Source organism: Bombus huntii, unplaced genomic scaffold, assembly GCF_024542735.1.
Source record: "Bombus huntii isolate Logan2020A unplaced genomic scaffold, iyBomHunt1.1 ctg00000068.1, whole genome shotgun sequence".
Classification (NCBI taxonomy): Eukaryota; Metazoa; Arthropoda; class Insecta; order Hymenoptera; family Apidae; genus Bombus; species Bombus huntii.
In genome coordinates, this window is record NW_026099327.1 from 684,055 (window position 1) to 737,269 (window position 53,215).

The 53,215-nt window shown below is 36.9% G+C and overlaps 5 long non-coding RNA genes across 6 annotated transcripts; 1 reads left to right on the plus strand and 4 right to left on the minus strand.

Moving 5' to 3' along the window:
- Window positions 1-1,702: 1,702 nt before the first annotated feature.
- Window positions 1,703-3,217, plus strand: LOC126876289 (uncharacterized). The gene is made up of 3 exons (XR_007694057.1): window positions 1,703-2,034; window positions 2,342-2,409; window positions 2,775-3,217. It is a non-coding gene; the product is annotated as an uncharacterized LOC126876289 (long non-coding RNA).
- Window positions 3,218-28,290: 25,073 nt separating this feature from the next.
- LOC126876291 (uncharacterized) lies at window positions 28,291-35,685 on the minus strand. Its single transcript, XR_007694059.1, has 3 exons — window positions 35,578-35,685; window positions 35,167-35,492; window positions 28,291-28,892 (listed from the first exon to the last, which is right to left on the minus strand). It is a non-coding gene; the product is annotated as an uncharacterized LOC126876291 (long non-coding RNA).
- Window positions 28,904-29,423, minus strand: LOC126876290 (uncharacterized). The gene is made up of 2 exons (XR_007694058.1): window positions 29,316-29,423; window positions 28,904-29,230 (listed from the first exon to the last, which is right to left on the minus strand). It is a non-coding gene; the product is annotated as an uncharacterized LOC126876290 (long non-coding RNA).
- Window positions 35,686-36,254: 569 nt separating the features above from the next.
- LOC126876285 (uncharacterized) lies at window positions 36,255-49,851 on the minus strand. 2 transcript variants are annotated; one of them, XR_007694050.1, is made up of 3 exons: window positions 49,803-49,851; window positions 43,336-43,540; window positions 36,255-36,405 (listed from the first exon to the last, which is right to left on the minus strand). It is a non-coding gene; the product is annotated as an uncharacterized LOC126876285 (long non-coding RNA). The 2 variants fall into 2 exon arrangements; XR_007694049.1 differs by lacking the exons at window positions 43,336-43,540; window positions 49,803-49,851 and adding exons at window positions 37,071-37,275; window positions 43,542-43,589.
- On the minus strand, window positions 47,172-48,211 carry LOC126876287 (uncharacterized). The gene is made up of 3 exons (XR_007694053.1): window positions 48,104-48,211; window positions 47,789-48,018; window positions 47,172-47,244 (listed from the first exon to the last, which is right to left on the minus strand). It is a non-coding gene; the product is annotated as an uncharacterized LOC126876287 (long non-coding RNA).
- Window positions 49,852-53,215: the final 3,364 nt, after the last annotated feature.

Here is a 53,215-nt window from a genome sequence, read left to right on the forward strand (position 1 = left end):
TTCCCAGAAAGTGCACGTGCGTGTTAGTATTTAGTGAATATTAATTAATTGATTATTTCTACAAAGCTCATTATCGCTTATGCATTTCCCGCAACGCGTGAATATCTTTCATTACACGTTCCTCAGTGTGCTGTTTGTTCATAATGACAAGGTGAAATACGACAGCAAAGTCGAACGCTACCGCTAATATCGCTATATACGCTAATATCGTCGCGTCAGTTATGGCGCGTTTCGACTCACGGAATCTCTTTTCATATTTAGCCATCAGATATATCGCGATGAAATAAGGGAATACAGAGGTTAGGACAATTATCTAGTTTACTATTCGATGGAATTTTACTGCAAGTAATTTTTGAGTTACTTGTTTCTTGTTACTTGTTGTTGTTTATTTGTTTCGCTCTTCGTTAATATTCCAAATTCTCTTTTGTCATCGCTTTTTTAGCACTAACAATAAGCGTTGAGAGTAATCTTGATATGAACAGGATGATCAGAATTTTTACACGAAACGCAACAAGGTTGATTTGTGTTATCCTTACTTTCTTCGATACAGAAATCTGGATAAATACTTGCATCTGGATCGTAATTCATCTTTGAATTTAACGCTGCGACAGTCCGTTGCAATTAGAAGCAACATGACCTAAACGTTAGCAGGTCTTACATTGCATTTCGTTTGTCACATCTAATTTTTGGTGAAAAGTGAAGGCAAAATACTGAAAATCAACCGAAGATCAGAAATTAAAGAAAATTTCAGGCTGGCTTTTGACACTAATCTCACCAGGCCCGGTCAAATAACTGGTTTTAAAAGTTGAGAAATCAATTAATCGGAGAATATAAAAATTCACGTAAAGCTAAATGAACAAAAGATAAAACGATAAATGTACAATTTTAAATTAGATATTTAAACCAGTCATTTGACTAGGGGTGGTGAGGTTAGTGTTAATTAAATAGTTTAGTAGTCGTTGAGCGACATTTTGAATATTCATTCGTATAATAATTAGCAAAATAACTTTTCTTCGTTGATTCCTCCACCATAATTAATTTCCATTATTTATATCCTTCATTACACATTTCTTAATTCCCCGTTCATTCAGGATATTTCTAAGAATAAAAATCATTAGATCGGTCAAAACTTCAGGTACTACGTCGTGATAATAAAAATGATATAGAGAAAATATCAATGGACTTCAAACTTTCAACCGTGAAAAAATTATTCTCTTACTACATTTTGGACTTAAAAATAAATATCGTTTCTCTTTTATTATTTTTATATTAGTATTAAAAGCGAATACGCACTCAAAAGGCGCTTAAGACTTCATCTGCATACTGGGTCATTGCGAAACAGTAATTTTAAGTAATTTTTCACTTTCTTCATGCTGTTGCTTCAATCTTGCTTTGTTTAACGAAATTAAGATTATAAAGTAAGGTAACTAAAGTAATAAGTTAGACAAATGTGTCTGTGATGTTGCCAGTAGGGCTACGAATTATTGTACGATATTTGTAAATATCGACGTAGAGAAAGAATTGTGCTGCGCAATTCGAAAGATTCCTGCTGCGTAATTCGAAAGAAAGTGCTTCGTAGAATAGGAATGTTTTTGTTGATGTATACATTTCTTTGTCTAGATCGTTAACTGCGAAGCTGCTTGTGCCATCGGCTCATGCTCCCCCCCCCTCTTTCCCCCTCCATCACACTTTGTAAGTTACTCGGCGAAACTGACGTACAAGGAGTCATTTAGTCGTCTTATTTCGTACCGATAACATGGATCGTGTTGCGTCAGGTTTGCAACATATTGTAACGTATTGGCGGCGTCGGTCTTTTATTACTCTAATAATTTAATCCAATTAAATAATCACACGCGAAAATAATAAAATTTTATCACATAATTTTGTACGCGACGTTAGAGTTCTTGTTCGCCGATTATAATTTTAACGCTCACGGTAATGTGATCCTATTTCATATTCTTTTGAATATTCTTTTTCGGTATTAGAGTCAGTGCATCTCTCAAGAGGACAAAGCTTCTGCAGGAGCTCAAGAATGTAAGTAGTTTTACATATTGTATTTCAGTTTGTTCCTTTATACAATAAATTTATTATACAATAAAAATGATTGATAATTTAGAAAACTGTAAATGCCCTCTTTAATTGAAATAAAGTCTTAAAATCTTAACATTAAAGTACAATAAAACTGGCTGATACGCATCAAAAATCACTGAATATGTTGTTCTCAAACTTTTATATTAGAGTTCCAATTTACATATTTATTAGAGTTTAGTCTTTATTGTTGCTAAAGTTTCACGTTTGTTATTATGTGTTACCGATTTTAATATCTTATGTTTTGTTATAGACATATCACTACTTCAACTTCGTCATCTTCTTCAGGAGTGTTCTAACAGTGGCACAAAAGCCAAGTATGTAAGTATTTTTACATACTTACTTTCAGTTATGTCTATTCTGTATATTTTTCTTTGATCACTATCAATGAAGAAATTTGACTGAAAATTTAGGAGGATAGCATTTTCTGAGGTTATTTTTTCGTTAAAATAAAATAAGAGTTAAAGTCTTAATACCGAATTATAAAACAAATGACTAACATACTACAGATTATTTTAGATTTTACACATTCATATTAGTGTCTCAGTTTTTATACTTATCAAATTTTATTAGAATTTCAATCTTTATTATTGCTAAAGTTACTAAAGTTAATAAACCTTCATTTTTCATTATCTCCAACTTTTCAAATAGTCAGCGATCACTCATCCTGTTTTGTTTCGTAACAGATTTTTCGCAGTTTGCATTTCTACTATTAGCCTTTCGACGGTTCCTGTCTGATGTTAGTCTCCCGGATGAAATTCGCTGGGATAGCACAGCATCCACGGTAACGTTCTCTGTTTGTCTGCTTCGAACGGTGAGTCGCATGCATTTCTGTTCTTCTGGTCACTCAATTATGCCGTAGGATAAAAGACCCGAATCGGCACGGGTGACTGGTTGTATTACGTAGAATTCTTTGCGAGCATAGTGAACGCGGGTATCTTTTATACCCGTGAGTAGTAACGCTCTTTTTTTCAAATTTATTAGTTTAGGATAGGTCTTCTTGCACAGCGCGATGATAATAATTAGTTTTTTAATAATTAAGTTAAACATATACACTTGAGAATATATTCGCGTTATTTATAAATATGCATGTTAATATTCCGTATGAATATTTGCAAATGGCAAATATCTACACGAGTATACTTGATCTTTAGCAATGAATTAATCGTGACAATATTAACCCCTTAACCTACAACTACGGGCATAGCCCGTAGTACGATGATCGAACCAAACGTAAATATTACGGGCATAGCCCGTAGTACGATGATCGGACCAAACGTAAATATTACGGGCATTCTCAAACATAAATCGTAGGTTAAGGGAATAAGTCGCGTTCGTTTATTTCACTTCTCCTAGAATTTAAAATATCAGTTAATCAAAGCAATAATTTTGAACACTGCTTCTGCATTTTCGATTATGTGCTTTGATAAAGAGATTATCTGAGATTATTTCTTTCTTAGTAATATATTTAGAGTCAGTTATTCCATTTGATCGAGTCTCAGTCTTTTTCGCTACCTTCTTTGCAATATTAAAATTTCGTTCTGGCTTATTAAATTAATACAGCAGTGTTACTTAGTTACTATTAAATTAATAAAGTAGAGTTAATCAGAATCGAAGTAGTAAAATACAAAATGAAAGAGCGTTAGTCCGTTAAATAAAAATTACACAAACTAATCATCTTCTCAGATCAGGATTTTCAAGTTTAATCAGTGGAGGTGGACCTGTGGTCGGGTAGACGCGTTTTCGGGTGACCAATCTATTTCAGAGAATTTCGTTCGAATAATCGTCGGTAAAACTAGCGCGAATGAAACATGTCATCGTCTCTGCCTTTGCCCGTCGATTTTTTCGAATTTCGCGATCGTGATCGCGAGTGGTTTTCGAAACGAACGTTAATATTGCTCGAGCATGCACGTGCGAACAGACAGCGATCGCTATATGATCGTTGTTCATCCATGAGTACTTGGATCAGCTTCCGCGATTTATCTTTTTATTTCACCTTTGTACTTTATTTTTTGGTTTGCTATTTAGAAAGTCTCGAGCTTAGATGTAAGTTTCAGCGGGCATTGCGCCCGAAGGAAGAAGAGGCTATGAGCCGAAGAGACCCGGCAAACTGCCATAGAAGAGGACAACTATCAATGACTCCTCATCCTCTGGATCATCCAGGGCATGGGAAGTCATACTTGTTACTACTTTGTCACTATGCTCGCTTTTAGTATTTGTAGTAGTAGTAGTAGTAGTAGTAGTAGTAGTTCTTTTTTTGGCCGATGAAAGGGAAGGACGTAACGGGCTAGAACACAAACTAACCAGACGAGAATGGGTGGAGACAGCTCGGGGAAACGCCAGTTACTTGAGCGATCACCCCAGTTCAAGTACATAATAGTTATATCGACAGTGAAACTATGTCGTTACCGTAATTTTAAAAAAGTTATTCTGTTTTAAGGCGTGACGGAATATTAATTAGAGTAACCGTACGTAATTACTTTCATTGCTGTAACATTATAATGTAATGGGGAAACCCGATATGTGGAAAAAGAGCGTCCAATATCGCTTTTTTAAAGCATTGTCCGCTTTTAATGGAAATAAAATAATCGTTCTTTTCGGTGTCATTTTATTCTATATTAAAAATGAAGTTTGTGTAGCATCGGTTTTATAGCATACTCATAAATATCGCGATTCTATAAACGAAAAGAAATTCTAACTAACTTTGAATATCTCAAAATGATATTGCAGATAACTATTCGATTGTTGAAAGAAATCATTCTGAATGGCAAGATCGTGGCTTGAAAGTTAACATCTTGTCTTTGAACGTGCGTGTCATAAAACGACCTACGAAAATTCTCACAATTTTTGTTCCTCCCGGCGAAACAGTATTGACGTAAAAGAAATTTATCGTGGTTTACGTTTCATTTTAAACGTTAGGATAATAGTGCAAGGATAATAATATAGTAATCTAAAAACGGAAAGCTGATACCTGGTCGAAACAAAATTGTTTCTCAAAAATAGGATCTACTTATGACACGATGTATTTTGCATGAATTGGGACATAAAGGTCAATAACTGGGTCATTACATAATTTTAATGAGAAAAAGCGTCAGGTTTCAAAGCGAGCGTCTTTATGACTTTCGGTCTATAAAACTAAGCAAATCGCGAGAAGTCGCAGCTGCTTTTAGATTCTATAATTGCAGAAATGTATATTATATTGCATGTAGAAAGAAAAGATTCTTTTTAACATATTCCAAAAAAGTTACGTACCAGCATTCAAAGTATCACAAATTGCACCTGTTATCTAAATAATTAGTCGATTATTTTAATGTGACATTTTCAGTATTTCAAACAACTTGGAACATGATCATTTTGGCGGAAGAGAAGAATGATTATTAAAATTTAAATAAGATCAAATGGAGGAAAACTTATCATTCGTACGCATTACAATGTACACTTTACAAAATAATTTTCTTTCTCATTTTTGTCCTAATTTTCTAAATGACGTCTAGGATTTCGTGTATTTAAGCATTCAGTGTTTCTTAATTTTTTACATATGACACATACAGCATGAAGGGTGGGCGCAATCTGGATAGGGTTCAGCATACAGTGCTTGTGACGTTACTAGATTCTGCTGAGTCTTTTCATACACATGCAGCATATCTACATACTTGCTCAGTAAATGAAAATTCCACTTTCATAGTAAAATGTTTTAGCAATGTCGATCGTTATTTACAGTTTTTACTATGTCTCTTGCCAACACGCGCTACAAGTAACCCAAGGTGATAAAAATATACGGACTTCGGCGACCTGCCGATTCCAACGTTCCATCGATATAAACAGAAACCTATTTCTTCTACTTCGGACACTTATTACGACGTAAAATTTGTTGCCTACATTTTTATTTACCCTCGAACTACCTTGTATTAGGTGTCGTTGAAATCGTCCCAACACGCTCTGATATATTAGACATAAAAAAAAGTAGGGCAAATAATTAGCAAAAATGCAGACGACCTTAAAATCTTTGAAATCTTTTCACCCACGAAAGATTGTTACTACCACATTATGGCATCCTCCACGCTGTACATCTTTTGTACAGTATATACAGGGTGGTTGGTAACTTGGTGGTACAAGCGGAAGGGGGTGATTCTACGCGAAAAAGAAGTCGAAAATACAGAATAATCGTAATTGTATCGTTGGCGTCTGTTAGTCCAAATATCCGGTACATTCTATTAAAGTTATTTATTTAGAACAAATTGTACATATATGACGATAGTGTCGTTTGCAAACAAACTTTTTCCAACTGTTATTTTCTCTTTTATTTACATATGTAACATCTAGTGTATACATCGTGTAATATAATTTTGTATCAACGCGTCCCTAAATTTTGGAATGTAGACCATAAGCATCCACTGCCGATATGCCCAGCATGTTTCAGAAACCTTATTGCCTAATTATTATAATTTCGAACAAGAACAAAGCTGTCATAGCGTAATTTTATATTTATTTATCTTTCTATTCGACTTTGCTGTCAGTCAAGGTTTCGAAATATTTCCCTTCTATGATTGATTTCCATCGTTAACTTGTGTCTTAACATTACTGGATAAAAAAGAACCAAAGACTTTATATGTAAATATTTCGATAGTCTTTTGTCAAAGGTATAATGCTAAGAGAACGCAAACAAGCATATGCGTAACAATGTTGTTAGATACTTTCAAAGCAAGTTAAAGTCAGTAAAGTTGAAAAAAAAAAGGAGTAAGGACAAAAACCTGAAGATCGCAGCAAGGTTAAGCAATAGCATCCAGTTCTAAGTCCTTTCTCTTTACTTTTGTTGCTTCGTTTGATAGTTTTAACGACAGACACTCTTTTAACAAATTACTTGAATCGCTTCTTATTTTTTATTTCTGCAAACAGTTTATGTTAGCTATGCTCATAAAAAATACTAATAATTAATAATTTTAATAGGGGGAGAAAAGTTATTCCACTGAAATATAAAGTTCAATTTACCAATAAGCATTGAATGTTTTTAACTTTGCACTTATATTAATTTAAGACAACTATAGAATGTTATTAATTAAATAAATTTAAATAAATGCAATAAGTATCAATCTTACATGATATACTAAGATTCAAATATTTCCCTTCGTGTTAGAATTTGATTAAGTAGAAAGTTGTATTTTCTAATTTTATTAGATGATCTTTGAATTCTGTTTGTGAGCCGCTTAAACGTAAAATCCATGCTTTTGTGCTCAGAGGCACAGATAAATTAAGGTAAGAACTACTTTTCATAAATTATAATAAACGCATAGTACGTTTAATTATCATAAATACAAGATATGGTATAGTAAAAATCAGTAATTACATAGAGATTATTTCTCAGTAGCTGTAAATTGTTAAAAAGAGAAGACGATCACCTACAGGCGATGCTAGTACTGAAATGTTGAGGTTATTCGGTGTGTAAACAGAGAAAACACGTGGATAAATTGTAAGGTAGAAAATATATTTAAATAGAAGTGTAATAAGTAAAAATACAATTTGAGCTGGTCCAGATCCGCACGCTAGCTGTGTTACCTAATAACTTAAAAACCCCGAAGCCAACGTCGCCTGTCTACTGATTATGGCCTGACTTCGTCGCAGTCTTTTGTCTACGCGCTGTCGATGGCTTCAGTGCTTGAGAAAACTAAAAAAGACCAGATGTAGAGTTTTCTTAGAAGTGGTAACCACTTCAACACCCTCCCTAAAACTCTACATCCCTACAAACAATTATCTCAAATTTACAAATTATCTCTTAATATTTTCTAACTCTTGTCGTAAATATCTGAAAATTAATTTGTCAATGCCTTCTCAAGTACATTTGCCAGCCGCCTTTCTCTTTTCCATACAAATTAATTTATTACACAAAAAAAAAAACTAGAAGACTAAACAGATCATGTAGAGTTTTTCCTCTTTTTTTTTTTGAGAAGTAATAATCACTTCGACACCCTCCCTAAAAACTCTACATGTTTACAAGCAATTACCTATTAATATCTTTTTTACTTTTGAAACCTAACTTTTTCCTTAAATATTCAAATCTCGGTTTTGGCAACGCCTTTGTACATATATCTGCCAATTGCTCTTCGCTTGTTACATACGTTATATCAATTTCGCCTCTATTGTATAAATCTCGCAAGAAATGATATCTTACGTCAATATGCTTACTTCTTTGATGGAATTCTGGATTCTTAATTAATTTCACGGCACTGGTATTGTCTACACATAGCATATACTTAAGGATCTCTAATTTACATTCAAGAAATATTTTCTTTAGCCACATAATTTCTTTCGCTCCTGAGGCTGCACTGACATATTCAGCTTCGGTCGTAGATAGAGCTACACATTGTTGTCGCTTACATTGCCATGTGATGGCCGCATTCGCATACTTACATACAACGCCTGATGTCGACTTTCTTGTTTCTTTGTCGCCTGCATAGTCAGCGTCGCTAAAGGTTTCGAGACTGCCTGCTTTTGTATATAAGAGTCCCATGTCTGCGGTCCCTTTTATGTAGCGCAAAATTCGTTTGACTAATTTCCATTGATACTGGTTTGGATTCTCTAAGTGTCTCGCCGCTATATTTATTGCAAAACTAATATCTGGCCTACTTACGGTTTGTAAAAACATTAAGTTCCCTACGGCTTCTCTGTATGGTGCGTTACAATCATTATCGCCTATGTTACTTTCGTTCCAATTAGTCTCGATAGGTGTAGAAACACTGTTTGCCTCATTCATATTAAATTTTTCCAATATGTTTTCGATATACCTACTCTGATGAATGAATATTGAACCATCTTCTAATCTATTAATTTCAAGTCCAAGAAAACTCTTTACTTCTTTCGAACTCGTAATTTTGAATTCTTTATTTAAATCATCGAAGAATTTATCAATTAAAGATTCGTCTGAAGCTGCTACCACTCCATCGTCTACGTATATGGTCATCGACATTAATTTGTCGTCTTCTGTATAAATATAAAAACAAGGATCTGCGTTACTCTGATAAAATTTTAAGTTCGAGATAAATTTTGTGAAACGTTCCGTCCAACATCTTGGAGACTGCTTTAAGCCATATAGGCTTTTTAGCAATTTACAAACCCGATTTGTACCATCATCATAACCTTTAGGTTGTTTCATATGAATATCTTCTTCCAGACTTCCATATAAGAATGCGGTTTTAATGTCGAACTGTCCGAGGTGTAAATTATTTTTGGCTGCAATACTAAGCATTAATCTAATTGTGTCAAACCGAGCAACGGGACTATATGTTTCCTTATAATCTATGCCTTCTTTCTGTGAACACCCTTTTATTACAAGTCGCGCTTTGTATCGTTCCGAGTTGTCCGGATTTAGCTTTATCGTTAAAACCCACCTATTGCTAAGTACCTTCTGATCTTTAGGTTTTTCTACAAGTATCCACGTCTTATTTTCATGGTGCGATTTCATTTCATCATTCATAGCTGTTTCCCATAACTCTTTCTTTTCGGATCTCATCGCTTCGTTAAAATCCACCGGTAATTTTTCCGCTACGTACGTTACTGGGTTACCATAAAAATCGGTTCGTTTGATCTTATCTCTATCTCTCAATTGTCTCACATTGTCGCTAGTTCCATGAGGTTGTTTTTCATGTTCACTCTCTGCACTTTCATACGTACATGCTCTATCGCTCTGCGCACTCACATCTTCGCGCTCGACAATTTTCGGTAAACTTAATTTTACGAATTTCGCATTTTCTAGTTCAGGCTTAAATATTACGTCACGGCTTAATATTACATTTTTTACTGTTGGCACGTACACTCGATACCCTCGTCCGTCATCTAAATAGCCTACCAAATATCCCTTGTTAGCCTTTTTGTCACGTTTTGTCCTTTTCTCCGCAGGTATGTGAGCAAAGCACTCAGTACCGAAAACCCTAAACTTTTCTAAATTCGGCGGTTTCCCGTACCACAGTTCATTTGGTGTTTTCTTATCTTGCCTTGTCGGCCCCGTCTTATTTATGACATGTACTGCTGTGTTCATGGCTTCGGCCCATAAGAACAGCGGTAGATTTGGTTTCGAATATAGCATCGACCGACCTGCCTCTACTATTGTTCTATTTTCCCTTTCTGCGACACCATACTGTTCAGGCGTGTATGGGACGTTAATCGTGTGCCTAATTCCCTGACTTCTTAGAAATTCCTTGACTTCTTTATTTTGGAATTCTTTCCCTCCATCACTATGAATTTCTTTAATTTTATCCTTAAATTGATTTTCAACTTCTAGGCAAAAGGTTTTTAGTTTTTCAGTTACTTCTGACTTACGTCGGAAGAAGTAAATCTTTGTGAATTTTGAAAAATCGTCTTTAAATGTCAGAAAATACAGTTTCTTGCCTAATGACTCGACTTCCATAGGTCCACATACATCCGTATAAATAATTTCGCGAGGTTTAGTCGCCCGCTTGATTTTCTCGTGAAAACTCGATCTATGCTGTTTCCCGTACGCGCAACCTTCACAGAAAAAGTTATTATCCTCTACAACTTTCATATTTGAATTCTTTAAGAATTCTTTAACATGTCTGATGTTCTGATGACATAGCCGTTCGTGCCATAACTGCAATGTGTCCGCGTTTGACTCCGCTCTATTGCTAAAATTACAAACTGACGGTATGATAACTCGCATATCTACTTTATACAAATTTCCGATAACAGAACCTCTTGCTATTATTTTCTGATTTTGTAAAAATATGCAATTGGTCCCTTCCTTTGAAATACAAAAATCTATGCCCCTTCTTGCGACAGATCTAATCGAAAACAGATTTCTTTTCATACCTGGTACGTTTAGAACATCGTTCATTGTACATATTACCCATTTGCCGTCCACAAAAGTCTCTACTCTGATTTTTCCTTTGCCGCACGCATCCATGAACGTACCATAGCCGATCTCTATCTTCACCGTGTTATCGAATTCTTCGAAAACGCTGAACCATTCCCGTCGTCCTGTCATGTGATCCGTAGCTCCTGAGTCGATTATCCAAACATCAGGGTTTGCCGTTTGTATCGCTGAGGTACTTCCTAATAGACCAATTCCGCTGTGATCCCGATTTTGGTTTCTAGGTTCCTGGTTGTCTCTACTGTTGCTTCTTTTGTTATTTTTAAAACAGTTTTTGCTGGTGTGGCCTTTCCTTTTGCATATAAAGCATCTAAAGCAATCCTTCTTTAGATGGCCAACTTTTCCACAGTTAAAGCAACTTGGTCCTTGTTTCTCGTATTCACGTTTACTTGACTGCTTCTGCTGTTCCCTTTTATAATTATTACCTTTTGTTACCAGTGCCACCGATGTTTCCTGGTCGTCTTTCTTCCATCTAATTTCTTCCGTCATCAGCCTGGTACTAAGCCTGTCTAAGGTCTTCTTTTCTTCTTCCACGGAATCCCACGCACTGTGAAAATGATCGAATTTGTTTGGTAACACCGATAAAATGCGTGTTATCAGCATTTTCTCGCCAATTTCACTCCCAAGGGCTTTCATCTTCGCCGCTATGAGTTCCAACTTTCATAGGTTGTAAGAGACATTTTCAGATTCTTCCCATTTAAAATCGAAGAACTGCTTCTGGACCATATTTAAATTCTCATCCGACTTCATGTCATATACTGTATTCAGCTTTTTCCACATTTCATGTGCTGTCGTGCAACATAAAAGAAGATCCAACGGTTTCTTTCCTACTGAGGTCACGATTAATTTTCTCGCTAATCGATCTGCTTTCAAAAATCTTCCACGAGCGATTTCTTTCTCCGCGCTGTTACCTGGATGACACAAATTCCCTTCACACACGTTGATCAGGTCGTCATCTTCCTCCAAAAGTGTACGCATAACAAAACGCCACTGGAGCCAATTTTCTTCGCCGCGTAACATCTCGACCTTCGCACTTGCTGATTCCATTTTAGCACTATCCCTTATTTTACTAAGCACAACACTTTAACAATTTATTCATTTCACGTTGCTACCTTGCAATTTACAGCCCTGGGCCCATAACCTGTTGAGGTTATTCGATGTGTAAACAGAGAAAACACGTGGATAAATTGTAAGGTAGAAAATATATTTAAATAGAAGTGTAATAAGTAAAAATACAATTTGAGCTGGTCCAGATCCGCACGCTAGCTGTGTTACCTAATAACTGAAAAACCCCGAAGCCAACGTCGCCTGTCTACTGTTTATGGCCTGACTTCGTCGCTGTCTTTTGTCTACGCGCTGTCGATGGCTTCAGTGCTTGAGAAAACTAAAAAAGACCAGATGTAGAGTTTTCTTAGAAGTGGTAACCACTTCTTCAATTTCCACTTCAATTTCCAAATTTCAGTTTCCTAGCGGGATGGGTAAGTGAGAGTGAAATTTCGCTTGCAAAATTCCACTCGAACAGATAGACGGAAAAGTAATCTAAATAAAAAGCACGAATAAAAAAAGTTTGAGGGAAATCAGATGCGGTCGCGTAAAATTGATCACCGTGAAAAGTTTTGCGGAGTGTATTTGATGACAGTTAATTCCCGACACTATTTTCGTTCGAGGACTATCGAAGGTCGATCGTTTCCACAGATTCCTTCCGTCGTAAACCTCGTTCTTCCTTCTATCACTTTTCAAGGCATAAGGATCGAGAACGGGGTTTGCTGCCATTTCAAGCGCGCCCCTCATTACTCGTTCTCGTAAGTTCAACATTCGTTGAGCGCTTTGCTTCGCGGATGGCGAATCTTCTCAGCTTCTCCTGGTAGATTGTCTTCGTCTTCTTTCGTTTCCAATGGCAGCATCCGCCTTGGATGAACGATGCTGCTTCCTTGGAATCTCCACTATGTCGCCTATCCGCGTATTCCATTAGACCGACCTCAGTCAGAACTTTCTTTGTAAACATGGAACAATTTAAGCTATATCGAGCATGTATCACGCGTTATGTCGTCTGTCTTTGTCTTCCGCCACTATACTCATCGTAATTTTTATTCCAATATGGCTTATCGCGTAAAAGTTTGTTATCACAAACAAGTTGCTTGGTCGAAAACTCGAAACATCAGCAACTATGGTGGAGCTATCGAAAAGCTAGCTTCCTGTTGCCATGACCAAGAAATATGTTGTCAAGATCGTCATTCTGAACAACTTTTTCTTATACATATAATAGGCTCCGTTTTAGTTTTAGAGTTGTACACAAACGTATGTTTGATAGTGTATATGAATTTTCTTTTTATATTTTCTATAAAATTGTACATTAACATAACATAATACATTAATCGTACATTAGATATAACAAATCTACTGATTAAATACTTATTCGTGTAGCTTAGTATTTTTCCTTCTTTTTTAATGTTACTGGATTATAATCGCCTATTTAACTAACCTGGAATTCCTTGGAATTCAGAGATTGTAATTTTTGTTACTTTTTCCAATGTTTATAATGTATGATACTGTAATATCGTAAGGTAGTTTGAACTAGAGATCGGTTGAAAATAGAAAAAAGCCGTATACGTCGACTTCCTGTGGTTCGTTTACATTTAAGAGTGCCAACGTGACTAAAGTCACCTAGTTCTTACATAGGTGTGAGGAAAACAATAGACAACGTTAGACGAGAAGCACGGTTTCGTTTTTCAAGGCGTCGAAGAGTAGAGTTGATAGGGGGGGGGGGGGTAAGATTAATTCGTACAAAAAAAGGCATGTTTTTGTGAATTTTTTCTGACGATACAGTTAAAATTTCTTTTTTAAAACCAATGGTGCATTAAAGTATGACATTCGAAGAATATTGTATAAAATTTTCACGGAGAAATATTAAAAAATACGGCAATGGCAGCAGTTATTCGGACGTGTCTCGGAAAAAGGTATAATTGCAGTGCCCCTCAGAACTTGGTGCTGTATCATCAGAAATCAAAAAGTTGAAGTTCATTCGTTAGCTAACAGCCTTCCCCAGGTAACGCTGCGAAGGTTTCTTTCGATATTTTAATTGTTAACTTTTTCGGAACACTTTGAAGGGAAAAACGCGATTTTGTGCGAAAATTTTCGGCTAATTTGTTATTTTAAAATAAAACTAATTAACGAATTTGAAAATCTTCTGTAGCGTTTCCTGGAAAATTATGTGCAGAAATAGTCTTCAAAATTTCAAAAGGATGGGTGCAGTAATTTTGAAGTAATTGAGGGCACCGACTTTGAAAACGTGAGTTGTGGGGAAAACGCTTTAAAGTTTTGAACACTAAAAAATCTGGTATAAAACTTTCATAAACGAATTTTATCGGCTTACCTCTTCACTAGCGTAGCAATTGTTGAGAAGACTAATAAAAAATCAATTATCCTATAATATTTTTCACGATCTTTCGTAACTTGATCTTCAACGGTCACTTTTATTTTTTTATCTGACGCGCTACTTGTTAAAGTGCCTTCGTATTATGCGGAGGTACAATTTTTCTAGGTCGATATAATCTCGATCTAGTTGATTGTCTATCAGATCTAGTAACTTTTAGGCATTTTAGTAATAATTTAACACAAAACTTAATGAAAATTGAATATTTACTCCTACACTAAATTTTTTACTCTACACTGACAAAATATACAGTACAGGTATAAGGAGGTTTGTACTTAAGTCGCTAAGTACTATAAATAGATCTGGAGGTAAGATTAGGTATTATATGGAGAAAAAAACGTCTGCGAAGTAACAATAGCACGCTTGGATCGGGTAGGTAATAAAATCCGACATGTACAAAAATACTCGTAACTTCGTCAATTTTGCTCCAATCGACTTGAAATTTTGACACAATATTCTTAAGATGTTATGCATTCAACTAAAAAATGCCAAAAAAAAAATTTTGACACCCTCCCCCCCCCCCCTAATCGAGACACCGAAGAGTAGAGTCGAGAGAATTGATAGAGTTGTTAGAGAGAGAGAGAGAGAGAGTGTGTGTGTGTGTGTTAGATTCGTTGTGACGAGAGTGCTCAAATAACTGCACAGTTAAGTAAATATCGTTTTCTGTCCAATTTATATTTGTATATTCAATTTAATATTAATAAATTCTGAGCAATCGGGAAAAAATTTCCATCTTTATTTTCCGATATTACAACACCAAACATAATTTTCAGTTCTTTCTGATTCTTTAATGACAGATGATTGACATTTTTTGTTTCACTGACGTGTGACAATCGCAAAAATTTTCAGGGTCCCATAATTATGTGTTGAAAATGACAACGTATGTTCTCGCTCGCCATCTACATGCTGACGGCTAGTTACAAAAGGGAATAAGTAGAAGATGTTACTAGACACGGCCGATAGACCAGATCGATAGTTTAAGACATCCTTTTCGTTCGTTCGTTCGTGTCCCTTCCAAGTATGTGCAATAAAGGTTTTTCGACTCCGAGACGTGTGGTGTTTTTCATCCGAATAATAAAGTAATAACTAAGGCGATCCTACTTCTAAATATAGATATAACAACATTATGTTACCATAGTTTAGGAAGACCTGCCCTAAACATCTCAACTCAAAAGTTATAACAGTTAAAAGTTAGCTAAATTATTAGGTTGTTCCAAAAGTTACTTTCATTTTATGAGGAAATAGTAGATGCACGACATTTTTTGTTTTACATTATTTTACTGAATTATAATTATTAAATATAATCCAATAAAATAATATAATAATTTTAACAACAATTTTTAATAATTAGTTTTGATAATAATTAATCAATTATAATTCGAAAAGAGTCGAATATAAAACGAAAGGGATCAAGAAATGCTATGGGATACTTACGCTATAACGAATGTTCTAACGATCTTTCATTGTAGTCCAAACGTTTTTCCATTCTTCTCTTTGGGTTACGTAGCTCTTTCGTTATGTCTCTTTCTGTAATTTTTTAATTTTACAGAATACAACGTTAGCACAAACGTTGAAGAAATATGAAGATACACCCAGAGATAACAAAATATAAAGCTTCAAGAGTGGAGATATATACTCCGAGATAACGAGATAAAAAATAAAACGTTGGATGCCTTGAACCCTAGTAACAACGCAAGAACACACACTGTCTTTTAAGTTCCAATAAAAAGTTTGTGAAACTCAGAATGAGTATTATGAGCATGGATGCTATTTAAACGTCGAAATCTATGTAATAATATAAGGCAATTACTTTTTAACTTTTGGGATGCAATGTATAGGAATCGATGTATCTACCTGTTTGATTCGCATTATTAAAAATCTTGGAAGTAACTTTATCAATTCCAAGACAGATTTCCTGATGTACACACATCATCGAGAGATAAATGTCGCCTGTTTTGTATAAACAGTTTTTGTTTCGATAGATAAAGTCTCGAAAGAATTCACGAATTGAATTTCTGAAAATTTATGAATTTATGAAAATTCATATCTCGTGTTAGAATCAACAGATTCATTATCAAGGAGAATATTATAACCTGCATTAAAGAAAATCCTGCATCACAGCGCCAGATGATCACTGTTTTATCTAGAGATACTAGCAAAGCTATTATCTATTAAATCTAAAATATTCATTCTTGAATCGATGATAACAAGATCTATGAATGATGTGGTTTTGGAACAAAATGCGATATAGGATCTATGAAGTTGAAGCTGCAACTGTTTCTGGCTGTCATGCATTCATTCGTTGACTCCTCATTTCTTCCCGTTTGTATCTCTTCAGATATCTTCTTCTTTCGAACAGTTTCACTCATGAAAAGCTAAATATCGTAGGATACGCGAAAGGAACAGAAACTCAATCGGATAGAAAAAGGCAAATATAAAACAATACAAAAACTATGTATATTATATTAATATCTCGAAATATAACATCCGTTTCGGTTCATATAGAACCGAGGAGAACAACAAAATTAAATAAAAAAAACTCTACGATTATTGTTACGCAAATTGCCAAATTCCATATGTTCGAAATTGAGATCTCCTGCAATAAAATAACAATTATTTAAAAAGATATATAATATATATATATATATATATATATATATATATATATATATATATATATATATATATATAATAGAAATAATATCTATAATAATATATATGATATAAATTATACAAGTACGTCTAATTCATTGGTAAACTCGGTCTTTGCTGAACAAGTTGCATAAACAGAAATAATAAAGACTCTAGTATTCTTGGCGATTCTGATTCTAACTATTGCGAACTTTATTTTAGTTCGTTTTACTCCGCTACTAATACTTACGAATCGTATTTATTTGTTTCGCTCTTCGTTAATGTTGAAGTGGTTACCACTTCCATGAAAACTCTACATCTGGTCTTTTTTAGTTTTCTCAAGCACTGAAGCCATCGACAGCGCGTAGACAAAAGACAGCGACGAAGTCAGGCCATAAACAGTAGACAGGCGACGTTGGCTTCGGGGGTTTTCAGTTATTAGGTAACACAGCTAGCGTGCGGATCTGGACCAGCTCAAATTGTATTTTTACTTATTACACTTCTATTTAAATATATTTTCTACCTTACAATTTATCCACGTGTTTTCTCTGTTTACACACCGAATAACCTCAACAGGTTATGGGCCCAGGGCTGTAAATTGCAAGGTAGCAACGTGAAATGAATAAATTGTTAAAGTGTTGTGCTTAGTAAAATAAGGGATAGTGCTAAAATGGAATCAGCAAGTGCGAAGGTCGAGATGTTACGCGGCGAAGAAAATTGGCTCCAGTGGCGTTTTGTTATGCGTACACTTTTGGAGGAAGATGACGACCTGATCAACGTGTGTGAAGGGAATTTGTGTCATCCAGGTAACAGCGCGGAGAAAGAAATCGCTCGTGGAAGATTTTTGAAAGCAGATCGATTAGCGAGAAAATTAATCGTGACCTCAGCAGGAAAGAAACCGTTGGATCTTCTTTTATGTTTCACGACAGCACATGAAATGTGGAAAAAGCTGAATACAGTATATGACATGAAGTCGGATGAGAATTTAAATATGGTCCAGAAGCAGTTCTTCGATTTTAAATGGGAAGAATCTGAAAATGTCTCTTACAACCTATCAAAGTTGGAACTCATAGCGGCGAAGATGAAAGCCCTTGGGAGTGAAATTGGCGAGAAAATGCTGATAACACGCATTTTATCGGTGTTACCAAACAAATTCGATCATTTTCACAGTGCGTGGGATTCCGTGGAAGAAGAAAAGAAGACCTTAGACAGGCTTAGTACCACGCTGATGACGGAAGAAATTAGATGGAAGAAAGACGACCAGGAAACATCGGTGGCACTGGTAACAAAAGGTAATAATTATAAAAGGGAACAGCAGAAGCAGTCAAGTAAACGTGAATACGAGAAACAAGGACCAAGTTGCTTTAACTGTGGAAAAGTTGGCCATCTAAAGAAGGATTGCTTTAGATGCTTTATATGCAAAAGGAAAGGCCACACCAGCAAAAACTGTTTTAAAAATAACAAAAGAAGCAACAGTAGAGACAACCAGGAACCTAGAAACCAAAATCGGGATCACAGCGGAATTGGTCTATTAGGAAGTACCTCAGCGATACAAACGGCAAACCCTGATGTTTGGATAATCGACTCAGGAGCTACGGATCACATGACAGGACGACGGGAATGGTTCAGCGTTTTCGAAGAATTCGATAACACGGTGAAGATAGAGATCGGCTATGGTACGTTCATGGATGCGTGCGGCAAAGGAAAAATCAGAGTAGAGACTTTTGTGGACGGCAAATGGGTAATATGTACAATGAACGATGTTCTAAACGTACCAGGTATGAAAAGAAATCTGTTTTCGATTAGATCTGTCGCAAGAAGGGGCATAGATTTTTGTATTTCAAAGGAAGGGACCAATTGCATATTTTTACAAAATCAGAAAATAATAGCAAGAGGTTCTGTTATCGGAAATTTGTATAAAGTAGATATGCGAGTTATCATACCGTCAGTTTGTAATTTTAGCAATAGAGCGGAGTCAAACGCGGACACATTGCAGTTATGGCACGAACGGCTATGTCATCAGAACATCAGACATGTTAAAGAATTCTTAAAGAATTCAAATATGAAAGTTGTAGAGGATAATAACTTTTTCTGTGAAGGTTGCGCGTACGGGAAACAGCATAGATCGAGTTTTCACGAGAAAATCAAGCGGGCGACTAAACCTCGCGAAATTATTTATACGGATGTATGTGGACCTATGGAAGTCGAGTCATTAGGCAAGAAACTGTATTTTCTGACATTTAAAGACGATTTTTCAAAATTCACAAAGATTTACTTCTTCCGACGTAAGTCAGAAGTAACTGAAAAACTAAAAACCTTTTGCCTAGAAGTTGAAAATCAATTTAAGGATAAAATTAAAGAAATTCATAGTGATGGAGGGAAAGAATTCCAAAATAAAGAAGTCAAGGAATTTCTAAGAAGTCAGGGAATTAGGCACACGATTAACGTCCCATACACGCCTGAACAGAATGGTGTCGCAGAAAGGGAAAATAGAACAATAGTAGAGGCAGGTCGGTCGATGCTATATTCGAAACCAAATCTACCGCTGTTCTTATGGACCGAAGCCATGAACACAGCAGTACATGTCATAAATAAGACGGGGCCGACAAGACAAGATAAGAAAACACCATATGAACTGTGGTACGGGAAACCGCCGAATTTAGAAAAGTTTAGGGTTTTCGGTACTGAGTGCTTTGCTCACATACCTGCGGAGAAAGGGACAAAACGTGACAAAAAGGCTAACAAGGGATATTTGGTAGGCTATTTAGATGACGGACGAGGGTATCGAGTGTACGTGCCAACAGTAAAAAATGTAATATTAAGCCGTGACGTAATATTTAAGCCTGAACTAGAAAATGCGAAATTCGTAAAATTAAGTTTACCGAAAATTGTCGAGCGCGAAGATGTGAGTGCGCAGAGCGATAGAGCATGTACGTATGAAAGTGCAGAGAGTGAACATGAAAAACAACCTCATGGAACTAGCGACAATGTGAGACAATTGAGAGATAGAGATAAGATCAAACGAACCGATTTTTATGGTAACCCAGTAACGTACGTAGCGGAAAAATTACCGGTGGATTTTAACGAAGCGATGAGATCCGAAAAGAAAGAGTTATGGGAAACAGCTATGAATGATGAAATGAAATCGCACCATGAAAATAAGACGTGGATACTTGTAGAAAAACCTAAAGATCAGAAGGTACTTAGCAATAGGTGGGTTTTAACGATAAAGCTAAATCCGGACAACTCGGAACGATACAAAGCGCGACTTGTAATAAAAGGGTGTTCACAGAAAGAAGGCATAGATTATAAGGAAACATATAGTCCCGTTGCTCGGTTTGACACAATTAGATTAATGCTTAGTATTGCAGCCAAAAATAATTTACACCTCGGACAGTTCGACATTAAAACCGCATTCTTATATGGAAGTCTGGAAGAAGATATTCATATGAAACAACCTAAAGGTTATGATGATGGTACAAATCGGGTTTGTAAATTGCTAAAAAGCCTATATGGCTTAAAGCAGTCTCCAAGATGTTGGACGGAACGTTTCACAAAATTTATCTCGAACTTAAAATTTTATCAGAGTAACGCAGATCCTTGTTTTTATATTTATACAGAAGACGACAAATTAATGTCGATGACCATATACGTAGACGATGGAGTGGTAGCAGCTTCAGACGAATCTTTAATTGATAAATTCTTCGATGATTTAAATAAAGAATTCAAAATTACGAGTTCGAAAGAAGTAAAGAGTTTTCTTGGACTTGAAATTAATAGATTAGAAGATGGTTCAATATTCATTCATCAGAGTAGGTATATCGAAAACATATTGCAAAAATTTAATATGAATGAGGCAAACAGTGTTTCTACACCTATCGAGACTAATTGGAACGAAAGTAACATAGGCGATAATGATTGTAACGCACCATACAGAGAAGCCGTAGGGAACTTAATGTTTTTACAAACCGTAAGTAGGCCAGATATTAGTTTTGCAATAAATATAGCGGCGAGACACTTAGAGAATCCAAACCAGTATCAATGGAAATTAGTCAAACGAATTTTGCGCTACATAAAAGGGACCGCAGACATGGGACTCTTATATACAAAAGCAGGCAGTCTCGAAACCTTTAGCGACGCTGACTATGCAGGCGACAAAGAAACAAGAAAGTCGACATCAGGCGTTGTATGTAAGTATGCGAATGCGGCCATCACATGGCAATGTAAGCGACAACAATGTGTAGCTCTATCTACGACCGAAGCTGAATATGTCAGTGCAGCCTCAGGAGCGAAAGAAATTATGTGGCTAAAGAAAATATTTCTTGAATGTAAATTAGAGATCCATAAGTATATGCTATGTGTAGACAATACCAGTGCCGTGAAATTAATTAAGAATCCAGAATTCCATCAAAGAAGTAAGCATATTGACGTAAGATATCATTTCTTGCGAGATTTATACAATAGAGGCGAAATTGATATAACGTATGTAACAAGCGAAGAGCAATTGGCAGATATATGTACAAAGGCGTTGCCAAAACCGAGATTTGAATATTTAAGGAAAAAGTTAGGTTTCAAAAGTAAAAAAGATATTAATAGGTAATTGCTTGTAAACATGTAGAGTTTTTAGGGAGGGTGTCGAAGTGATTATTACTTCTCAAAAAAAAAAAGAGGAAAAACTCTACATGATCTGTTTAGTCTTCTAGTTTTTTTTTTTGTGTAATAAATTAATTTGTATGGAAAAGAGAAAGGCGGCTGGCAAATGTACTTGAGAAGGCATTGACAAATTAATTTTCAGATATTTACGACAAGAGTTAGAAAATATTAAGAGATAATTTGTAAATTTGAGATAATTGTTTGTAGGGATGTAGAGTTTTAGGGAGGGTGTTGAAGTGGTTACCACTTCTAAGAAAACTCTACATCTGGTCTTTTTTAGTTTTGTCAAGCACTGAAGCCATCGACAGCGCGTAGAGAAAAGACTGCGACGAAGTCAGGCCATAAACAGTAGACAGGCGACGTTGGCTTCGGGGTTTTTAAGTTATTAGGTAACACAGCTAGCGTGCGGATCTGGACCAGCTCAAATTGTATTTTTACTTATTACTCTTCTATTTAAATATATTTTCTACCTTACAATTTATCCACGTGTTTTCTCTGTTTACACACCGAGTAACCTCAACAATAGAGACAGACACTAAATGTATCGGTTTTGAGGAAAACTCATTAGAGGCAGATTAGAGAAATGATAGCGAAGATAACTATTCATTGGATGGTATGGATAAGGAAGAGTTAGAAGGTAGGGAAGATGAAAATGATAGTAGTACTGAAAGCTCAAACACTACTAGGAGATCTACACGTATTAAGAAAACTCCAGTAAGGTATCCAGACTATGGATAAGGAAATAGAATGTCTCTATAAGAATAAAACTTGGAAATTGGTAGAAAGGGTAAAAGGCAAAGAAGTATTAGATGTAAAATGGGTTTACACGAAAAAATCAGAGGACAGGTATAAGGCTAGATTAGTGGTAAGGGGATTTCAACAAAGAAACGTAGCCGATGACATATATTCTCCAGTGGCGAGTAATCAGACCTTTAAGATATTGCTATCATATTGTTGTCAAAATGGATTAATAATTGAGCAAATGGATGTAGAAACTGCCTTTTTAAATGGTGAAGTAACCTCGGAGGTATATGTAAATCAACCAAAGGGATATGCGGACGGAACGAATAGAGTTTGTAAATTATCGAAAGCGCTTTATGGGTTAAAAGAAAGTCCGAGGGACTGGTATGAGTGTTTTGATAAGTATGTGACGAGATTAGGTTTTAAGAAGAACAATATAGAGCTGTGCCTATATACTTATGGAGAGGGAGAAAATGTTGTTTATTTGTTAATATACGTAGACGATTTGTTGATTTATAGTGAAAACAAAGGGAAGATACAAAGTGTAAAGAAAATTATTAACTGATAAATTTAAAATGAAAGATTTAGGTGAAGTAAAAGAATATCTTGGAATAAATATAGAGTATGATTATTTAATAAATGAAATGAGATTAAGCCAAAAGAAATACATAGAATCATTAGCAAACAAATATAAATTACATAATAGCAAATTGTACTGTACACCTATGGAGACCAACTTAAAAATTGAAAAAGCTGAGATAAATAGAGAGGACATTGGATACAAGAATTTAATTGGCGCATTGCTGTATATTAGTGTAAATACCAGACCTGATATAAGTTATAGTGTGAATTATCTGAGTAAATTTCAAGATTGTTGTAACGAGACACATTTTAAATATGCCTTGCGAATATTGAAATATTTGTACCGGACTAGAGATTTAGGGCTACATTATAAAAGAAATGCAAAGTGCGAAACGATAGATTGTTATGTGGACGCTGATTGGGCAGGAGATCATATAGATAGGAAATCGACTTCTGGGTATGTAATTAGATTGTATGGAAATGTAATTGGATGGAAGTCTAAAAAACAAAGGTGTGTGAAAAAACCTCGCCGAGTATGTAGCACTATCGGAAGCGGTGAGCGAAGTAATGACTATCAGAGAACTAATGAAAATCTTCGATGTAAATGTAGACGATAACCCTGTAAAAATCTATGAGGATAACTCTGGAGTAATGAGTATAGCAAAATACGGAACTTTTACAAAAAATTCTAAACACATTGAAGTTCATTACCACTACGTTCACGAGTACGTAAAGGAAAATAAGATAAACATAATAAAAGTAAGTACAGAAGAAAACACTGCGGATATTTTTACGAAGACACTGTGTAGAGAGAAATTTGAAAGGTTTAGGTCATGGATGAATGTAAAATAAGAGAAATGTAAATAAAGCGATAAATGGTAAATATTTTGTTAATTCGACAAGTATGTAAATAAAATTAAGTGTACAGTATTGTAATATCGTAGAATAGATTTGAATTAGAGGTCGGTTGAAAATAAGAAAAAACCGTGTACGTCGTCTTTCGTGGTTTGTTTACATCCAAGAGCGCCTAGTAACAGCGACGCGAGAAAGGATAAGCAGCGTCAAAACAGAGGTACGGTTTCATATTTCAAGGAATGGCAATCGAGAGGCCAGAGTATGTGAGCCGAAAAGTGTGTATGTGTGTGAGAGGACGAGTGCAAGAACGAGCACGACCGGGCAGGAGTGTGTTGCGAGAGTCAGAGCGAATTGAGTCGTTGAAGAGTACAGTCGTTAGAGGTTTCGAGTTGTCGAAGAGTAGAGTCGTTAGAGGTTTCGAGTCGTCGAAGCGTAGAGTCGTGAGAATTGATAGAGTTGTTAGAGAGAGAGAGTGTGTGTGTGTTAGATTCGTTGTGACGAGAGTGATCAAATAACTGTAAAGTTATTTGATATAGATACGAGTATTGCATTTAGTTTCCGTTAAATATCGTTCTCTGTCCAATTTATATTTGTATATTCAATTTAATATTAATAAGTTGTAAGTAATCGAAAAAAAAAATTTCTATCCTTATTTTCCGATATTACAGTATAAATGTAAGGAGGCGTGTTAGGGAAATGATACATTTACACTGTACATGAGAGTGTGTGTGTAAGGGTCAGAGGGCGTCCAGGTCTTAGTTGAGACGTCAGCGCCCGCTGGCAGCGGTGGAGACGTGGACTTCCCACCGATCACATGGGTTAAGCAACGGTCGCCGCGGCACGGACAAGGATGGGTCAACGTTCGGGCGGGCGCTGGCGAAGAGGAAGAAGGCGCACCGCCGCCATTTTTCTGGGATTCTCCAAGGAGCACTAGGCAGGCAGAAGCCCCCGGAGCGCAGGACTACCCCGGGGGTAACCGGCGGAGCTATCCCGGCCGCCACAGGAGCACATGGAAACCAGGAAGAAAGGCGTCAGGGACGGGGTCCCCAGGAAGACGCGCAGGATCGAGGCGCTAGGGGGTGTGGTCCCCCCTAGTGTTCCAAAGAAGAGCAAGGATGCCTCCCTTCGAAAGAAGGAGAGATAGACGCCCGGGGGTGACCGGCAGAATTCGGAAGAGAACCCGGGTGCGTCTCGACTCAGGCGTCAGGATAGGCCACCGTGGAGTTTTAGTCGGTAAGAGTCCGACACTACCCGCCTAGCTGGTGTCCATGAGGATTTCTCCACGATAAAAAAAAAAAAAAAAAAAAAGGTCTTAGTTGAGACAAAAGACTGCCGTTAGAAGATTCTGGATAGTCGGTTGGCGACAAGCGTGCGTGCAAGACGTTCTTCAGAGTGTAATATAGATGTATAGCTGTTGTGTGTGAAATATAGTCATTTATTTGTATTTCCAAATCCTCGAATTTCCTTAACAGACACAAACCACCTTGAAGGTGACAACCTTCAACGAGCCTTCGGTCCTGAAGAAAGAGAACGTCTCAACAGGCGACAAATCGATTCAGAAAGTAATCTCCCCCAATCTGTTACAGAACGTTCATGACTCTTTGACCGTAGTTCACAACCTAGGTAATAACGGGTTGAGTCCCATCCAGGACAGCAACAAGGTCAACGTCGAGTCGAAACCTACTGTAAAGGCTTCGAAGTCCACTGTGAACAAACCATCCAGGGGCAGTGTTTCTTCGGGCAATACTTCCACGATGGACGTCCAACACAACGTATCGACGTCCAATCATCTCTCTTACATCACGTCATCTGCAACCACCCCAGATTAGAAACATTCCATCGGACAGTCACACTCCGAGACGTAACGTGAAGACTCCTCCTTCGCCACCTCAGACATGTGCTACGCCTGCAATTGGCCCTACTCAGAATAATTTCAGCATTATTAATACCATGACTAATCACTCAAATGGTGTCGGTAATTTACAGAACATTCAATCTGATCTCAACGATTCTCTACTGAGTTCACAGAGCGCCGTACCGAACTCGTCGCGTATCATAAACATCTCACTGGAGTCACCCGTGGCTCCAAAAACGCCAATATACTCTCCAACACCAAGGCAAGTCACAGTCACGACGTCCAACGGTCACTCTCCACCGAGGATCATCACTAAGAGAATGCGATTCGAGCGAGTCATCGGGGGGAGTCCAGCCTCCCAATGAACCTCAAAACTCCGCACCGCGCTTGATGAATCTTCACCAAGCACCACCGACGTTCCCTTCAACGTTACTTCCTGGACCGAGGTGTTTAACGACACTTCCAGAAGCAAGATCCACGACACTTCCTGGGTCGAGAATTTCACGTGGAAATCGCTCGGCATCGACGAGGAAGACGGCGATCTAGACTACAAGGGAGACAACGTGCCATCCAGGCAACGGCCCTTCGGCCGCATCGCCAAGTTCACCCTGGGGACGACAGCATCATCCGGACGGCTGTTGTTCACACGGCGAGGAGCATCTTGGATCGAGGTGCCACGCAGCTCGTCCTACGCTCCTGTGTGAGTCAGACGCCGGATGCCTACGCAAAATAATAGTGAGTGAACAACTAGACGACGGGACGCATTCTCAATTCTACGGGATCTGAAAAGCCTCACCACTCCGGCAATATCAGACGAATTAATCCGGACTCTCTGGGAAGGCCGACTCCCGGTGTACGTGCAACGCGACCTAGCCGCCGTCCAAGATAAGAGGTCCGAAACTCTGACCGCGATCGCCGACAGCATCCACGAAATACGCACGGAACTAGGACAGGTTGTTGCGGTCAGTACAGACCGAACCACGGCAGGAGGCAATCCAACAAAGTACGGCGGCGGAGTGAACGATGCTACGGCTGCCGCCATCAACGAGCTGAAGGAACAAATAACGCAGATACAGGCGCAGGTAAGCGCGTTGACCATCGGGGGCCGCCGGCGACCATTCTCCTGCGCGAAATACCGTCGCCGTTGGCGATCCCGAAGCCCGTCACGGCAAGGTGGCTTATGCCTTTATCATGCGACGTACGGGGAACGCGCGAGAAATTGCACCTCACCGTGCACATGGAAATCGAGAAACAGAACCGGCCGTCCGTAAACGCGGCGTACGACGACGGTTTGATCTCCCGCTGCATTTTTCTTCTGGATAAAAACACGCGCATCTCGTACTTGGTGGACACCGGCGCAGACTTCAGCGTCTGGCCGCGCAGCAAAATGCAGGGACCTGCGAAGAAGAGCGAGTACGAGTTGTACGCGGCTAATGGGGCACGAATTGCGACGTATGGTACAGTCGCGATCCACCTCAACCTGTCCCTCCGACGCGCCTTGAAGTGGTATTTTACAGTGGCTGACGTCCAGACACCTATCCTCGGCGTGGATTTCCTGAGTCACTACGGGATGCTCGTGGACCCACGGAACAAAAGATTAATCGACACGACGACCCAGTTATCATCAAAGGGGTACGCCGCCATAGACAACACGCCATCGGTGAAAACTATCTGCGGCGATTCGGTGTACCACCAATTACTGGCGGAATTCCCGGCCCTCACGCGTCCTCCGTCTTTCGGGAAGGAAAAGGCCCGACACGGCGTAGTACACCACATCGAAACTACGCCTGGCCCGCCGGTACCGGACCGCCTCAAGCAGGTAAGAGCTGAATTTGAGTTGATGATAGAACAAGGCGTGATGCGCCCATCGAAAAGCCCGTGGGCATCACCCCTTCACGTTCTGTCCAAAAAGGATAGAAATTTGCGACCATGCGGCGACTACCGAACGTTAAACGTTCGCACGATACCCAACTAAGCAGCGTGCCACCACGGAATTTGCAACCCTGCTCAAGGAACAAATGGAGAAAGTCCGGCCTCAGCCTGTGACACAATACAAGAAAAAGAAATTATTCACTTTCCGCGGAATTGGAGTCTTCTCCCTACGTATTTGTGGCGGATCGGTATCAATAGGGCGCCGACAAGTCGAGCCGCGGGTACCAACCGCCAATACTAGAGGGCTACGACGACAAAGAGTCTGTCTGTCTAACTCGCTGGCGGTCGAATATACGATCAATTGATATAAATACCGCACCTAGCGAGACTCCCTCTACGTCTATGGCAGGGACTACCGGGCATAGCCTTACTGACGAGTCCACCGGTAGTCCCGGGACGAAACGCACTCTCTCTCTCTTTTCTTCCGTCACATATTCTTGCGACACGACGCAATTAGGGGCCCTTTACAGCCGCCTTACGATGGACCATTTAGAGTAACGCGAAGAGGCAAGAAAATGTACACCAACAATGTTAACAATCGCGATATAAAGGTTTCCGTCGACCGGCTTAAGTCAGCATTTGTAGTATCAGAGAATCTCGACGCGAGAACCGCCGAAACCCGTGACATACTTATTTCACTAGAACGAATGAACGCTCGCAATGAAAGCGACGTGAAGAGCGACAACGAAGGAAACACTAGTAATAGGTATGTTACACGGTCAGGCCGAAGAGTCCGTTTTCCTGATTGGTTACAGGCTGGTTTCGGCTAGGCATCACAAAAAGATTACCCACGGGGACTTTCTCTGCAAAGGCAATAAAACGTTATCACTGGTAGGGGAGTGATGTAGCGGCACAAGAGTTGGAATTTGCTTCAAACCATGTTGTTGTTTAGCTTCGGAGTATCAAGACCGTTAGGTCAGAGGTATTGTAAGGAATTATAAACTCCGGGGAAAACAATGGTGCCGCTACGTGTAACCGTAAAACAAGACGAATTTGTATCTTTTGACCTTCTTCTGACGATTATGACTAAACGAACGTGATCGCAAACGATTCAGTATAAACTGTGACTAAACGTCTGTATAGATATCGTTTCGCGACAAGATCTGTTTTAAATACACTAACGAGTACACATATTGGTAGTCTCATTATTCGATCCCCTACAGCTCTTATTAAGGAAGATAGAGGCCTGTGACATTATTCAGCTTGGCCAACATTGAACAGGGCATATTGATAAGCCAGAGTAACTAACATACAACCTTTTTTTTTTTTTTTTTTTTTTACGTGGAGAAATCCTCATGGACACTCCGCTGTTGCAGTAATTGCGTAACAGCAGAGTAGTGTCGGACTCTTACCGACTAAAACTCCACGATGACCACCCGACGCGTATGACAGAGGTGCTCCAGGATTCTCTTATGAATTAACTTCAGTTGCACCCCCTTCACGCGTTCTCTAGTTCTAGCCAGTCCTAATATTTCCTGACTATTGAATTGGCGTTAGGGGGGGCCATTACCCCTAGCGCTGTCTCTCCTTATTGATATTCACCGGAGGCTTGTCTTGTGTGCTTCGACAACTCCCATACAACCTGGTGGTACAAGCTATGAAAAAACTTTCCCGGACATGAGAAAACACATTTGCCCAGATAACGTACGAAAGGTATTAGAGCCCACCAAATAAGATTTGCTACAATTAGCTGTAGTTCGTCACAATAAGCCTATGAGTATCGCGCGTCAGACGATTTTCGAATTAGTTGATGCTTGGATGTTCAAGATACGGAAGTGTGGAGAGATGAGACGTTTATGTACAACTTGATCATGGTGCAACCCATTCGTCAGCCAGAAAACTTCATGCACGATTTTCTAAAAAGAAACACATTTCCCCCCTTCCTTATGCCGTACCAATCCTCTCTCGTCGCTCCTTATCTCATACACAGACAGGCCAAATAATGTTGCCGATGACGGCCAACAGCCTGGGTACATGTACGGGTCTCTTGCCTGCGACAGAATTTTGTTATGTGTAGTATGCGGGGCAGAAAAGCACTTTTGCCATTAATATGAACTAGAAGATTGCAGAAAAATTGTAAACATTTTCCAAATTTTATTAATTTCATTTCATTTCTTAAAGTCTACAAAACTGTTAATCAACATTAAGCAAATATACAAAATCTTGACGTACAGAATAATGGAGCGAATATTAGAAACGATACTACTAAATCTACAAGCTAAAATGTACTATACAAATTTTCTTTAAAATATAAGACATGCAAAGTATATATTTCTGAAATTAAAAAATATCGGATCAAACACTCTTCGAACATACTTCGAACGCTCATTATTACGTATATTACCAAACCAATGCATACAATATAATATATAAACTAAGCCAACGAAAGGCGCAGAGACTGGAGAACATGGGGTCCCCGAGCGTGCAGTACGCTTCAGCATCGTTGCGAACACCAACTCCCTCCGCTTGTCCCAATGCCATCTCGAACGGTGAGACTGCAACCAGAAAATATCCATATATACATCAAGATAGTAATGCAATTTCTATTCTTGCAGCACCGACGTAATACGCGGTGCTCCGTAATCGCTCGAGATTCCATATAGTTGTTGAAATTTCTACGCATTTGGTAGATAAAACGTTGCGAGAAATCCTCTTGTCACAGTTAGGTCTTCCAAACCTGATCGCTTGCATTTTTCCCGCTACTTCAGCGTTGCAACGTTATTTTTATTTCTGCCAACTTAGACACGACATCGTCTGAACTGCCCAATTCAGGACACGATGGCTCCTCCCGGGGATTCTGTTGAGACGATCCCGGATTTTCCGTGTCCTCACCATTGTAGAGCTCATAATTTGTATAATTTACCTTCTTCTTCAAGCATTGTTTTTTAAATTTCTGCCATTTTGAAGCTGCTGATAATCGCCGGATGCGTAAATCATTTTTAGCTTTGGAAAGAGCGCACGTCAGCATTGCTTCAATCCGTAAATCGCGTCTGCGCTTTCGGCGACACTTTGATCTTTTGCGGCGAACTTCGTCAATCCAAGTTAGTAACCGTTCAGTTTCTGGCTTGTCGGCGTTAGTTTTCGAAAGTCCCTTCTTTGTCCTCGCCATGCTTTCTCAATTATTTCACCTAATTATTGAGTAAGTAAAAAGTATACCAACCTGTATCCGGCTCCTGTTTGTTGTAGAACAATACAGAAGAGATTCACACAACTGCACACAAAGGATTTGAAACCACCGAGCAAAACACCCTCCTCACAGCACAGTCGTAAGATGACTAAGGGAAGTCTACGCTGCGCGTCTGAAGTCCGCTGTCTATACCCCCTCCTCTGTCTTTATGACGTAGTCTTACGCGCGAAAATGGAAACTAGTTCCGTGTAAAATCTTACGTTGGCCTTACATTCTCAGAAATTTTGAAAAATTCTTTAATCCAATTAATTTTTAAATATATGTGCGACAATTTTAATGCTAAATTTTATATATTTTGTACATTATATTAAAATTCTTCATTTACAGGAAATAATCAATAGCGTATGAAGGTGTACTGCACGTATTATTTGGCACGTACATTAATGTTGATGCAAGAATAATTATTCCAATGATTTTAGGTTACACACATAATAGATAAAGTAGGCTGTAGACTATGAAATTCGTATGAAATAAGCAGAGAATAGTAACTAAATAAATGTATATGTATATCGAACATAAATCTTGTAAAAATAATATATTAAATTACATTCAAATCAAATATATAAACAAGATCTGTTGACTTTTAATTATTTTTTTGAAGCACTAGTATCAAATAAAATTGCGTCATATAAAAATGTCATCCCGAAACACAGTTTAACGTGATACAATTGTATTACTTTAATTTAAGCAGAAAATATCTAATCATATTTAACAATTTTGAAAAACATACCTCTACTAAACTATCATTATCTTTTCCTATACCATCGGCAAGGCCCTGAACAGCAAGCAGTTCAGCGGTTGTTAAATAACTAGCCAATTGTTCTCGAACTACATTTACTTCTCCCTGATACATAAAATCAACCAATGCAGCCTAATCATCGAATTTTACATTATTATTATATATTATAACAGGATGCTGACATGGATTTTCGTAAAATAGAATAAGTATCATTTACAAAATATATGTTAACAGTAACAAATTATTAAATTCTTAATTTCACTTTACCTTAAATAAATCTCTAAAATATGTACTACATGCAGATAATAGCAGTTTGTCTGCTCTTATTCCTTTTTCCTTCGCAGCTTAAATTTACATCAACGAGATCTTCTTCGGTTCTCAGCGTATCAAAAGCACAAGTAATATGTTTTAAGTAATTATTCCACCTAAGAGAAAACTGTTTAATCCGTAAAACAATTATATTAAATTTGCAATTTTCAATCTGAAAAACATTTGACTTCAATGAGTATATTTTGATTTTTACCTGCCGGAAAACTGATGGAACAAAAATTTGTTACAACTATCATGTACTTATGTAATTAAAACAAGACAAAGTTTTTATAAATATAAAAATTGTCATAAATATTTTGACGCAACGCATTTGAACACTTTATGACTCAATGTATTAACACCACATTATTTCTTTTTTTGCGAGTATAATAAAAGCAATAATATTTAAACAATACATACTTGTTTAGATGCCCTTCGCAATATGACTTTCCCATAGAGCAGGTGGCTTATTACAAAATTCACGTCATAAATGTAATTTTCTTCAACTTCCAAAGCAAAAGTTATAAGTGTCCACCCAGGAATACCCAACATTTTGAAACACTTAAATAATACAAATTTCATATTTGGGTATTACATATTTCTAACAATTGAACACTACCATGCTTACCATGCTTTCATTAGCATGCTTAAAATGACTTTATATTGAAATTATTTGTATGGTATGCCCATTTCCTTATCACCCTTTATTTTTCTTTCTCCTTCTGCAGAAGAGTTAAGACTATTTGTATCCTCCCTATATTTGTCTATTATACATCCTACATACTTTCGCAAATAACAAAAAATAGCAAGGTCAGATATAGCTTCAATGTATACGGTCATCACAATGAAATGTGAATTACCTTCGGCAGATCTAAAATATTAAACGTGAAACGATGATCTTAATTTGGAATAGATTATAGATACACAATCTGTTCGTTTTTTCCTTTCTTAGCAATGATCTGTTCCATTGTCAAACAAGTATTTCACTCCGTAGCCGGATGAAATGCAAATTTATATCGTATTATGCTTATCATTATACTGCAAGTACTTTGAATCACTGAAATTGCAGAACCATTTCCTGTTATTGAATGCAAAACATACAGCACGAACACGTTTTCCATTATCAAAAAACGCCATACAAATGTCTCATCCATTGTATTAAAGTGATAAGAGATAGACACAGCACCAAGCCTGCAGCTTATAATACAACAATTTGCACCAGTTTCTCAATTTTCCCCAATTATATTCAATGTTTACAATAATTATCCTTCATATAAAATTGTTACCTTTATCCAGTGCATACCACCTCTCTCCCCCTCTTTAAAAATATGACCTTTTTCAACTTAATGTCTCCCAAAAACGGATTTAGCAGAAAGTATACGACATATATAACGATCCAATTAGAAACTACCAGAGCATGTGTATTTTAAGCGGATCTTTAAACGTCGATTAAACGCGTTCTCTATCCAATCCTGGCTGAAACATAATTACTCGCACCCCCAGTAACCCACCTCTAAGTCATTCCAATCAACGTACCATGCAAACACGAATCCAACGCGTTCCAGGAATACAAACAACTGCCTGTAGCTGTTTAGCTGTACGCGACGAGTATAATTATTTCGGGTACTCCTCCAGTACAAAACAGACACCCAAACGACATTATTTCAACACAAAAATATTTAAAACAATAGTTATAAAAGCATGATACTTAATACCGCGCTTGACATCAGGTATAATAAAAATAAATTTCTTCAAAAAAATTTCAAGTTAAATCTTAAGCTTGTGTAATTATATCAAACTTGTTCAATTGACAATGAGCAATTTCCATCGTGTTTTGACAACTGACTCATCGCTGATGTATTTCCTCGGAATCGAAAAAGGAATGTGCATAATTTTGTCCTCCGTCAACACTCAAAATATTATCTGCATGCTATACTCAGGGATTCAATTTTATATTACGTTGCCTCATGTTCCATCACTGCTTTCCTACTATCAGTCACTTGAACGGTAATATAAACCAGTCTTTTATTTCCTATACTATTCCGCATACCATTTATCAGGAACAATACATTTTATTTGTTAATCTAACTAGATGCGAAGTTCCTCATTTGTCCTAATATCAATCAATGAATAAGTGAATTGAAATCTGTGAAAATAATGTAAAATCGGAAAATAAGGATAGAAATCTTTTCCCGATTACTTACAATTTATTAATATTAAATTGAATATACAAATATAAATTGGACAGGAAACGATATTTATTTAACGGAAACTAAATGCAATACTCGTATCTATATCAAATAACTTTACAGTTATTTGACCACTCTCGTCACAACGAATCTAACACACACACACTCTCTCTCTCTCTCTAACAACTCTATCAATTCTCACGACTCTACTCTTCGACGACTCGATACCTCTAACGACTCTACTCTTCGACGACTCAATTAGCTCTGATTCTCGCAACACGCACACTTTTCGACTCGCCTTGCGTAGCGAAACCGTCCTTCTTCTAACGTTGTCTATTGTTTCCCTCATACCTATGTAAGAACTACCAACTACGTGCCTTTATTCACGTAGGCACTCTTGCATGTAAACGAAGTACAGAAACACGACGTACACGGTTTCTCTATTTTCAACTGATTTCTAATTCGAATTACTTTACGATATTACAATAAGTATCTAGTAATACGACTTCCGAACCTACGTAATTATTGCAATGATTGTTAAATTTCAAAGCAATTTCCTATCCATGTTAAACATATTACGTATATGTGCGTGTCTATTATTTCGATTAGTTGCTCTACTTGCGGTAGTTCGCCATTCTGGACCATCTAGACTCAACAAAGATGCATTCAATTTACTCCATACCTCAAAAAGCTCTGTAGCGGCATAAGAGTTAGAATTTGCTTCAAACCATGTTGTTGTTTTGCTTCGGAATATCGAGAGGAATTGTAAGGAATTATAAACTCCGGGGAAAACAATGGTGCCGCTACGTGTAACCGTAAAACAAGACGAATTTGTATCTTTTGACCTTCTTCTGACGATTATGACTAAACGAACGTGATCGCAAACGATTCAGTATAAACTGTGACTAAACGTCTGTATAGATATCGTTTCGCGACAAGATCTGTTTTAAATACACTAACGAGTACACATATTGGTAGTCTCATTATTCGATCCCCTACAGCTCTTATTAAGGAAGATAGAGGCCTGTGACATTATTCAGCTTGGCCAACATTGAACAGGGCATATTGATAAGCCAGAGTAACTAACATACAACCTTTTTTTTTTTTTTTTTTTTTTACGTGGAGAAATCCTCATGGACACTCCGCTGTTGCAGTAATTGCGTAACAGCAGAGTAGTGTCGGACTCTTACCGACTAAAACTCCACGATGACCACCCGACGCGTATGACAGAGGTGCTCCAGGATTCTCTTATGAATTAACTTCAGTTGCACCCCCTTCACGCGTTCTCTAGTTCTAGCCAGTCCTAATATTTCCTGACTATTGAATTGGCGTTAGGGGGGGGCATTACCCCTAGCGCTGTCTCTCCTTATTGATATTCACCGGAGGCTTGTCTTGTGTGCTTCGACAACTCCCATACAACCTGGTGGTACAAGCTATGAAAAAACTTTCCCGGACATGAGAAAACACATTTGCCCAGATAACGTACGAAAGGTATTAGAGCCCACCAAATAAGATTTGCTACAATTAGCTGTAGTTCGTCACAATAAGCCTATGAGTATCGCGCGTCAGACGATTTTCGAATTAGTTGATGCTTGGATGTTCAAGATACGGAAGTGTGGAGAGATGAGACGTTTATGTACAACTTGATCATGGTGCAACCCATTCGTCAGCCAGAAAACTTCATGCACGATTTTCTAAAAAGAAACACATTTCCCCCCTTCCTTATGCCGTACCAATCCTCTCTCGTCGCTCCTTATCTCATACACAGACAGGCCAAATAATGTTGCCGATGACGGCCAACAGCCTGGGTACATGTACGGGTCTCTTGCCTGCGACAGAATTTTGTTATGTGTAGTATGCGGGGCAGAAAAGCACTTTTGCCATTAATATGAACTAGAAGATTGCAGAAAAATTGTAAACATTTTCCAAATTTTATTAATTTCATTTCATTTCTTAAAGTCTACAAAACTGTTAATCAACATTAAGCAAATATACAAAATCTTGACGTACAGAATAATGGAGCGAATATTAGAAACGGTACTACTAAATCTACAAGCTAAAATGTACTATACAAATTTTCTTTAAAATATAAGACATGCAAAGTATATATTTCTGAAATTAAAAAATATCGGATCAAACACTCTTCGAACATACTTCGAACGCTCATTATTACGTATATTACCAAACCAATGCATACAATATAATATATAAACTAAGCCAACGAAAGGCGCAGAGACTGGAGAACATGGGGTCCCCGAGCGTGCAGTACGCTTCAGCATCGTTGCGAACACCAACTCCCTCCGCTTGTCCCAATGCCATCTCGAACGGTGAGACTGCAACCAGAAAATATCCATATATACATCAAGATAGTAATGCAATTTCTATTCTTGCAGCACCGACGTAATACGCGGTGCTCCGTAATCGCTCGAGATTCCATATAGTTGTTGAAATTTCTACGCATTTGGTAGATAAAACGTTGCGAGAAATCCTCTTGTCACAGTTAGGTCTTCCAAACCTGATCGCTTGCATTTTTCCCGCTACTTCAGCGTTGCAACGTTATTTTTATTTCTGCCAACTTAGACACGACATCGTCTGAACTGCCCAATTCAGGACACGATGGCTCCTCCCGGGGATTCTGTTGAGACGATCCCGGATTTTCCGTGTCCTCACCATTGTAGAGCTCATAATTTGTATAATTTACCTTCTTCTTCAAGCATTGTTTTTTAAATTTCTGCCATTTTGAAGCTGCTGATAATCGCCGGATGCGTAAATCATTTTTAGCTTTGGAAAGAGCGCACGTCAGCATTGCTTCAATCCGTAAATCGCGTCTGCGCTTTCGGCGACACTTTGATCTTTTGCGGCGAACTTCGTCAATCCAAGTTAGTAACCGTTCAGTTTCTGGCTTGTCGGCGTTAGTTTTCGAAAGTCCCTTCTTTGTCCTCGCCATGCTTTCTCAATTATTTCACCTAATTATTGAGTAAGTAAAAAGTATACCAACCTGTATCCGGCTCCTGTTTGTTGTAGAACAATACAGAAGAGATTCACACAACTGCACACAAAGGATTTGAAACCACCGAGCAAAACACCCTCCTCACAGCACAGTCGTAAGATGACTAAGGGAAGTCTACGCTGCGCGTCTGAAGTCCGCTGTCTATACCCCCTCCTCTGTCTTTATGACGTAGTCTTACGCGCGAAAATGGAAACTAGTTCCGTGTAAAATCTTACGTTGGCCTTACATTCTCAGAAATTTTGAAAAATTCTTTAATCCAATTAATTTTTAAATATATGTGCGACAATTTTAATGCTAAATTTTATATATTTTGTACATTATATTAAAATTCTTCATTTACAGGAAATAATCAATAGCGTATGAAGGTGTACTGCACGTATTATTTGGCACGTACATTAATGTTGATGCAAGAATAATTATTCCAATGATTTTAGGTTACACACATAATAGATAAAGTAGGCTGTAGACTATGAAATTCGTATGAAATAAGCAGAGAATAGTAACTAAATAAATGTATATGTATATCGAACATAAATCTTGTAAAAATAATATATTAAATTACATTCAAATCAAATATATAAACAAGATCTGTTGACTTTTAATTATTTTTTTGAAGCACTAGTATCAAATAAAATTGCGTCATATAAAAATGTCATCCCGAAACACAGTTTAACGTGATACAATTGTATTACTTTAATTTAAGCAGAAAATATCTAATCATATTTAACAATTTTGAAAAACATACCTCTACTAAACTATCATTATCTTTTCCTATACCATCGGCAAGGCCCTGAACAGCAAGCAGTTCAGCGGTTGTTAAATAACTAGCCAATTGTTCTCGAACTACATTTACTTCTCCCTGATACATAAAATCAACCAATGCAGCCTAATCATCGAATTTTACATTATTATTATATATTATAACAGGATGCTGACATGGATTTTCGTAAAATAGAATAAGTATCATTTACAAAATATATGTTAACAGTAACAAATTATTAAATTCTTAATTTCACTTTACCTTAAATAAATCTCTAAAATATGTACTACATGCAGATAATAGCAGTTTGTCTGCTCTTATTCCTTTTTCCTTCGCAGCTTAAATTTACATCAACGAGATCTTCTTCGGTTCTCAGCGTATCAAAAGCACAAGTAATATGTTTTAAGTAATTATTCCACCTAAGAGAAAACTGTTTAATCCGTAAAACAATTATATTAAATTTGCAATTTTCAATCTGAAAAACATTTGACTTCAATGAGTATATTTTGATTTTTACCTGCCGGAAAACTGATGGAACAAAAATTTGTTACAACTATCATGTACTTATGTAATTAAAACAAGACAAAGCTTTTATAAATATAAAAATTGTCATAAATATTTTGACGCAACGCATTTGAACATTTTATGACTCATTGTATTAACACCACATTATTTCTTTTTTTGCGAGTATAATAAAAGCAATAATATTTAAACAATACATACTTGTTTAGATGCCTTTCGCAATATGACTTTCCCATAGAGCAGGTGGCTTATTACAAAATTCACGTCATAAATGTAATTTTCTTCAACTTCCAAAGCAAAAGTTATAAGTGTCCACCCAGGAATACCCAACATTTTGAAACACTTAAATAATACAAATTTCATATTTGGGTATTACATATTTCTAACAATTGAACACTACCATGCTTACCATGCTTTCATTAGCATGCTTAAAATGACTTTATATTGAAATTATTTGTATGGTATGCCCATTTCCTTATCACCCTTTATTTTTCTTTCTCCTTCTGCAGAAGAGTTAAGACTATTTGTATCCTCCCTATATTTGTCTATTATACATCCTACATACTTTCGCAAATAACAAAAAATAGCAAGGTCAGATATAGCTTCAATGTATACGGTCATCACAATGAAATGTGAATTACCTTCGGCAGATCTAAAATATTAAACGTGAAACGATGATCTTAATTTGGAATAGATTATAGATACACAATCTGTTCGTTTTTTCCTTTCTTAGCAATGATCTGTTCCATTGTCAAACAAGTATTTCACTCCGTAGCCGGATGAAATGCAAATTTATATCGTATTATGCTTATCATTATACTGCAAGTACTTTGAATCACTGAAATTGCAGAACCATTTCCTGTTATTGAATGCAAAACATACAGCACGAACACGTTTTCCATTATCAAAAAACGCCATACAAATGTCTCATCCATTGTATTAAAGTGATAAGAGATAGACACAGCACCAAGCCTGCAGCTTATAATACAACAATTTGCACCAGTTTCTCAATTTTCCCCAATTATATTCAATGTTTACAATAATTATCCTTCATATAAAATTGTTACCTTTATCCAGTGCATACCACCTCTCTCCCCCTCTTTAAAAATATGACCTTTTTCAACTTAATGTCTCCCAAAAACGGATTTAGCAGAAAGTATACGACATATATAACGATCCAATTAGAAACTACCAGAGCATGTGTATTTTAAGCGGATCTTTAAACGTCGATTAAACGCGTTCTCTATCCAATCCTGGCTGAAACATAATTACTCGCACCCCCAGTAACCCACCTCTAAGTCATTCCAATCAACGTACCATGCAAACACGAATCCAACGCGTTCCAGGAATACAAACAACTGCCTGTAGCTGTTTAGCTGTACGCGACGAGTATAATTATTTCGGGTACTCCTCCAGTACAAAACAGACACCCAAACGACATTATTTCAACACAAAAATATTTAAAACAATAGTTATAAAAGCATGATACTTAATACCGCGCTTGACATCAGGTATAATAAAAATAAATTTCTTCAAAAAAATTTCAAGTTAAATCTTAAGCTTGTGTAATTATATCAAACTTGTTCAATTGACAATGAGCAATTTCCATCGTGTTTTGACAACTGACTCATCGCTGATGTATTTCCTCGGAATCGAAAAAGGAATGTGCATAATTTTGTCCTCCGTCAACACTCAAAATATTATCTGCATGCTATACTCAGGGATTCAATTTTATATTACGTTGCCTCATGTTCCATCACTGCTTTCCTACTATCAGTCACTTGAACGGTAATATAAACCAGTCTTTTATTTCCTATACTATTCCGCATACCATTTATCAGGAACAATACATTTTATTTGTTAATCTAACTAGATGCGAAGTTCCTCATTTGTCCTAATATCAATCAATGAATAAGTGAATTGAAATCTGTGAAAATAATGTAAAATCGGAAAATAAGGATAGAAATCTTTTCCCGATTACTTACAATTTATTAATATTAAATTGAATATACAAATATAAATTGGACAGGAAACGATATTTATTTAACGGAAACTAAATGCAATACTCGTATCTATATCAAATAACTTTACAGTTATTTGACCACTCTCGTCACAACGAATCTAACACACACACACTCTCTCTCTCTCTAACAACTCTATCAATTCTCACGACTCTGCTCTTCGACGACTCGATACCTCTAACGACTCTACTCTTCGACGACTCAATTAGCTCTGATTCTCGCAACACGCACACTTTTCGACTCGCCTTGCGTAGCGAAACCGTCCTTCTTCTAACGTTGTCTATTGTTTCCCTCATACCTATGTAAGAACTACCAACTACGTGCCTTTATTCACGTAGGCACTCTTGCATGTAAACGAAGTACAGAAACACGACGTACACGGTTTCTCTATTTTCAACTGATTTCTAATTCGAATTACTTTACGATATTACAATAAGTATCTAGTAATACGACTTCCGAACCTACGTAATTATTGCAATGATTGTTAAATTTCAAAGCAATTTCCTATCCATGTTAAACATATTACGTATATGTGCGTGTCTATTATTTCGATTAGTTGCTCTACTTGCGGTAGTTCGCCATTCTGGACCATCTAGACTCAACAAAGATGCATTCAATTTACTCCATACCTCAAAAAGCTCTGTAGCGGCATAAGAGTTAGAATTTGCTTCAAACCATGTTGTTGTTTTGCTTCGGAATATCGAGAGGAATTGTAAGGAATTATAAACTCCGGGGAAAACAATGGCGCCGCTACGTGTAACCGTAAAACAAGACGAATTTGTATCTTTTGACCTTCTTCTGACGATTATGACTAAACGAACGTGATCGCAAACGATTCAGTATAAACTGTGACTAAACGTCTGTATAGATATCGTTTCGCGACAAGATCTGTTTTAAATACACTAACGAGTACACATATTGGTAGTCTCATTATTCGATCCCCTACAGCTCTTATTAAGGAAGATAGAGGCCTGTGACATTATTCAGCTTGGCCAACATTGAACAGGGCATATTGATAAGCCAGAGTAACTAACATACAACCTTTTTTTTTTTTTTTTTTTTTTTTTTTACGTGGAGAAATCCTCATGGACACTCCGCTGTTGCAGTAATTGCGTAACAGCAGAGTAGTGTCGGACTCTTACCGACTAAAACTCCACGATGACCACCCGACGCGTATGACAGAGGTGCTCCAGGATTCTCTTATGAATTAACTTCAGTTGCACCCCCTTCACGCGTTCTCTAGTTCTAGCCAGTCCTAATATTTCCTGACTATTGAATTGGCGTTAGGGGGGGCCATTACCCCTAGCGCTGTCTCTCCTTATTGATATTCACCGGAGGCTTGTCTTGTGTGCTTCGACAACTCCCATACAACCTGGTGGTACAAGCTATGAAAAAACTTTCCCGGACATGAGAAAACACATTTGCCCAGATAACGTACGAAAGGTATTAGAGCCCACCAAATAAGATTTGCTACAATTAGCTGTAGTTCGTCACAATACGCCTATGAGTATCGCGCGTCAGACGATTTTCGAATTAGTTGATGCTTGGATGTTCAAGATACGGAAGTGTGGAGAGATGAGACGTTTATGTACAACTTGATCATGGTGCAACCCATTCGTCAGCCAGAAAACTTCATGCACGATTTTCTAAAAAGAAACACATTTCCCCCCTTCCTTATGCCGTACCAATCCTCTCTCGTCGCTCCTTATCTCATACACAGACAGGCCAAATAATGTTGCCGATGACGGCCAACAGCCTGGGTACATGTACGGGTCTCTTGCCTGCGACAGAATTTTGTTATGTGTAGTATGCGGGGCAGAAAAGCACTTTTGCCATTAATATGAACTAGAAGATTGCAGAAAAATTGTAAACATTTTCCAAATTTTATTAATTTCATTTCATTTCTTAAAGTCTACAAAACTGTTAATCAACATTAAGCAAATATACAAAATCTTGACGTACAGAATAATGGAGCGAATATTAGAAACGATACTACTAAATCTACAAGCTAAAATGTACTATACAAATTTTCTTTAAAATATAAGACATGCAAAGTATATATTTCTGAAATTAAAAAATATCGGATCAAACACTCTTCGAACATACTTCGAACGCTCATTATTACGTATATTACCAAACCAATGCATACAATATAATATATAAACTAAGCCAACGAAAGGCGCAGAGACTGGAGAACATGGGGTCCCCGAGCGTGCAGTACGCTTCAGCATCGTTGCGAACACCAACTCCCTCCGCTTGTCCCAATGCCATCTCGAACGGTGAGACTGCAACCAGAAAATATCCATATATACATCAAGATAGTAATGCAATTTCTATTCTTGCAGCACCGACGTAATACGCGGTGCTCCGTAATCGCTCGAGATTCCATATAGTTGTTGAAATTTCTACGCATTTGGTAGATAAAACGTTGCGAGAAATCCTCTTGTCACAGTTAGGTCTTCCAAACCTGATCGCTTGCATTTTTCCCGCTACTTCAGCGTTGCAACGTTATTTTTATTTCTGCCAACTTAGACACGACATCGTCTGAACTGCCCAATTCAGGACACGATGGCTCCTCCCGGGGATTCTGTTGAGACGATCCCGGATTTTCCGTGTCCTCACCATTGTAGAGCTCATAATTTGTATAATTTACCTTCTTCTTCAAGCATTGTTTTTTAAATTTCTGCCATTTTGAAGCTGCTGATAATCGCCGGATGCGTAAATCATTTTTAGCTTTGGAAAGAGCGCACGTCAGCATTGCTTCAATCCGTAAATCGCGTCTGCGCTTTCGGCGACACTTTGATCTTTTGCGGCGAACTTCGTCAATCCAAGTTAGTAACCGTTCAGTTTCTGGCTTGTCGGCGTTAGTTTTCGAAAGTCCCTTCTTTGTCCTCGCCATGCTTTCTCAATTATTTCACCTAATTATTGAGTAAGTAAAAAGTATACCAACCTGTATCCGGCTCCTGTTTGTTGTAGAACAATACAGAAGAGATTCACACAACTGCACACAAAGGATTTGAAACCACCGAGCAAAACACCCTCCTCACAGCACAGTCGTAAGATGACTAAGGGAAGTCTACGCTGCGCGTCTGAAGTCCGCTGTCTATACCCCCTCCTCTGTCTTTATGACGTAGTCTTACGCGCGAAAATGGAAACTAGTTCCGTGTAAAATCTTACGTTGGCCTTACATTCTCAGAAATTTTGAAAAATTCTTTAATCCAATTAATTTTTAAATATATGTGCGACAATTTTAATGCTAAATTTTATATATTTTGTACATTATATTAAAATTCTTCATTTACAGGAAATAATCAATAGCGTATGAAGGTGTACTGCACGTATTATTTGGCACGTACATTAATGTTGATGCAAGAATAATTATTCCAATGATTTTAGGTTACACACATAATAGATAAAGTAGGCTGTAGACTATGAAATTCGTATGAAATAAGCAGAGAATAGTAACTAAATAAATGTATATGTATATCGAACATAAATCTTGTAAAAATAATATATTAAATTACATTCAAATCAAATATATAAACAAGATCTGTTGACTTTTAATTATTTTTTTGAAGCACTAGTATCAAATAAAATTGCGTCATATAAAAATGTCATCCCGAAACACAGTTTAACGTGATACAATTGTATTACTTTAATTTAAGCAGAAAATATCTAATCATATTTAACAATTTTGAAAAACATACCTCTACTAAACTATCATTATCTTTTCCTATACCATCGGCAAGGCCCTGAACAGCAAGCAGTTCAGCGGTTGTTAAATAACTAGCCAATTGTTCTCGAACTACATTTACTTCTCCCTGATACATAAAATCAACCAATGCAGCCTAATCATCGAATTTTACATTATTATTATATATTATAACAGGATGCTGACATGGATTTTCGTAAAATAGAATAAGTATCATTTACAAAATATATGTTAACAGTAACAAATTATTAAATTCTTAATTTCACTTTACCTTAAATAAATCTCTAAAATATGTACTACATGCAGATAATAGCAGTTTGTCTGCTCTTATTCCTTTTTCCTTCGCAGCTTAAATTTACATCAACGAGATCTTCTTCGGTTCTCAGCGTATCAAAAGCACAAGTAATATGTTTTAAGTAATTATTCCACCTAAGAGAAAACTGTTTAATCCGTAAAACAATTATATTAAATTTGCAATTTTCAATCTGAAAAACATTTGACTTCAATGAGTATATTTTGATTTTTACCTGCCGGAAAACTGATGGAACAAAAATTTGTTACAACTATCATGTACTTATGTAATTAAAACAAGACAAAGTTTTTATAAATATAAAAATTGTCATAAATATTTTGACGCAACGCATTTGAACACTTTATGACTCAATGTATTAACACCACATTATTTCTTTTTTTGCGAGTATAATAAAAGCAATAATATTTAAACAATACATACTTGTTTAGATGCCCTTCGCAATATGACTTTCCCATAGAGCAGGTGGCTTATTACAAAATTCACGTCATAAATGTAATTTTCTTCAACTTCCAAAGCAAAAGTTATAAGTGTCCACCCAGGAATACCCAACATTTTGAAACACTTAAATAATACAAATTTCATATTTGGGTATTACATATTTCTAACAATTGAACACTACCATGCTTACCATGCTTTCATTAGCATGCTTAAAATGACTTTATATTGAAATTATTTGTATGGTATGCCCATTTCCTTATCACCCTTTATTTTTCTTTCTCCTTCTGCAGAAGAGTTAAGACTATTTGTATCCTCCCTATATTTGTCTATTATACATCCTACATACTTTCGCAAATAACAAAAAATAGCAAGGTCAGATATAGCTTCAATGTATACGGTCATCACAATGAAATGTGAATTACCTTCGGCAGATCTAAAATATTAAACGTGAAACGATGATCTTAATTTGGAATAGATTATAGATACACAATCTGTTCGTTTTTTCCTTTCTTAGCAATGATCTGTTCCATTGTCAAACAAGTATTTCACTCCGTAGCCGGATGAAATGCAAATTTATATCGTATTATGCTTATCATTATACTGCAAGTACTTTGAATCACTGAAATTGCAGAACCATTTCCTGTTATTGAATGCAAAACATACAGCACGAACACGTTTTCCATTATCAAAAAACGCCATACAAATGTCTCATCCATTGTATTAAAGTGATAAGAGATAGACACAGCACCAAGCCTGCAGCTTATAATACAACAATTTGCACCAGTTTCTCAATTTTCCCCAATTATATTCAATGTTTACAATAATTATCCTTCATATAAAATTGTTACCTTTATCCAGTGCATACCACCTCTCTCCCCCTCTTTAAAAATATGACCTTTTTCAACTTAATGTCTCCCAAAAACGGATTTAGCAGAAAGTATACGACATATATAACGATCCAATTAGAAACTACCAGAGCATGTGTATTTTAAGCGGATCTTTAAACGTCGATTAAACGCGTTCTCTATCCAATCCTGGCTGAAACATAATTACTCGCACCCCCAGTAACCCACCTCTAAGTCATTCCAATCAACGTACCATGCAAACACGAATCCAACGCGTTCCAGGAATACAAACAACTGCCTGTAGCTGTTTAGCTGTACGCGACGAGTATAATTATTTCGGGTACTCCTCCAGTACAAAACAGACACCCAAACGACATTATTTCAACACAAAAATATTTAAAACAATAGTTATAAAAGCATGATACTTAATACCGCGCTTGACATCAGGTATAATAAAAATAAATTTCTTCAAAAAAATTTCAAGTTAAATCTTAAGCTTGTGTAATTATATCAAACTTGTTCAATTGACAATGAGCAATTTCCATCGTGTTTTGACAACTGACTCATCGCTGATGTATTTCCTCGGAATCGAAAAAGGAATGTGCATAATTTTGTCCTCCGTCAACACTCAAAATATTATCTGCATGCTATACTCAGGGATTCAATTTTATATTACGTTGCCTCATGTTCCATCACTGCTTTCCTACTATCAGTCACTTGAACGGTAATATAAACCAGTCTTTTATTTCCTATACTATTCCGCATACCATTTATCAGGAACAATACATTTTATTTGTTAATCTAACTAGATGCGAAGTTCCTCATTTGTCCTAATATCAATCAATGAATAAGTGAATTGAAATCTGTGAAAATAATGTAAAATCGGAAAATAAGGATAGAAATCTTTTCCCGATTACTTACAATTTATTAATATTAAATTGAATATACAAATATAAATTGGACAGGAAACGATATTTATTTAACGGAAACTAAATGCAATACTCGTATCTATATCAAATAACTTTACAGTTATTTGACCACTCTCGTCACAACGAATCTAACACACACACACTCTCTCTCTCTCTCTAACAACTCTATCAATTCTCACGACTCTACTCTTCGACGACTCGATACCTCTAACGACTCTACTCTTCGACGACTCAATTAGCTCTGATTCTCGCAACACGCACACTTTTCGACTCGCCTTGCGTAGCGAAACCGTCCTTCTTCTAACGTTGTCTATTGTTTCCCTCATACCTATGTAAGAACTACCAACTACGTGCCTTTATTCACGTAGGCACTCTTGCATGTAAACGAAGTACAGAAACACGACGTACACGGTTTCTCTATTTTCAACTGATTTCTAATTCGAATTACTTTACGATATTACAATAAGTATCTAGTAATACGACTTCCGAACCTACGTAATTATTGCAATGATTGTTAAATTTCAAAGCAATTTCCTATCCATGTTAAACATATTACGTATATGTGCGTGTCTATTATTTCGATTAGTTGCTCTACTTGCGGTAGTTCGCCATTCTGGACCATCTAGACTCAACAAAGATGCATTCAATTTACTCCATACCTCAAAAAGCTCTGTAGCGGCATAAGAGTTAGAATTTGCTTCAAACCATGTTGTTGTTTTGCTTCGGAATATCGAGAGGAATTGTAAGGAATTATAAACTCCGGGGAAAACAATGGTGCCGCTACGTGTAACCGTAAAACAAGACGAATTTGTATCTTTTGACCTTCTTCTGACGATTATGACTAAACGAACGTGATCGCAAACGATTCAGTATAAACTGTGACTAAACGTCTGTATAGATATCGTTTCGCGACAAGATCTGTTTTAAATACACTAACGAGTACACATATTGGTAGTCTCATTATTCGATCCCCTACAGCTCTTATTAAGGAAGATAGAGGCCTGTGACATTATTCAGCTTGGCCAACATTGAACAGGGCATATTGATAAGCCAGAGTAACTAACATACAACCTTTTTTTTTTTTTTTTTTTTTACGTGGAGAAATCCTCATGGACACTCCGCTGTTGCAGTAATTGCGTAACAGCAGAGTAGTGTCGGACTCTTACCGACTAAAACTCCACGATGACCACCCGACGCGTATGACAGAGGTGCTCCAGGATTCTCTTATGAATTAACTTCAGTTGCACCCCCTTCACGCGTTCTCTAGTTCTAGCCAGTCCTAATATTTCCTGACTATTGAATTGGCGTTAGGGGGGGCCATTACCCCTAGCGCTGTCTCTCCTTATTGATATTCACCGGAGGCTTGTCTTGTGTGCTTCGACAACTCCCATACAACCTGGTGGTACAAGCTATGAAAAAACTTTCCCGGACATGAGAAAACACATTTGCCCAGATAACGTACGAAAGGTATTAGAGCCCACCAAATAAGATTTGCTACAATTAGCTGTAGTTCGTCACAATAAGCCTATGAGTATCGCGCGTCAGACGATTTTCGAATTAGTTGATGCTTGGATGTTCAAGATACGGAAGTGTGGAGAGATGAGACGTTTATGTACAACTTGATCATGGTGCAACCCATTCGTCAGCCAGAAAACTTCATGCACGATTTTCTAAAAAGAAACACATTTCCCCCCTTCCTTATGCCGTACCAATCCTCTCTCGTCGCTCCTTATCTCATACACAGACAGGCCAAATAATGTTGCCGATGACGGCCAACAGCCTGGGTACATGTACGGGTCTCTTGCCTGCGACAGAATTTTGTTATGTGTAGTATGCGGGGCAGAAAAGCACTTTTGCCATTAATATGAACTAGAAGATTGCAGAAAAAATTGTAAACATTTTCCAAATTTATTAATTTCATTTCATTTCTTAAAGTCTACAAAACTGTTAATCAACATTAAGCAAATATACAAAATCTTGACGTACAGAATAATGGAGCGAATATTAGAAACGATACTACTAAATCTACAAGCTAAAATGTACTATACAAATTTTCTTTAAAATATAAGACATGCAAAGTATATATTTCTGAAATTAAAAAATATCGGATCAAACACTCTTCGAACATACTTCGAACGCTCATTATTACGTATATTACCAAACCAATGCATACAATATAATATATAAACTAAGCCAACGAAAGGCGCAGAGACTGGAGAACATGGGGTCCCCGAGCGTGCAGTACGCTTCAGCATCGTTGCGAACACCAACTCCCTCCGCTTGTCCCAATGCCATCTCGAACGGTGAGACTGCAACCAGAAAATATCCATATATACATCAAGATAGTAATGCAATTTCTATTCTTGCAGCACCGACGTAATACGCGGTGCTCCGTAATCGCTCGAGATTCCATATAGTTGTTGAAATTTCTACGCATTTGGTAGATAAAACGTTGCGAGAAATCCTCTTGTCACAGTTAGGTCTTCCAAACCTGATCGCTTGCATTTTTCCCGCTACTTCAGCGTTGCAACGTTATTTTTATTTCTGCCAACTTAGACACGACATCGTCTGAACTGCCCAATTCAGGACACGATGGCTCCTCCCGGGGATTCTGTTGAGACGATCCCGGATTTTCCGTGTCCTCACCATTGTAGAGCTCATAATTTGTATAATTTACCTTCTTCTTCAAGCATTGTTTTTTAAATTTCTGCCATTTTGAAGCTGCTGATAATCGCCGGATGCGTAAATCATTTTTAGCTTTGGAAAGAGCGCACGTCAGCATTGCTTCAATCCGTAAATCGCGTCTGCGCTTTCGGCGACACTTTGATCTTTTGCGGCGAACTTCGTCAATCCAAGTTAGTAACCGTTCAGTTTCTGGCTTGTCGGCGTTAGTTTTCGAAAGTCCCTTCTTTGTCCTCGCCATGCTTTCTCAATTATTTCACCTAATTATTGAGTAAGTAAAAAGTATACCAACCTGTATCCGGCTCCTGTTTGTTGTAGAACAATACAGAAGAGATTCACACAACTGCACACAAAGGATTTGAAACCACCGAGCAAAACACCCTCCTCACAGCACAGTCGTAAGATGACTAAGGGAAGTCTACGCTGCGCGTCTGAAGTCCGCTGTCTATACCCCCTCCTCTGTCTTTATGACGTAGTCTTACGCGCGAAAATGGAAACTAGTTCCGTGTAAAATCTTACGTTGGCCTTACATTCTCAGAAATTTTGAAAAATTCTTTAATCCAATTAATTTTTAAATATATGTGCGACAATTTTAATGCTAAATTTTATATATTTTGTACATTATATTAAAATTCTTCATTTACAGGAAATAATCAATAGCGTATGAAGGTGTACTGCACGTATTATTTGGCACGTACATTAATGTTGATGCAAGAATAATTATTCCAATGATTTTAGGTTACACACATAATAGATAAAGTAGGCTGTAGACTATGAAATTCGTATGAAATAAGCAGAGAATAGTAACTAAATAAATGTATATGTATATCGAACATAAATCTTGTAAAAATAATATATTAAATTACATTCAAATCAAATATATAAACAAGATCTGTTGACTTTTAATTATTTTTTTGAAGCACTAGTATCAAATAAAATTGCGTCATATAAAAATGTCATCCCGAAACACAGTTTAACGTGATACAATTGTATTACTTTAATTTAAGCAGAAAATATCTAATCATATTTAACAATTTTGAAAAACATACCTCTACTAAACTATCATTATCTTTTCCTATACCATCGGCAAGGCCCTGAACAGCAAGCAGTTCAGCGGTTGTTAAATAACTAGCCAATTGTTCTCGAACTACATTTACTTCTCCCTGATACATAAAATCAACCAATGCAGCCTAATCATCGAATTTTACATTATTATTATATATTATAACAGGATGCTGACATGGATTTTCGTAAAGTAGAATAAGTATCATTTACAAAATATATGTTAACAGTAACAAATTATTAAATTCTTAATTTCACTTTACCTTAAATAAATCTCTAAAATATGTACTACATGCAGATAATAGCAGTTTGTCTGCTCTTATTCCTTTTTCCTTCGCAGCTTAAATTTACATCAACGAGATCTTCTTCGGTTCTCAGCGTATCAAAAGCACAAGTAATATGTTTTAAGTAATTATTCCACCTAAGAGAAAACTGTTTAATCCGTAAAACAATTATATTAAATTTGCAATTTTCAATCTGAAAAACATTTGACTTCAATGAGTATATTTTGATTTTTACCTGCCGGAAAACTGATGGAACAAAAATTTGTTACAACTATCATGTACTTATGTAATTAAAACAAGACAAAGCTTTTATAAATATAAAAATTGTCATAAATATTTTGACGCAACGCATTTGAACATTTTATGACTCATTGTATTAACACCACATTATTTCTTTTTTTGCGAGTATAATAAAAGCAATAATATTTAAACAATACATACTTGTTTAGATGCCTTTCGCAATACGACTTTCCCATAGAGCAGGTGGCTTATTACAAAATTCACGTCATAAATGTAATTTTCTTCAACTTCCAAAGCAAAAGTTATAAGTGTCCACCCAGGAATACCCAACATTTTGAAACACTTAAATAATACAAATTTCATATTTGGGTATTACATATTTCTAACAATTGAACACTACCATGCTTACCATGCTTTCATTAGCATGCTTAAAATGACTTTATATTGAAATTATTTGTATGGTATGCCCATTTCCTTATCACCCTTTATTTTTCTTTCTCCTTCTGCAGAAGAGTTAAGACTATTTGTATCCTCCCTATATTTGTCTATTATACATCCTACATACTTTCGCAAATAACAAAAAATAGCAAGGTCAGATATAGCTTCAATGTATACGGTCATCACAATGAAATGTGAATTACCTTCGGCAGATCTAAAATATTAAACGTGAAACGATGATCTTAATTTGGAATAGATTATAGATACACAATCTGTTCGTTTTTTCCTTTCTTAGCAATGATCTGTTCCATTGTCAAACAAGTATTTCACTCCGTAGCCGGATGAAATGCAAATTTATATCGTATTATGCTTATCATTATACTGCAAGTACTTTGAATCACTGAAATTGCAGAACCATTTCCTGTTATTGAATGCAAAACATACAGCACGAACACGTTTTCCATTATCAAAAAACGCCATACAAATGTCTCATCCATTGTATTAAAGTGATAAGAGATAGACACAGCACCAAGCCTGCAGCTTATAATACAACAATTTGCACCAGTTTCTCAATTTTCCCCAATTATATTCAATGTTTACAATAATTATCCTTCATATAAAATTGTTACCTTTATCCAGTGCATACCACCTCTCTCCCCCTCTTTAAAAATATGACCTTTTTCAACTTAATGTCTCCCAAAAACGGATTTAGCAGAAAGTATACGACATATATAACGATCCAATTAGAAACTACCAGAGCATGTGTATTTTAAGCGGATCTTTAAACGTCGATTAAACGCGTTCTCTATCCAATCCTGGCTGAAACATAATTACTCGCACCCCCAGTAACCCACCTCTAAGTCATTCCAATCAACGTACCATGCAAACACGAATCCAACGCGTTCCAGGAATACAAACAACTGCCTGTAGCTGTTTAGCTGTACGCGACGAGTATAATTATTTCGGGTACTCCTCCAGTACAAAACAGACACCCAAACGACATTATTTCAACACAAAAATATTTAAAACAATAGTTATAAAAGCATGATACTTAATACCGCGCTTGACATCAGGTATAATAAAAATAAATTTCTTCAAAAAAATTTCAAGTTAAATCTTAAGCTTGTGTAATTATATCAAACTTGTTCAATTGACAATGAGCAATTTCCATCGTGTTTTGACAACTGACTCATCGCTGATGTATTTCCTCGGAATCGAAAAAGGAATGTGCATAATTTTGTCCTCCGTCAACACTCAAAATATTATCTGCATGCTATACTCAGGGATTCAATTTTATATTACGTTGCCTCATGTTCCATCACTGCTTTCCTACTATCAGTCACTTGAACGGTAATATAAACCAGTCTTTTATTTCCTATACTATTCCGCATAACATTTATCAGGAACAATACATTTTATTTGTTAATCTAACTAGATGCGAAGTTCCTCATTTGTCCTAATATCAATCAATGAATAAGTGAATTGAAATCTGTGAAAATAATGTAAAATCGGAAAATAAGGATAGAAATCTTTTCCCGATTACTTACAATTTATTAATATTAAATTGAATATACAAATATAAATTGGACAGGAAACGATATTTATTTAACGGAAACTAAATGCAATACTCGTATCTATATCAAATAACTTTACAGTTATTTGACCACTCTCGTCACAACGAATCTAACACACACACACTCTCTCTCTCTCTAACAACTCTATCAATTCTCACGACTCTACTCTTCGACGACTCGATACCTCTAACGACTCTACTCTTCGACGACTCAATTAGCTCTGATTCTCGCAACACGCACACTTTTCGACTCGCCTTGCGTAGCGAAACCGTCCTTCTTCTAACGTTGTCTATTGTTTCCCTCATACCTATGT